We start from the raw sequence: 71,898 nt of genomic DNA, 5'->3' as shown, positions 1-71,898 counted from the left end.
GCCGACTGCGGCGGTTAAATTCGATGGAGTTGGAATTCTAGATGTCCGTGTACCGTGTGATGTTGTGCACGTTAAAGAACCCCAGGTGTTCGAAATTTCCTGAGTCCTTCCGTACAGCGTCCCTCATATCCTTAGTCGCTTTAGGATGTTAAACGCCCATAAACCATGAACCATAACTCACAGGATTCGTGCTACGAGCATCATTTACCCTGAACAAGAGTTTTTCGCAGCACTTAACACATGTTGGAAACCGGACCTTCAAAATTGATATTGTTCGTTATGGTCCAGTTAACACAAAGAAGTTTATTATATATAAGGTGGTTTATTAAGGTCTTTTATGTTCGAGGAAGCGCGCTAACTTCGAGCACGAAGTGGTGTACTAATTTCGTTCGTAGCCCAGTGGGCACGTTGCCGCTCGCCCGCTGTTGCAGGCGTGTCACCTGCCATTCACCGACTCCACTAATGCGAGCGAAATAATCACAGAGCGAATATACAAGGCAGCTCACCAGCTTTGATCCTCGTTGATGATCTTTATAATATTCGTGGTCTTATCTGCAAGCAAAAGTCAACAAATTCTGATTGAATTTGCGCAAAAATTGAATAAGTTGACGTCGAAGCAAGCTAGCACACCCAAAAGGGGAGGACACGCGCAGACTAAATTCAAGTATTCTAATTCCAGTTACCTTTATTTTATAAACCATGTGAAAAAATACTTAGCCGGTCACACAAAGCTTGAAATGACTTGTGCAAACTTGGAAGCGCACTTAGGAAGCACGTATTTTCTCAGCGTCAGCAATGTGCCACCGCGAAGTTAGGGGTAAATTTAAAGCCAACGAGGGTTTGCATCTCGGCCGCGCAAAGTGGGTCGTTTTGGATAGACAGCATTGCAAATGTATGAAAAATGGGAGGAACCTCATCAAAGTTTAGGGCTTCCATCGATGCTTAAAACCCCTGCTACGTGGCCTAGAAGAAAAACTATCTGGGCTGAGAACTTTTGGCAAAGAATGTACATTTTCAGATGTTGAGAGAAAACTAAGAGGGAGTAAGAAGTAGAAAAAGAAAATCATGTCCAGCAATTTCGAACAAAAATTTTGACACATAGAAAATTATCAGATACTTTTACAGTAATATTGAAGGCAATGGCACATTCTTCTGGGATGTACCAAATTTTTTTGTTTTAAAGTGTTTCCATCGGTCGCATCGAATAGTTAGGCTCCCACAGAAAAGCAATGGGGAAAGCTTTTGACGACAGCAAAAGCGTTAATAGAAAACATATTCAGGACGGTCGTTGGGTGTTCTGCAGATATGCTGATTGTTATACTGAAATTTCACGTCATATAAATAAGATGCGTTCATGAATGGTTTTCCGCTCAAAAATGCTTTTGTCCACAAATGTAGTGTATGGCTAATGCTTTTGAAAATCAGCTGCAAAAGTGAGGGTAATTTCTTTGCAATATGCATGCAGGCTGCTGGCGCTCATGAGGGCAAGGTCTAAATGTGGACGGGAGGATATCGTAAGCGAAGGCCGCTCCTTTCGTCGATTCCGTCGCAAATACAGAACAGGCCAGCCGCATATCCTCAAAAACAGCATGATAAATTATCTCTCTGCTGTATTCAAGTGTCGTCTAAGCATAAAATATGAGTCTTATCGATATTTAGAGGTTGTACCGAAATTCTAAAATTACTCATTCGCTTTGTTTTTTTCCAAACATTTGGAGCCAACATCGATCTATTACACTAGTTGCCCCAGAATTCTTTCGGCGAGAATTTTGTGTGTTGGGGCTAGATACATGCCACATAATTTTCGAGAACGGAACTGTTCTACACTGCAATAGCTGTTCTTGATATTGCTTGCTAAGCCAGCTTGGTTTAGTGCTCAATGAGGGGCTCACCCATATTTTCTGCGCAGCTTAGATCTGTGGCAGCCACGCAGGGATGGGGCGGTGTCCTGCATGCTGCGTCAGCTGCACGCTGTCCGGAACGCGTCTCGGGAGCGATGATGTCCTTGGTCTCTCGAAGCCTCTGCGGCAATGTCCCACCTCTTCGACAGCTGTCTTTGAGCCGGATCTGCAAGGGTGCCAGATCGGGCTGATGATTAAAAAAGACATACTTCTATGTGAGCGCGCGAAAAGCAGTTTAAATAGACGGCCATTGAAAAGCTGAGCTTTATAATGAATGCCACTCTGATGCATACAAATAGCGCTGTATGTAGGAGGGAATATCAGCCTGTATTAAACTTGTGCTACTATCACAAAACAGTGCAGGTCTTAATTAATCTCTGATTCAAGGGTATTACGTGACAGCGTAATGCAGTAATTCTCATATATGCAGAAATAATTATTTGCATTCAGCGAATTTTCTGGTCAAAGGAGCTTTTAACGCTATCGCGTTAATTTAACGGACATATGGGAAATCGACGCGGATTGAAACGAAACAAGCTCGCGTGCATGGTTCGAAAGAAATCCACTCATGACTCACGGATTGCGCGTAACCGTGTGCACGTGAGTAATGTCTTCTCTATATCACTCGTTAGCGGCGGTGCGTGGTCGAAGGTGAATTGAACCAAACCTTCTGGAACCTATCTCCTCTGCAGACCAAAGGCGATGCGCGCCTCACGGACGGAGGAGGGAGCGTTGGTATTCTCGACGTTACTGTACGCGCGCAACTCGTTGAGCACGGTAGCACAAAGAGGCGCCACGCGACCTATTAATGAAGGACTCTTAGTGTCGTTGGTCAGCCAGTAACAGAATATTAACATTTAGCTTTGAAAAAGAACTCTCCTACGACTCCCGTGTCAATACCTTTCGCCATGGACCGGCGCAGTAGCGCGCACAGGTTTTCGGGGACGTCCTCTTAGGGAAAAAAAATTCGTTTTCTTTTGATTGCCATTCGATGTAGTGGTGCACTTTTTTTGTAACATCTCTGTTTGTATCATAGTATCTGTTCCGCAATACGGCCCATCGTTGCATTTCTTTTAAGAGCGCTGTGCAGGTGTTGTTAAGAGTGTTATATAATACTTCTGCACAATCTCTTCGCATTACATATCCTGTATTTCTTTTTAGAACCTTTGACTACGACCTATTATATGGCTTGCGAAAGGCAAAAGCTGGATACCAAATGACAGCGCACCCTTGTCACATAGTAGCTGGTTATCTGCTGAGGGTGTCGCGCAGAGTCCAGGGTATCTGTGCGGTCGGAACCGCTGCTCCTAAGCGCTCATAGTGTCGTTGCGCAACAAGTGTGCCTGGGAACCTACGATTTTTGTCATACTTTGTTGACAGTTCCGTGAATTATTTTTACCGAGCGTTTTAAAAAACAAGGCGAAAATTGCGGTATCTGAACAACGAAAAATATGTTGAAGATCAGAATGTGAGCGTGGTGTTCGCTGAAAAAAAGAAGCTGCGGTGTGAGGCGCGCACATCTTTTTCGTAGCTTTTGTGTTACTGCGGATGGTAAAACTTTATCCGGTTTTTCTTGCCTTCAGATCACTCGAAGTGCTATGCGTCTGGGTATATTTTATCACGCTTCCCATATTAGAACGGAAGGACCCATTCTGGTTAGCATCAGAAAGAACTCCATCAACCTGCCATATTTTTCCAGGAATCTAAACAGCATTGATGTAGCACTTATTGTCTGCTATAAGGCACACATTGTTCGTAAAAGTCGGTAATTCAGTGTACGTTAGGACAAGACGGAACAGGCTTAAATCCACATTTCAAAGACGTGGTAAGGAATAGCACAAGAGCTGCACACAAGGCCTTGGCTCTTTCCCAAGTATTTCCACGTTTCCTCTCTCACCCAAAGTCACCGCAGACTCCCAGCTGGTGTGTATTGTCATGCGGGCATATGATCAAGGAAGGATCTCATGGCAACTCTGATCTGGCAGATCTTAACCCAACAAAGGTCGCTGACAAGGCGCAGTAGAAAGTTGGAAAAACATTTACTCATTTTGTCTGCCTTAACCGTAATGTGTCGAGTGTGTGCCACATACCTGCGTCGTGACGTCATCAGTGCTGGGCCGTGAGCTGGGACAGAACAGCGTGGTGTGCACGTCTTGGAGATGGCGATGGCTGCGCGGAGCTACGGCGGTGACCAACGTGGGCCGCGTGTTTAACAGTCCGCCGGTGTCGAGGAAGTTGTGCTGCTGACATTTGTCGCAGTCCTCGTTATTAGCGTCAGGCATGGTAGGCCGATGCTGCACCAGCTCTCGCATGGCTCGCATTCAGCCAGTGGTGACACCCAAACGGCCACCCAAGGTGACGTCTTCAGGACAGCTGGAAGTAGAAAGCCAGTTAGATACGTTTTACAGAAAGAACCAGGTTAAAAAAAAACAAACTAAAGCTATTGCTCTGACGTGAGAAAAAAAAAGAACTCCATTTTTTTTAATGCAGGGCTTACTGATTGCAAATGAAAAGCTACACTCTAGAGGTAAACGGCGTAAACAGTATGTGCTTCTGCGGCATTGAAGGGAAGAAAATAACGAATTACATTTTCAAAACAATCAGTCTTCATATCCCACCTCAACATGGGTGTCATGGGCGTGGGAAAATGTGTTCTGGATTATAAGAAAAATAAGATGAAAGAATTGAAAAAAAATTATGAAAGATCGGAGGAGGACAAAGAAGGCGCAGATTGTTCTGAGACGAGAGAAGGTAAGGATGCGATATTCAGATTTGCACCTACCTGGAAGCCACAAGCGAGGGAGGGGGACTCCGGTAAGAAGAGTTTGTGGGACTGCCAGACTCTGAGACGTGTGCCTTGTGAATAAACCCGGACTGGCCTGAAAGCAATGACATAATTCCTTCAACGTTGAGCGTGACAACAGCTGCACTTTATACTCTTATTTGGTAGAACAATAATCAAGTATTTTCTCGCCAATGCGAAAAAAAATTACACGCGCGGAAATGGTTTCACAGTATGAGTTTACGCTCCGGTGCAGTACACTCTGATGTGGTTAAAAGGTGATCGTTCGAGGCTTAATCTGGCAGTGTAGAAGTGTTCCATCTGATTTCACTTTTGAATACAAAAAGGTGTTCGCACACCTTACTGTCATAAGCGTTCTACTTGCACTGCCCTGCATCGTAGCCCCTACAGGAAAATCACTGTGCCATCAGGGAAGATTGGCTCCAGCGCTACGCTGCAGATCACCTTCGAGTGGATTCGAACGGCGCGATGACCAAAGCCCCACACCGAATAGATCACCGTCCGCATGCGCCGGAGGAGCTCGCCGTCGAATAACGTAGCCAAGTACGTGATAAGGGTGGAAATAAAAAAAGGCCCTCTTACTTGGCGTAGGTCGTAGTGTCCAGAAGCGGGAGCTCTAGCAAGACCGGCTGCCGGGCACGAAAGGAACGCGCGAGGAACGTGGTGCCTGGTCGCGAGAAGAACGTGCTGCTCGAGCTGACCATGGAACAATTGGTCAAAAGAAGAAAAAAAAGTTACGAAGAAAATAACTTTCACAGAAATCAAACCCCGCGATTCCAAAAGCCATTTTTTTTTGTTTTTGTCAGCCACTTCGGTGATAAAACACGTGCTTGTGATGTGAAAAATATGGAAATAATAAACAAGCCACAGCTCTGCAGTTTACTTAACGTTGATATTTCAGAAAATGATACAATTCGCAAAAAAATTATTTCAATTGGGACGCAAATGATAGGCTTTCTGCATTTTGTTGGATTTTGTTATGTGACGTTGCAAAACAATTGTTGGGAAGTGCATCTGAAAGTGAAATATCTTGTGAAGCATATGCCCACTAGCCCTATTGTTATAACGATAAAAAATTTTGTTGTCGCCATCTTTCTACTCTTCTTCACTGTAATCTCCATAAAATTTGTTCTTGTGCCTGACGTGTGCCATGCATTAGAACAACACCGTGAGCTGTTCGAACAGCGGCTGACGACGATGTGCTTAGCGAAGTGCATAGCGAAAAATCACGACTAACTATTTTAATTCATCGATCGGCATGGGATTTTTATACCTCGTCCACATTTCCTACTGCGGAAAATATGCTCAGTTCATTGGCCGCCAGCTACTCAGACAAGCTAGCGATGAGCAAGGTTGTCACGAACAAGGATGGCCAGAGACAAGCAGCCGCATAGATAAACGTTCCGCAGAAGGGGGCGCCATTGCATTGGTCGTAGTACAAGCTGCAAGCCCAAATGATGAATCAAATTCAATACACGCCGTCACGGACAGCCACGCCGCTTACTGGGTGTATGCATCCGGACTACTCACCCCTCATGCACAAGATATACTGAAGGATCTCCTGGTTCCTAGACAACTATCCATGGTATCCATCGCGGTTTCCGGTTTAGCAGCGGCTAATCGCGCAGGCCCATAGGATAGGCGAAGCTATCGAAATCCTCGACTGAGGATCCATACCACGAGGAGGAGACTTCCAGTCACCACTTTTCACATAGTTTTTCACAGTCCTAACCACCACCAACAACAAGAAAGGAGCACTCCGGTCAAAAATTTTCCCCACGACTGTAGTCACATTCTGCGCTTTTTTATGTCTTAGCATTGAAAATTGGTTTTTGATAGAAAAAATGACGAAGTAACTCTCGCATATCTCGGTGGACACCCGAACCGAGCATAAGGAAAGGTATAAAGGTGGGAGTGGCAGAAGAACAGATAAGAAGGTGCTCTAGTGGAGGTATCATGTAATTATTTTGACCACCCGGGGACCTTTAACGTGCATTGACATGGCACATCACACTGGCGACTTTTGCGTTTCGCCTCCATGGAAACGCTGCCGCCTTGGTCGGGTTCGAACCCAGGTACTCTGGCTCAGTAGACCAGCGTCCTAAGAACTGAGCCACCGTGGCGGGTATGTCTTAGCATTAAAACCCCAACGATGGCAAATAACAGCTGCGAAGCTATCGCTTACTGCTCTGCCGGAGTCCTAGGTTAGGCGTCTGCAAAATATGTAGTGCATCAGCCACAAGCTATGGCCATGTGAGCAAAGTTCAGTTAAGACCACAAGGCTGGTAATTCATGGAACAGCACCTTATTAAGTTACTCCAAGTACGTCGTTAATGGTAGCACAACGTTTTTAGTCACGGCCTTTTAGTGACGGTGTAAATGTATTCTATGAGGAAGAAAAGGAAGAGGAAGCAACTTTATTCAAATAGAACGAAAAAAAATGTCGAGGCCCACCTGTTAGGGCTCCTAACATCCTGAGCCCTCTGCAAGCAGCTTCTTTGAGAGCCCGGCAGGTTAGCGCACGCTGCTTTCGCGGACCCGTGGCCCGAAGAGTCGCCTCCCAAAGGACTGGGTCTGGTTGAGCATAGGTAGTACAGTTGATCGAAACTATTCCGTAGCCCTCCACTACGGCACAGCTCTGTTCCTTTCTTCTTTCACTCCCTTCTTTAACCCTTCCCTTATCGAGCGGTAGGGGTGTCCAGCGATATATATGGTAGTTACTGCGTCATTCCCGTTACTGAACATAAATTTTCGTTTTCGTCGTTTTTATAACGGGCACCCTTGGGTAGGCGAGCCAGGAGGAGGCATGATCAGTTAAGGCTCGCCATTTCGTAAGGCGAGATAACGGATGGCGGCCCTTTGGGAAAGTAACAGGGCGCTTTTGACCAGGGCTGCTTCCTGCCGCCTCCGCGTAATGTAATGACCCTGTCGGCGTGCTCGCGAACAGTGCCGCGGCTCAAAGAGAGTTAAGAACTTGTGCTTATATATGCGCATGCAACATAGCTTTATGCTGGCCGGAAGGCTACTAGTAACCAAATACCCGACTGTAGTAGTATCTCACACCAGCCGTTGATAGTGTAAGATAGAATGCTCTACTGATTACTGGTTCAACGTATGTATATCAGACGTTAGAAACAGGAATCTTTGTAGACATTAGGAAATTATGGTGGTGCAGCTGCTGATGGCACCAGCGTCATCTACTGAACCGGATACAGAATCTGAAAACCCTCACCCATGGTTCTCTGGCACTGAAGCATACTAGAGCCGTAAAAGCACTCGTGTAATGAGTACTGCCAAGTGCGCAGCTTGGCTCATGAAAGCAACGGGGAGCATAGCATTCCACAAACGAGACGATGGACACCACAGCGGGGGACAAAGCAGTTCTTTCTAGGCGTTCACAATTTATGGCCAGGTGACAATGAGACCTGGGAAGCAGCATGAAAGTCCCGCACGAAGCCACTGCTCATGACCCTCACATAGTGGCATCCACAGGATGCAACCACATGGTGTACAGCAGGCTACGGCTCAGTCCATGGAAGCCTACTTACACGTCAGCCGCGACACGGGAAAGTGAAACATGCTGTGGCTTGCAGAGGGCACATTCGAGCAAAGCGACCCGCACACCTTGTCAGACTGCGCACGAATTTCGTCGCTGCTGTGGTGGACAACGCGGTGGCGGAATATCAATGATCGAAGTTCTTAGGCTATTGGTAGACACTCCACATTTCGCAGTCAGCTGCTGTAAGTAAAAAGGCACTCGTGACTTCAGGAAGAAAAGTCTGGTCAACATAAACCACGAAACAGGGAACAAGTCAAACGAGGCAGCAATTCTTCGTTGAACGCACGGAGAGTGCCATAGAATCGGCCCTCTCTGAGCGCCCTTCACACAAAATTATTCCCTGGTCAGTGACCTTGATTTTCGATGATGGTTTGCGTCGACACCAGCAGAGGACTATACTTGAAGGAACGCAAAGTAGCCTTGTTTCGCATTTCGCTCCCATTTTCTGTACACCTGGCTGGCGCAAGGCATGAAAACGCCGTAAAGATGAAACCACTTAAGTTCAATGCTATCAGGCACAGATGACGCGCTTGCAGGTGACAAGTCCCATCTGGAGTTGTAGAAGCCAGGCGGCCGTGCTGCCGTTGTGCGTATAAGCACGCACATGTTAATGATATTGCCGGGGACACAATTCGTGAATCGCCCGTTATACGCAAAATTCCCAATTGAGCTTTTGGTGTATAGCCAGGATTTGTTTACCTCCTTTATAAGCATTGCGGTTCTTAATATCTTTGGATGCTTTGTAAATACTCGTGCTGCTAATGCGTTTGGATGCTTCGTAGTTTGCTGTTGTTGGATATTCAAGGAGGAGGTCATCGAGCTTGAACTTTCGCTGTTCGACCAGCTCCTTCCATAGTGCGGTGATGGGTGCGCGAGGCCGCTTCACAGGGTGGGGCGGGCCGTGCGCGGTCCTGTATCGAAACACAGCAGCCCGCACCCCGAAGCGGCCCGATTATTGAGGCGGAGACCCCCAACCCGAGGCGGGCACATAGCGCGCAGGTTGGCCCGTGTTCCTGCAGCTGGCCTGGACGCAGCCACACCTGCGTAGCACATAAGGAGTGAGCGTGTGAATGAAAGCATGCTTTATACGTATGCAGTCACAAAAACAAAAATTGGAGGGGACACTTTTAGCTTGCTTTAGGGGTATGACGCGGCAGCGTTGATGGAATAATGCACATATATGAAGAACTGCTCATTCTCTACTCAACATTCACAGCTCCCCTTGACTGCTCATACTACTCCCCGCACAGTTTTGCAGAGGTTAAGCGACGTGCCACTGCCCTGCGATGTAGGGCCAATTATTAATTTAACTGGCACTTGCCAGTCTGCGCAGTTTGCTCACAATCCTGTGGGCAGGTTATGATGACTTCACGAGGTTACTGACCTAGGTGTCCCACTTGACTCCTAGGTAGCATCTCGGGATTTTTTAGTGGATATTTTGATGACTTTTAAAAAAAGGTTTTTTGCGGCACGGGCTCCTTAAAGATATCAAGTTAAAATGACGAGTATCTTTGAACAAGACGGATGCAACGGCAACAATTCCAATTTAAGGCCTCATGAACGCGAACCTCGCCAGTTGTCAAGCTTGCGTCTTGTTTTACATTACTGTTACGCGCACCCAGTTATACATTCAAGAATATGTTTGCAAGCGCATGTAGTTGCACATATAAGGGAGTCGTGGCTTGTATGATAATTCAATCGGTTGCTCTCTCTGGCGCTTAGTATTACGTGCATCACATGCGCTCTGCTCACTCACCGGGCACGCCGATCGGCTCTGTGCTGTCCGACTTCCTCCCAGCGGATCCCAGTGCACTCGCAAGCGGACCGAACTTCATCGATGACGGCGAACAGCTGGGCGTCGGCGTGCGGGTGGGTGCTGTCTCCATCCTCCTCCTCGGGAGCCTCCGGGGTCTGCTCGACGGCCGCGCCTGTGAATCCGGCTGACTGCTCCTGCGTTAATGACGCCGTTGCTCCCGTGATGTTCAGGTACCAGGACGGGGACGAAGATACTCTGTCACAACGAATTATACGATGGAACTGTCTCTAATGTATACCGCCGCAGCTTTTCACGAATATGCTAATGACCCGAAACCGTTAAATCTAAACTGTCCTTCCTCGGTGTCATCATTTCATGGCGATGACATCAGGATCATAAACCTTATGCGTTATCGCTTTATGAACACCAGAGCAATTCTCCGTGAAGTAATGCGAAGGTCTAAACAACAGCTCCCCTATCGCTTATATGCCCGGTTGTTTGAGGCTGTCTTGAGAGGAATACGATATTCACCTAGAACTGTGCTCGCTAAGCTTTCGTCCTTCATAAAAGCGTTAGTTGGACAGCCGACGACCTGGCAAATTTAGTGTTCCCGTACCTGAAGCTTTGAGAAGCTCGAGAGGTGTGCGGAAGGCGACGAAGGCTGCTCGCTTTGGAAGGCACAGATCAAAGTGGTGGCTGCCCGAGCACTTGTTGTGGCGTGCAGAGTTTCGATTGGTGCGCCACGGACATCACCCATCGCCTGGTGGTTACACCATCCGCGGTCCGCTATTGAGGGTCGGTGGTGGTCTTCGTCGCCGTACAGGCAGAAAAGGTGGCGCAAGCGGTCCCTGCGGCTGATTCGGAAGGGTTTAGTGTACCTGTGGGAGGCCCGCATAGAGACGAAGAGGCAACGCTCGAATGATGCCCAGCATGCCACTAGTGCCTAATGTCTCTTAAAACCTTAGTGTGTTCCGTCTATCATTGCAGAGTCTACATTATAATGAAAAATACAAAGACTTCAAGCCGTTTCAGACACTGCTTAGAGGCTCGTAGCAGTTGGAGACACGCCTTGACTAGCGCTGTGAGACTGCACACTAAATTAGATACGCCAAACCAAATTGAATCTCCGTGTAGTTATGTATGTTTGGTTTAAAAGAAAAACAAATCCAGTCGGACGTTGACCACCTATCTGGGTCATTTCTGTGTTCTATTTTTGTCCTTGTATTTTTCGTACTTGTACGAAACCATGACGGACAAAATTCTAGCGTCGTGTATCACTGACCTGAAGCAAGAAGCGGACGCTATGAGCAGACTTTCGAAACAGGAGCTTCAAAAGTGATACTGCGTGTCATTGCAACAAGTTCTGCATTGATCACTTCGAATGCTATTCCCCTTGAAATGAGCAATAGGACCACCAGTTCATGTTGCGGTTTTCTTCGACATATGAAAAGTGATCCCTGGGGGAGCAGCTTTAGCATGTTCCAAAAGACCATATTTTGTCGATAGCGTCACTTTGTTGCAGTCCCTCAAATTGCGAATCCAGTAAAAGGAGTGCTCAACAAGGAACTTCGTCAACACGTGGGTCATTAGCGCACGTTATCAAAACGACGCAGCCTCGTGGGTGTGTTTTTCCAGCAAACTTTTGAAGAGAAATGATCTGAGATCCCGGTACGCTGAAGTTACGGCAGAAATACGTGGTGCAGAACTTGGTGATGCCATTTAATGTCGTTGTCTATGGTGGTGGTAGTGGTTTTATTAAAAATAATAGTAAAAAGGAAGGAAAAGATTTTTGCTAGCCCCGGCATCTGCCATCGATACTGAAGCACTGAGCTGGGGCAGCGGAAATAAAGGACAGCAAGCAGAATGAAGAAATGAAATGAATGAGGTGAGGGGACAGGAAGAGAGGATAGGGGGAGGAGTAATATGTACAAACTATTTACACAATAAGAAATGTGTCCACGCTGTTGTCTATCCGGATTGCGCTTTCTTGGGAAAAAGATATGCCGCCAATTACACAGCAAAACAAAAAAGTAGGACGTCTTTCAAGAGGTCACAAGCAAATTTTTACACCCCCAAACATTTACGGAGATTGAAGCTCGTAACTGCAGCTATTTAAGTTTGCTTAATTGAAAGCATCGGGGAAATGCACTGATGAATGATTTCAGAAAAAGCGCCTAGACTCCTAGGGGTTCTTCGGTGGATCGTTTGAGTTCGTTCGCATGTAACGTCCATTACATCCGAGGTTGTGACACTAAACTCGTTACATCCGGGGTCCAGATATGAAAGTTCGTTATATCTGAAATTGCAAGCGTAGGTTCGTTACGAATGCTCGTAACATCCGAGAATAACGCACGAAATTTCGTTATATTCAAGGTTAACACATGAAAAGTCTTTATATTCAAGCTGGCATACTGAGTTTCGTTATATACGAGGTTAACACACGAAAGGTCGTTGAATGTAAGTTGGGGTAGTAAAGTTTGTTACAACTGAGGTAGTAGACTGATTTTGTATAGGCAGAGTATTAAGTTCGTTAGTAGCCAAATGGACAGGTTGCCATCTACCGACGGTGGCAGGTGGGTCGCCTGCCAATATCTATTGACAGACGGCGGTCGCAATTTCCTCTGGCACTGACCCGAGTGCAAAATAATTCTGTTTTAATAATGCTGCTAATGCTAATGCATAACAATGCGGAGGTGAAAACAGCTCACCTTATTTGATGCTCGCCGATAATCTTTGCAATATGAGTAGTCGTATCTGTAGGTAAAAACAGGCAAAAATAATTTTGAGTTCGTGGAAAAACTAAATTAGGATGAAGTTGTAGGAAGCTAGCGCGCCTATTAGTGAAGGACACGCGTGGACTAAATTCAGGTAGTATAATTTCAAGGAACTGTATTTTTAACAACCACGCCAAAATCATTACGGCGATTACATAACACGTCATACAAAAGCTTTTTATAACCTTTGCAAAGTGACAAGCGCATGCTTCACATACATACTTTGACATACATGTGCACATATGCACATTTTCAAGAACACTACGATACATTATTCTCTTCATGTGTTTCGCATGCAAAGAATATGCATGTGTCGACCAAGCATATAATATTGGTCGTATGATCGCAATTCCGGAGTGGTAGCACCGAAACGCTAACATTAATTATTCACTACGTTATTTCCAGACATTTAGAGCAAACATCGTTCTACTACATTCAATACTACAGAATTCTTGCGACGAGGCTTACTTCTGCTGGCGTTATAGGTATACATGCCACATAAAATTTGACAACGGCGCTGTTCTAAGCAGTAGTATGTGTTATTGGTGCTGTTGGCTAAGTCGGCTTAGGTTAGGGCTCACAGAGGGGCTCACCGTTATTTGCTGCGCCGCTTAGATCTATGGCGGCCTGGAAGGGATGGACCGGTGTCCTGCTTGCTGCAGCAAATGCAAGCTGCCCGGAACGCGTTTCGGGGGCGAACCTGTTGTCGCCCTCTCGAAGCCTCGGCGGTGATGTCACACAAACTCGACATCTGTCCTTGAGCCGTCTGTCCATGAGTGCTTGCTCGGGCTGATGATCAGGGAAGGCACACTTAAAGCGAGAATGCGGAATGCAGTTTAAACAGACGGTCCATTAAAGTGACGCTTTCGAATGAGTGCCACTCTAAGGCAGGCAAATCGCACTGAATGTGGTAAGGAATATGACCTAATAATAAACTTGTCCTACGGTCACAAAATACAGCGCACATGTGTGAATTCGACGCGGTGCAAAAAAAAACGCGCATGCGTAGGCCGTGCAAGGATCGAGAACGATCAAGCAACACCCACTCATGACCGATGGAGACCGCGCAACCTAGTGCGTGTAGAGTGATGCCCCTTCCACTTCGCTGGTAACCGGCAGCACTCAGTCGAATAGAAAGTGACTCGAACCTTCTGGACCCTCCCCCATCGACTACCAATGACTATTCGCTCCTCACAGGAGGGTCAGAGAATGTGGCGGTCGACGTTACTGTGGGCGCTTGCTTGCCTATAGGCTTGATGTCACAGACTCCGCGCGACCTGTACATGCAGTCAGCGCCGTCGGTCAGGCCGTGGCGTAGTATTAGCGTTTCAGATTTGAAGAAGCACCGCCCTCCCCCCTCCCCCCACGACTCTGGGCTAAACACTTCGCTACGGACCTGCACGGGAGCGCGCGGCAATCTTTGTGGACGGCTTCCTCGTGAGCCTCCAGTCGTCGGAGTGGCGCAGTGCCCGGTGAAAAAAAGAAAAAAAAACTTTTTTTTCGTTTGCCTATCTGATGTATTAGTGCACTTTTGTCGCATTATCTCCCGTTGTACTATAGACTATGTTACGCATTTGTGGTACTTGTGTCGCATTGTTTTGAAGGGCACTGTGCGTGAGTTCTTATTAGTGATATGCAATTCCTCTATATCATCTCTGCTGTGCTGAGCCGGTTTTTTTTTTTCAAAACCTTAGTCTGCTACCCATTCTCTAGCTTCCGAAAGCGAAAGCTAGGCACCGAGTGACCCCCTCTTGTCCCATGGTAGACGGTTTTTCGGTGCGGCTGCCATGCTGAGTCCAGGGCATCTGTGCGGTCGGAACAGCTGGCACCACACGCTCAAACGATGTCTGGGAGCGCATACCACAAGTTCACCTGTGATGCCTACGAATTGTTTGTCATAACTTCTTGACAGTTCCTTGAATGATATTTGCGCAGCGTGTCCGAATGTTGTAAAAGAAAACAAGGCAAAAATGCCTGGCATGAACCTGGAAGGTCACATCGAAGCGCACAATCTGAGCGCGAAGTTTGCAGACAAAAATATAAAGTTTGGGGGTGAGATGAGTACACAGCCTCCTTCATTGCCTTTGTGTTATTGCGAACTGTTAAACTTAGTTTTATCTATCCAGTTGTTTTCTTCTTCGAATCAGTTGAAGCACTAGGCATGTGGGTAGATCTTATGATGAACGCCATCACGCTGCCTTCTTTTTCCGTGACACTCAACCTCATTGAGGAAGCATATACTGTGTGATCTGAGACAAACATTGTCCATACAAGTCTCGTAATTCAGTGAAATTTAGGGCAAAATGGCGCAGGCTGAAGTCCAGGTTGCCAATGACATCGCAACGAATAACATAAGTGTAAACCAGGCCTTGCCTATTGCCCCAATATCCCCACATTTCCTCTATCACCCAAAGTCACCGCAAACTCCCTGGTAGTGAGATTTAACTAGCTTCATATGATTACCAATTGATCTCACCTCAAGTCGTATCTGGCACATATTAACAAACCGTGGCAAGGAGGAAGCCACGAAAAAGTCTCAGCAGAACGTTGTAGAATTTTTTACGTTATTTGTCCGCATTAACCGTAACGTGTCGAATGCGTGCCACATACCTGAGTCGGGGCATCGGCAGTGCTGGGCCGTGAGCAGGGACAGAACAGCGTGGTGCCCGCGTCTTGAAGGTAGCGGTGGCTACGTCGAGGCATGGTGGTGGCCAGTATGTTTCTCAGCTCGCCGGTGCCGACGAAGTTTGGTCGCTGACTTTTGTCGAAGTCCTCGTGGGTGGCGTCAGGCAGGGTAAGCTGATGCTGCACCGCCTCTCGCATGGCTTGGGTGTTTCACGCGGTGACACCTAGACGGCCGCCCACGGTGAGGGCTTCACTTCAACTGGGAATAGAAAAAAGTCAGATATGGTTTACAACAAGAACCGCGGGCTGGGAAATCAATGCTCGTATTTTGAAGAATATAACTAAGGAATTAGAAATTAATACGAGATAACTGGATGAAGAGGGATATATTTTTTGAGTGCAGGGATTGCTGCTTGTGGATGGAAAGCTAGAGTCTAAAGGTAAACGGTGTAGGCAGTATTTCCTCCAGTGGCCTGGAAAAAAGAAAATGACACGGGTCATTTTGAAACAATCAAAGTATCCATATGATATGTTATCCAAGCCATTAGGAAGGTGAGAAACTGTGTTGAGTATTAATAAAATCTAGGTAGACAAAATAACAGAAAAAAAGAGATTAGAGGAGGACAAAGAAAACGCAGATTGGAATTAGAAGAGCAAAACCAAAAAGGGGACAATAAGATTTGTACCTACCAAGGAGCCAAGCAGGAGACAGGGGCGACTTGGGTGAGAAGCAGCTTGTGGGAACGCCAGACACTGGGAAGTGTGCAACAGCCTTGTGAATAAACCAGGACTGGCCTGAAAGCATTGCAGTAATTCCTTCAGTTTTGCGCATGAGTACGACTGCGCCTTGTAGCAAATAATCAGCTGTCATGATGAGGCAGAACAATAACCACAAGTGATTTCGAGCCAAAATAATTACAGGCGCTGAAATGCTCTCACGGTTCCAAGAAAAGTTTGCTCTCCTGTGTAGTACACTGCGAGGCGGTTTGAAAGTGATCGCTTAAAGCAATACTTGGCTGAATTGAAGTGCTCAGTAACAGCGTACTGTATCCAAAAAGGCTGCAAAAACACTCTAGTACCGCTCAAATTCTACTCACTCCGTCCTGCACGATGACTCCTGATCACCGTCGCACTCGAGATACCTGCCTACGAGGCCTCGCTGCATATCACCCTCGAATGGGTTCGAACCGCGCAATCACCATAGCCTAACACCGAACAGGTCGCTGTCTGCATACTTCGGAGGAACTTGCTGCCCGAGAACGCTGCCTAAAGGGTAATAAAAGTTGGAAATAAAAAGGCCCTCTTACTTGGCGTAGGTCGTAGTGTCCAGAAACGGGAGCTCAGCAAAGATCGGGTGCCGTGCACGAGGGAACGCGCGTGGAACGCGGGGGCTGGTCGCGAGAAGAACGTGCTGCTCGAGCTGCCGACAGAACAGTCGAAAAAAAAATACAAAAAATGAAGAAGAAAATGATTTGAAAGAAATCGAACGCCGAGATCCTGAGAGATTTTTTTTTTGTTTTTGCCTGGAACTTGGGTGATAGTGTATGCACGCTATTCAGAGGAAATACTTGTAATTGATAAAACTACCGGCAGAACTAGTCATATACTCGCACTTCATCGAATACTACAGACTACAACGAAGAAAACTACGACTGGCTACCGGACCTAATGTTATCAAGAGCTGACGCCACGGCGTGAGGCCTGCTGCAGACGAACTCCTTCCCGAACCTGCCCCAAAAGCCACAACTTCTTCCTGTCTGAATATCCCTCTCACTGCCCGTCCAGCACCAACACTCACCCCACTCTATACCACTCAATGGGAGAGGGTCTTAAACCTACGGTCCTAAAAGCAGAGTTAAACTTCTGTTACGAACATGAGGCTGGTAATTAATAGGACAGAAGCATATTAAGCTATTACAAGCACTTGCTTACGGTACCACGAAGAATGGTTTAGTCACAGCCCGTTACTGCGTAAGTGCGCACGATGAGGAGCAGGAGGAAGATGAGGAAACAACTTTATTGAAATAGGAATAAAAAAGAAAAGAAAATCAAGGCCTCATGTAAGGGCTCCTAACGCCCAGGAGCCATCTGGTGGCAGCTTCCTCGAGTGCCCGGTCGATCTGCCTACGCTTCATTCCTTGATCTCAGGACCGAAGAGTCAGGTGGGGTTGGGTATAGAGGCTACTGATTTGGTTGACTGGCACTCCCAAACGTGAATACACCAGCTGCCTCCTTCCCACATTGTGTGCACTTGTTCGCATGTAAATACGAACTGGTCAACTGTACAGAGCTGCGAAAGACGCAGTTACACAAGTGGAGCTGCTTAGTCTTGCCTTCGTACGCCGACGGTTGAGGGGAAGAGCAGGATGTCACAAAAATGGCTGGCGCTTTAGTATTGCCAAGCATGAAATATTGTGTGAAAGCACAGTTTTTTGCAGGCGGAGTCTACCGCCACGTAGCTGAAAGCCCGATTGAAGTGTCCACTGAAGCAAGGAGCCAGTCATGCGCGCCTTCAGCTTTTTCATCGTCAGTGCTAATGTGCCGAATGTACGTAAGCGGCCCATGCTCCAGAGCGGCGATTCTGCACATATGTTCTCAACGACAAGGCGTATTGCTCTAGTGCCTTGTTTCTGCCACAATGTTGTCTACGCCAACGCATGCAGCGCACAGCTCTCTGTTACTACCGCCGCATAGCTCAAAGCGCGAATATTAGTTTGATAGTAGCATTAATCGATGAAGATGATGATGTGCAGGGTACAGCGCAAGTGTGTGTTGCACTTCAATATGAGGCGTGTTCGGCTGCGGCGATAGCCTAGCGCTGTAGCGCAGTGTCCAGCGAAGCGACCTGTTCGCGACGTCGCGGGTTCGAATGCTAGTCGTAGATATTTATCTAAATTATGTCGATTTCCTTCTCATGGAACAAACCCACAACATCGCAAACCCACAAACACTGCAAGATCTTCGCGAACCAACAAACATCCTCAGATTTCGCTCGGGGTTTCTCCGCCGGAAAACTGAATTTGATCTAAAAGGCCCCGCCGCGGTGGCTCAGTGGTTAGGGCGCTCGACTACTGATCCGGAGTTCCCGGGTTCGAACCCGACCACGGCGGCTGCGTTTTTATGGAGGAAAAACGCTAAGGCGCCTGTGTGCTGTGCGATGTCAGTACACGTTAAAGATCCCCAGGTGGTCGAAATTATTCCGGAGCCCTCCACTACGGCACCTCTCTTCCTCTCTTCTTTCACTCCCTCCTTTACCTTTCCCTTATAGCGCTGTTCAGGTGTCCAACGATATATGAGACAGATACTGTGCCATTTCCTTTCCCCCCAAAACCAATTAAAAATTAAAAAAGGACTTTCCAGCGAAACCATGTACGCAGTATTGCTTTAGGCTCTTATGCGGTGCACGAAAGGAATGCGAGCAGGAGCCTTTCTCTCGAGTAGCGTGATACCAACGCTCGAAATTCACAGCCAGAATATCTGCTAAACAGAGGGTTGCATCGAGCGTCTAGTGCGACTACAGTTTTATATAAGCCATTCTCGCTCAAGACCACAATAACGAGCGGAAGAGCTTCGTGGCCACCACAGCCACGTGGTGAGCTGGCGCTTTTCATGCCACCGCGAACACAAGCTGAACAGTCTGTAGCAGCCACCAATTTGTTAGTAGTTGCGGTCAAGCCTTCACCTCATGCCGCGGGAAACCCAGAAGTTAATTTGCCCTAAAATACACGGCTTCACTTCAGCGTAAAGGTTATTCGTTTTATTGGCCCTGTGTCTGTGATTTAAGCTTGTGCCAATCAGTAATGGTAACCTCTTCAATGCATGCAACTTATTACGTGTTTCCCAAACTGTTTTCAATCTCTTCCTTCGCACAACCCGACTAAAACAGTTGCACTCTCGAGACAAAGCTTCAGGTCATTGCGCCTGGCTGCCTCATGTGTTGGAAGAAACTTGTTGCCCGCCCTGATTAGTGTCTTATGGCAAAATGACAGGAACTTTCGCCGAACGCATGCAAGTCGGGGCCCGCCCAAGGATTTAGTTACCATCGAAAATTAAAAAAAAACTATCATAGCCCAAACCGCACGCTCTGCGCAACAGAAACCTATGAATAGAGTTATTAGGCTTTTCCATCAGGGTGATGGTTTGCAGAAGTACGGCACGCTCACACGAACGCAGGTTAATTAAAAGGCACGCAGTTTGCCGCATGGGCATCAGGCGTTCAGAGTACAAAAAGAAATCAAGGCCACTGTCGCAGTGCGTTCAACCAAAGTTGAGCTGGTCGTCGAGTTCACAGTACAGTTCAGTGGGATGGGGCCGCATCGTCTTTGGATCATTCGCATCTGTGAAGAAAATTTCGCGTCGATGTCTTTTTCGGGAACGGTTGACAATGCAAAGAAATTATTTTTACAAATCCTAAAGTTTTGATTAGATTGCCTCATAAATAATTTAGATATATTATTTTTTCTGTGCCACGCAAATTGGTTTGCTTCCAGTTATTTTGCTTTCTAGCGGTAGGTTACACTATTGACACTATTTGCGCTTGGCTCTTGGGGCAAGGCGCTGGTGGAATTCGTTGTTCTGGGCGTTGATGGGAGAGCTTCAGTCAGAGCGGACACTGATGCGAGTGACCGCCTGCTCGACTAAGGATCGGATAGGCCGTCCGTGACCTCGCACCCGCTCCACCAAGAGGCGGGGAGGGTGGGGGGGAGGGGGGGCATTCGTATTAGAAGCTTGGGGTGCATGGGCGGCTGCTTTCTTCTCAATATTCTGAGCATACTGTTTAGTGAAATGTATCTGGATGCATTCCATTATTTTCCTACTGAGAGCATGTATCCTCTGAGTGAAGCTTAGTGTCGTTGTAACTATTTCATGTTGTTTAAAGCCGCTGCGGATACCGCGTAGATATCGACTTCTCTTACGAAGGCTATGTTATTTAGGGACTTCACCGCCTCTCAGCTAGCGTAGAACTCCATCCGGATCTGGTGGTCCGAGACGTATTCCTGGTATAGGATTAAGTATTAATTTTTTTGCTAGTAGTCGCTGTCCTTCCACTCTTTTCTGTGGCAGATGCGTCTGTAGAAGTTGAGCACGTCTTGGACTTGCACAACTACCGTTGGAGTTGCCAGCTTGCTTTACAATGGCGCACAGTTGTCTTGTTTGCAGTCATCGCCACGTATAACCACTGAGTAGAGTCTACATTTCCAGTGTCTGTTTGGTTTATGATGTTTAACGTTACAGAAAACTCGGGCTATGAGCGAGGCCGTAGTGAAGGGCTCCGAATAATAATGACCACCTGGGATTCTTTAACCGCACTGACATCACAGAGTATACGAGCCTCTAGCATTTTGCATCCATCGAAATGAGATTATCACGGCCGGGACCGAACGCGCGTCTTTCGGGTCAGCAGCCGAGCACCATACCACTGAGCCACCGAGTCCAGTCACCTCATTGTATACACGGCTGGAACGCGTGCAACGCGCGCCCTTTCGATGTCTTCTTTGCTCTCACTTTTCAATAAGTTCATTGTCTGTTCAGCTGTTCATTTATTGGACAGTTGAGATGGATGCATGTTTTGCCAAGGCCTTGATGGAAAGCAATGTGTTTCAATTCATTGTGTTTAGTGCACCGCCCATTATCGCCTCGTCAGTTGATAAAACCGAGCCTTTATTATTATCCTTGGTTGCGGTACTGAACAGACAAGACGTCTGGCCAACTCAGTCCGGGGCCCTCCTTTCCTAGCTCGGCTTTCGCCTTTGCGGAAATTGTCGCCAACGGCGTTTTCCTCAAGGGTGTTTAACCGACAGGAGAGGGTATTCCTAAGTATTTTTGCAAGAGAGCGTAGGACGCTCTTCAAATGCAGACATGTTATCTTACAGGCCTGGTGATGGTCAACCCGCACAGCTGGTGGAAGGTGAGGCTGCTTCGGCCGGTACGAACAGCACGTTTGACGAGTAATATTTCGTACCATTCTCGGTTCAATGAGTCATACCTTGCCCGGCAACGAACTTTTCCCGTGCTGAAGCTCCTAGCATACGAATTTACTGTTCTCACAGTTGATAATAGGTTCAAGATGCATGCGTCAGTTTGCTGCGCCAATTCCACAGAGAAATACAAGCACTGACACTTTAAATGCCCGCAGCCTAGGATGAAGCAGTAGCTGCACTTCATTGGCGCTGTTTTATGAGCACTGTGCACAGGCCCGTGTGCGGCTTTCACGAGAGCCACTTAGGAGGAGTGTGTGGCATCGGCGATGTTCCGCGTATTCTCCTTACGTGCTTTAAAAACTAAGGAAAAACATAGATTCGGATCGAAGAGAGCTTTCGATACGGCTTCTTTAAAAAAGACATAGCAAATGCAATAATAAACAAAATAAGCGTCAGTCGTTTCCTTTGCCCGCAGCTAGTCTACGAGCCACCCCAATTACAGTGGCTGACCTGATAAATGGCATCCCGGTTCGGGAATAGTGGCGACGATCTCGGTGAGCGGCCAAGGAAGTTCTGTTTAAACACGTCGGCTGCAAATAACGGACGGTGTTCAAGGCGGCTCGTCACAAAGCACGGCCTTGTTTGCTCTCACAAGAGGTGACTTTTGTTTATTCCATTGGGTGGTGTAAATTAACGCGCAGCGCTTTGCTGTTCCTTAAGAAACACATGGCCCTTTCGCAACTACCCTCAGAGCAAAAATCAGAAATCAAGAGCTTGCTCCTATTAGTAGCAGTTCGAAGCCGGGTGCATAGGCGGATTATGAGCCCTGCGTCTGAGTTCTGATGAGCTGCAGTTAGTTTTCAATACACGCTGAAGTGGGCCGCAATGGATTGCGCTGTGAATTCAGTTACGTGTCTGCAAGATGAAAAAAGAAGTGAGGAAAAGTGGAGGCAAATGTTTTCAGAAAAAAGGTATTTAATTAATTATTGTGATCGGTTTGTGAAAAGATATTCTTGGAAGTCAACTCTATGACTTAACTACGGCCGCAGACGGCGAACATCATTAACAAGAACAAGCATTTGGAAATTGGATGAAAAAAACCCAATCTCCACGTAAATAACAGCGGCTGTTCTTTATTTTTTAGTGTGTCTATGTGTGTGTGCCGCAGGCAAAAAAACCGTCGGGATCAATCTTTTTTGGTAACGAAAAACCATGGGAACAGCATTATCACTTTGCAATGAACATTCCACGCCATTTATAGACTTAATTTTCTGGACCTCTCGTGTATATCAAGAAGGTCAAAAAATCACCCAAGCAAGTATAGGAGTGAGAAATCAGAATTTTACTCTTCCAAGAAAACCCACCACTCCACAACATATGTACCAGGCAGTGAATCTAAATTTTCGATTACGCAGTGCTAGTTGCTCAGAACTACTTTAAAATGAACAGCGAATTATAGAAAGCAAACAACACTTGAAAAGAACAAACAAGCGTGACTAGTGTCGAAATGCCTTCCTCAAGTACAGTAACACAATAGAGAAGGAAATTAGTTACTAATACAGGACTATGTATATTTAAATACGCTTTTAATCGCAAATAGAAACACTCAAAGCTTTCACTGCCATACTGCAAGAACTAAATATCTTTAAAAAATGTAAGAAGTTGAATAGCAGGATGCGGTCCCTGAATTGTCGCTGGCTTGAGGCAAAGCAAACGCCGGTCTGTATTCTTCACTTAGGCCGGAAGCTCCTAGTTGACGAGATGGTCATGAATGATACCGTCATCACCTGTGAGAAGACGAAGACGGAAGCACAGAGTTAAGCGTCTTACAAACAAAACGAAAAACGAGCATGATCGGTAGAATAACATAGATGGGTGTAATTTTCCGAGCACAGGACTCCAGCGCTTACCATGAGGTAGTGAAGTCTAGTTAATATGTACATTTTCTCAGGATACAAAGTTCCTTCAGGTTATCTTGTGCAGGCGCAGCCCAAGCGTTTATGCGTCGCATAGTGTGATATGTTGCGCTTTAAGTGCGATGTTGCAAGTTGGTTATGAGGGACGCTGTGAAGAGGGGCTCTTGACTATGTCTATTTTTAAGGGTAAAGTGAAGTGCCCTGACATATCGCACAACACATGGGGATTTTCGAATTTGGCGGATATGGTCATTATAGTGCAAATCATGAACTCTAAGCTGTAATAGGCCCAAACATTAGGCAAGCAAATTTAAATGATCATCGTTTCTAAATGCTCGTAAGGACTTTAGTGTGTGTGTTAGGAGCAGAAGTCTTTAGTGTGTTCGGCCCTATTTTGTTGCTATTCCCATGATTCTGATGCATTAATTTTACCTTTTTTGCGAATAAAGAAAGAGATGTTCCGCATAATAGAAAGGTCAAGCCGAAACATCAAATGAAAAAGCAGTACTAAAACAAAACAGCACAAAAAGACCCGTCTTATGAGTCCCTAAAATGCTAAGAGTTTCATCATGCAGTACAAACACGATTGGAGACATCAAAGAGCTGGCAAGAGCGAGAATTGGATCAGTACCCCTTGACGCGGATCATCTTGAATGCTGTAATGAAAAAAAGAAAACTTTTAATATCGGGAAGCACACATCTGTATCATCATCTGCATCACTTTCTCTAACATAACTTTTTGGGTAGAATATTATACTGCACAGCGTTCAGTTCAAGGGATAGTAGATAAACTACACCAGAAACCACACACCGCTGCCCTTTGAGTATTGATTCTTGAATGACAATAAAGGGCACTGATCGCGTCAGATTTACCCAAACAAAATAACTACTTTGATAAACAGGCCAAAATTTGCCCGTAAAGATGTACATACTTCAGAGTGAAAAACAAAATTATACCGCATTGCGCACACGCTAACTTCGCACTGCAAAAAGAGTTCATTGAGAAGTACATTCTTCACAGCCCAGATTTCATCTACATACTACAGACTGCGATTATAAGCCTCTGTGCAGGTTAAAGCGAGTCCCAAAACGCTACAGTTGTAAAACTGCCATTCTTAAGGAGCGGAACCTTCGCGTTAACTGAGACTGGTGTTCATGAAAGAGTGAAACGCACAATTGAAAGGCAGAAAAATGGCGACTGCCATCGCACTCACTCTCCGAGCTCCATCCTCTGAAGCTTCGAAGGTTGCGGTATCGGTCTGAGGACACACAAAAGAAATGAAAAGAAGATAAATCAGGGTTAAATATATCGATAGCAATAACTATCGTACACATGTTGTTGTGACCTTACCCAACTTGGCTCCTCCTTGACATTTCGCAAGGCAAGAAAAGGAAGCACAAGCATATTTTAGGGACGCGTATGCGAATGTGTTCTACGTGCGCATATATACAAAGTAACAAAAAACAATTTTTTTCCTAGGACCGGAGGTACTTCTAGACACATGTGGGCTTTGTGCTAGAACTTTCCGTGGCACCCATGTCTGCCCAAGGGTTAAGAGAAATTGAAATACGAAACGGAAGGAAAATATTTTGCTAGCCGTGGCATCTGCAACCGAGGCACGAAGCACCTGTGTTGCGTCTAGTGGGGAAAAAATGGGAAAATGTGACTGGGAGAAGACAGAGAGGAGGAAAGAAAGAGAAAAAGGACATGGGTAGGGGTACATGCAAAGCTGTACAGGATATAAAGATTACGCTATCAAGTAAGAAATTTCAAAGACTTGTCTCTCCTTTCAGTAAATCTCCTTTGACTGCATGCTTCGTTAAAACACGTCACAGCAAGGCGGGCGTCGCGCTGTTCTGGGGAATTCCTTACCGTCTTCCTCGCCTATAAAGAACGGTAAACAGAGCGGTTAAGGCACAAAAATTTCTACGTCTACGCAACTTAGCTACACAGCAAGCTGCCTCCCTTACCTCCATTTGGGCCCCTTTTCAATTTTTCTGCCTTCCGCATCTGGCTCGTCCCTGTAATAGAAAACCTTGGATGTATACCTTTTAGAAAAGAGTACCTTAGCACACGAAAAAACAAAAGCCCAATTCGTCTTTGTTCCCCCTTTATCTTCGAGAAAAGCTCATCTAGTCATTTTTTCCCGCACCATCCCACCGCCCGCCCCCCACACCCCGCCATGAAAAAAAAATCTTCATAACCACGCACGATCAGCCTTGATGGCAGTGCTTAATTGCGCAATATTTATGAGAGAACCACCGCTAATGTGGAGTGGAAGGCAAGAAACGGAACTGTTGTTACATCTATGGTGGCCAGCGATAGTGCAAAGAGGAACTAGCGTCTAACGTGTTATATGCCCTCGTCTGATATCTTGATTGAACAAATTTGCCGGATGATCTTCAAGGGCTTCACTAAAGAACAAGTGTTCTTTGGAAGTTAAGATTGTCAGAGAATGTTGGGTTCACTTTTTATTATATATTAATCACATCACGTCAGGTATATGTTAATCATTTCCGATGTTTGCTGATTACTGCTTTCTGTATAGAGTTACAACAAATGTAAACAATCTCGACGTCATGCAGATTGACCTGCATTAGCAAGATGGTGTACAAAGTGGAAAATGTCACTCAATAAAAAAAATAGCGTATGCATGTCTGGTTTACTGGAAAAAGAAATTATCGGCCACATAAAAACACAGTATACATTAGAGCAATACACTGAGGACCGGCAGCAAATAGAATATTTGGATATATTCCTTAGCTCATATTTGCAATAGTATATAGAAGTTATGTCGTGAATAAAGTCACGTTTATTAAGGGCTGCAGTTTCAGTCGCCTGGAAGGTAATCTCAAGCAGTCGTTATATTTTACACACGACCACTCAGTCCTCGAATATGACTGCGCATTATAGGACCTCTACCATGCAAAACATATCAACAAACTTGAGAAACTGCAAAACAGGGCAGTGCATTTTCTCACTGGAATCTACGATAAAAAGTTAAGCATGACCAGCAGCAAACGTACTCTTCGGTGGAGTGAATTGAAATTCCGCCGCGAAAACATTCGCTTTAAACTTTTCCATAGTGCCTATTACTCACATACCGGCACAGACAGCGAAAATTAATGACACATCCTTCGCATGTGTTACAATGAAGAAATGACGATAAAAAATTCAAGAATATTATTTTCACAGTAACCAGTTTCTTCAGTACTTTTTAAACGGACGGTCCGCAAATGGAACAGTTTGTCGCCCGAAGTGATTAAGAGTGATACTTTTTTTCCACGCTTTGACTGCCTTGTATCTTTTGTGCAAGTAGGTGCTTTCATATATGCACTCTGTACTGACTTTTTGTTCCCGCTTTATACAGCCCCCTCCTCCCCCTCCATTGGTGTAATGCTGTAAAGCGATGCAGGTATCCGATAAATAAAACAAAGAAATAGAAAACTCACGATGTCGTTCTTTTCAAACCGTCGGCGCCGACGCTAAACTCGCACTCGGTCTTTTCGCCACCTTCGGTTGGCTCGCCTTCAGTAGGGGCCTCCACCGTCTTCTCGGCATGGACATCGAATTCAGACCTGTTGCGGGGAGAACGCTCGATGGCATGTTGCTAGATGGCAAGTTCGTACATGTGTATAAAATGCTCGCCTTGTTCACATTTCATTCCGATGGACGCTATTGCTGTGTAATTGCCAGGATTTGGGGATAAGCGTTGCAAAAGCTCCTTACGAAAAATTCTTTTCCAAAAGTGCCGTACCAGATTAACCGTGTTAAAAGCACTGCAACCTCAGAAAGCTGTGCGTGTATACCAAGTGTCTCAGCTAAATTGAACCAAGCTTTTAAAAACGTGTCCTAGCACTTTAAAACCAACTAAAATCTGTGACGAGTCGCCTGGCCTAGCCTGCAGTATATTTACTTTCTCCAAACTTTAGTAATTAATACAGACTAAATAGCTAACTTTCGAACTGTTCGCTTTAGAAAGAGAGCGTCATGCAAAACTTACAGTCTTGAGCAACAGCTGACTGATATGTCCGAGTCGAAAAAGATGACTGAGCTGGTCCCACAACCAAACAAAAGATTTTGTGCTACCGGTACAGAGAGATTTTTCGGTACTATTGCGAAGTGGTATGTTGTCGCGACCGAACTTAATCCGTCGTTACAACAGAAGACTGCCCAATACTACAGAAATGTTGTTGTTACTACAAGAATTGGTCGAGACGAAAGCCTGTTGTTACAATAGAAAATTTTCAGTTCTGTTTTCCGATAGGGCTTTGCACTTAGCTACCGTTTGTGTAAGGTAGCTTTTACTGACCTTACCATAACTCGCTCAATAAAAAAAGCTACCAAGTGAAAACGGTGCTACTATCACATCCTAAGACGCATCTCAGAAAAAAAAGTCAGCCTTCTTCATGAGTGCTCTTCCCGATGAGGCTTTGCGTGCGCACTGGAGCAGAGATGTGAGTCAGAAGCTGGACACGTGATAGCTTTATTTCGAGGCGACTAAAAAAAGGTATGTAAATCGCACTTTAATGGAAACAGCGCTGCTGGTTCTACGCAGCGTGTATTGCTCCTGCAGGGGGACATTGTGTTAATTGACTAGTAAGTTTTTGTGTGTCTTTCTTTGCGGGGGAGCGCCCACGGCGGTCCTAGTGCTCTTTGTTGGAATTACACAGTGCGGAATGATACAAAAAAAGGAGCACAGGACGAGCGCCATGCTTAACACAAAGCCACCTGCTGAACATATAGCCTGAGCGGCAGGACATAGGAGACGGAGGAAGACTACCCCTACGTGGGGCTCATTGTATTTTGGCGCAGAGAGGACACAAACACCTGCAGAAGAGGATGACTAGTGAACGGGAACGAAGGCGCGAAACAGTTAAACGCAAGCAGAAATTTTTTTTTAACAAAAATTATGCGAAAACTTTTTGTGGACGAAAAAAGTCACTGATATGAACTGTTAAAATAGGAAAGGCCATACCTCCTGCCCTCTCCCCTTTCCCTATTTATTACTTACGCAATCGTGTGGGGGCTTGCGAACTGTAGCATTTTGCAAATGGGGCATACTCCGCGGACAAAACGCATCGGGTCAATTGATGCCAGCCATTAGAAGCAGGGCAACAGTATCACGGGCTTCCAAACTCGAGGATGTTGAAAATAGGGCAAACGCAGCGGGGAAGTTGAAACAGGCTTTCTAACATGGGGTACTCGCGTATACCGCCAGAAAACAGCTCAGTCTGAGAAAGCGTGTGACCGCACAACACGAGCGCTCGTGTTATTTAGTCACCGTCATGTCTCTTGCCCTGTATCACGTCTACAATGTCAATGCGTATCTCATTTGCTCCCACCTATATTTAATGGTACCATACATTAGTATGCTATGTCACACATGCCACTTCCGGTTGTTCAATGCAAATGGGCCTTGTTCAACTGCTGACAGTAATTGGTGAGCAATTGGTGACTATAACTAAGTTCTTTTTACCTGCTCTGCGGTTTGAAGTGGTCTCAGAAAGCCTCCAAGCTATCGCACTGAACAAACGCTCCTCAGTTGTGTAAAGGTAGCTCGCCTGGCTCGCGACCCAAACGACAGCGCTTTGGTACCACTTCACGAGCTTTTTCTTTTTAACCGGAAGTGCTAGTCCAATTGACGTCACGACTACGTCACGACGTACTCTGCCAATGGGGATATTGTGACACAAACGGATGCCGAAGGCTTTTCTGAAGAACGCCAACTATATTGTTTTGGCGTTAATGAACGTAAACAATTACATGTACCAGAACGTGAGATGCCTCAAGTAGTGAGCATATGATAATGCTACGATCTTTACGAACACGAAGGAAAAGAAGAAAACCCAAAATTCTGCAAGGCTCGGCTCATCAGGGTAAGATTTAAAGTTTGTGTTTCAGTCCTCCAGATTCCCACTAATGCCGATGTTTCGACTACATCAGTTGCAGCGCTCCTTTGGAATGAAATTTATAGCCTGATGATCTTCATGTTTGGTGCTTCTGCAAACTCCGACTTTGCCGCGTCTCGCAAGGGCGGATGCGAACTAAAACCAGCTCTCTGCACGACAGTTAAGCTAGTAAGATGCTAGGAAGCTGGCCAATGAACTTGCGGTGCCGGAGAAAAATGAAACACTCACGTGCTTGTTAGAGACTCGACTTCGGAGCCGTCGTAGGTGTAGTTCTCCATTCGAAGGAAATACTTGGAAACGAAATGAGACAGAGTCCCAAGAAAGGTGAACATATACAGGCAGAACGCCAGGGACGTCCAAAATGAGTTCTGCGCAAAGAATAGTAGAGGCGCATTATTCAGGAAGGCGACAACACAATAGATGCCCACACAAACACAATATTAAGACGGTTTGCTGGAACCATCATGTACAGATTATATATCTACAGATCGTGGAAGCATGCCATATCGCGTCAGTAAAACGGGGGTCTTCGCATTCGATTCGATGCATGTTCGTTAACATAAAAATGAAAAAAAAAACAGCGATATCTTTCCTGTCGACGAGTGGCTTGTCTAAGATGCCGTTGTCAGGTCACAGCGCAATTTATCGAATCTCGAGAAGGACGCCGTAGTTCCCAAGCGGGCCTCCCGATGTTTTTCGAGAACACGAAGCAGATATCTCGACCAATAACAAAACGAAAACATACGAAACGTCACCGTATGCAATCAGTATTCCATCAGCGAACGAAGACGCTGCATCTGCGGAATGTTAGGGCTAGGCGGAAGACTGCTTCCCTTCGCCACACTACATTTGTATGTACGGAAATGCGCAAGCCGTTGTTTAAAAGCTCTGGTTGTTATGGTAGGTAAATAGGGCTTTTTCTTAAGCGCCCAGGAATACTCCACGCACGCTGCGGACAGCACGCAAAGTGGGGACGTAGCCGTACTTTGCTCGACACTTATCATGCTCTATCAGCCAGATTCTTCCACTCATATCGTTTGAAAAATTTCCAAGCAGAAGCATGGTGTGACCGTTCACTCCCGTGCCGCATAGAGCTATATACTGTGCATACAGGTTTTGCAAGTAGTCAGTCATGGCAGACAGGGAAGGCTTTTACGAACTTTAATCAGATTACAGAATATTAATTAATTTTCGCGAACATCTGCAATGTAATGAACCACATATTCCCGTCTCCTAATTTAGTACATAATAAATTCCTTTGCAGCAGCAATTTAGCAGCAAAAGTAATTCATTAGTTTTGTAATTTCTTACAATGAAATGGACAGCTGCTCTTTGCGTCGGCAAAGCTTAGCTCTCGTGTTCCGAAATAGGACGCCTCGAAGAGGAACGACGCGCGGCAAGCCTAGACCAGTGCTAACGGCAGGAGGGCACGTGTCCCGATGTGCGAAGTAGCAAGGCGTAAGGATTAGCTTGGGACGGCTTAGGGGCAGACAGCGCATTTCGGACTTCAAGACGAGTCATAGTGTGCTTGCGGAGGCTTTCCCGTAGTTGCATCACTGAAGGACAGAAAGCGCTGCCCTGTAATGCTCACTGCTAGGAGGCGTGGTGGAGGAGTGGAAACGCACATTGCACAAGCGTCCTCAAAGCGAAGTTGTGACAGAGTGCACAGCACCGCTGAAACAATGAATAGTCTGATGAGGTTCACTGGTCACTGACCATGGTCAACAAAAAATGACGTTTCGGGAGCGCTACGGCTCCCTTGTTCACAATGAGCAACCAGCTGGACGTCCAGCTGGTTGCTCATTGTGAACAAGGGAGCCGTAGCGCTCCCGAAGCGTCATTTTGGACGTCCAGCTGGTTGCTCATTGTGAACAAGGGAGCCGTAGCGCTCCCGAAACGTCATTTTTTGTTGACCTTGGTCAGTGACCAGTGAACCTCATCAAGCCATGATTCCTGACCAGACGGTATGCCGTCGAACCCTCGACTACATGAATAGTCTGTTTTGGGGGCTTCAAACGGTGCAGAACAATCTAAGGATCATGGCAAGCGAGACACCTGGTGGTGGTCCGACAATAGCAACAAAGGCCAATGCACCGAAGTATGAAGTATTTCGAAAAAAATTTTGTCTGGTAGATTTTCTATAGTTTATAAAACGAAATCATCTTCTCCGAGTTTTTTTTTCTGTAAACAAAAAAAGGTACGCAGATACATCTTTTCACATCACGTCCTATTTCAAGATCCAAGGGGTGTTGTTGGCGCCATTTACAGGTATACATTCAGAAGCCCAAACCAGCACGGCATTTGGAGAAGTTGCTCCTAAGGAATCCTGGCATTTTGTAAGGCCAACTAAATAAAATCTTATTTATTCTGGTCAGTTAGGCCTACCAGCGCCCCATTAGGGCTAACACAGAAAACGAAAACTGTGCCCGAAAAAGAAAAACATACGACGTTGCGAATGATTCCGTCGCATACGTAGCCGATCGCTCGCTCGTAGCCATCGTAGGCGGGTAGGCACTCCGGGTTAAACTGCAAAAGAAAGCGCACAGGTATAGTTTAGGGCCACTCTAAAGCATCCCTATGATTCAAGGATTACTTTATCAAAAGTAATAGAAACATGACTGCGAGATAACCTGTAATCATCGCAGCACACCACCTATGCATGCATGATGCACCTACAAACGGCACCAATGTTCGATCGAAGTAATAACTGTGGCATAAGGAACTCAGGTGTGACAATATACTGTACAGGCGAAGACACTGTCATAAATCATGCATTGTTATGTGCTCTCGATGCATAAATTGCCAAACACTGAGACCTTTCCAACACTCTAAGCGACGAAGAGCGCACATTGCTGTCAATTTCGACGCTAATTTCCGTCGTTTTGCTGTTAAACACGAGCTTTTTTAGGGCGTTTTCTCTTCCAGAGAAAAACTTATCACACAGACGGAGCTTTATTATTTTACAGTGTATCCGAGGAGACCTGGTTGCTCTTTGTAGTTCACGGTCTAGAACAAGGCACTCGCGAGCAACGCTTTCTGTGACGTGCGAGGGATTTGTGGGATCGGCCGGACGCCGTTGCCCAGAGGAGACAATGGTTAGTGTCCTTACCTTTGATAAATTAGAGCGGATGTACATGGCGCCGCGTGCCAGGGATTTTATGTAGCCTTCGACCATCTGGACGCATCAAAAATAAGCTTGTTATTACTATGACCATCATGAACCCTCCCGAAGAAACAAGATGAAAGCAGACATATTAATGAACAAAAAGACTGACTTACACCCCAACAGCCCTGGATTGCAATACGCATTTACCTAGGACGGTTATTTGAGTTGTGTTCTTCTATATTCAATTAAATTCAGTTAAGTTCTTTATTTCCCATGTACACATGAAGAGGGTCGAGGGAAAAAAGCCTGTAAGATGTGGCTTGAAGTGCCCCTCGGCCCCTACACACAGGGTTGCAGGCAACATGAAGAGCAACATATGTAATCAAGATAAGGGATGAAACAGCAATAATAACAAACAAAAGAACAGACAGAAAATATCGCAAACAAAGCGCGTCTGAGGTTACTTCAAGAACGCCATTTCACGAAAAGAATTCGAAAGAAGCAGTGAAATATGCATGTTACAATCTAAAATGTAGCACATACTCTCCGTATATATTTTCGGCATACTCGGGACACGTCAACATTTGCAGCATGAAACTTATTTAGAAGACGGGGTAACGTGTTTGCTAGGCTATGCATACCATATATTGTGCGGCATGTTGGAACGTGCCACAATTCGCTATGTCTGCGTGAGTAAGTTTGTACTTTTAGCGAAAGGTGCACCATGTCGCTCATGTGATATAAATTTTGTATTATTTCCTTTTTGTATCTTTCAGCCAGCCTAACATGGTACATTTCAAATATTTTGCAGCACTGAGTTGGTCGAATAGATCGCATGCATCTACTTCATGACCTACGTTAAGTACTGCACGCAGAACCTTCTTCTGTAGAATATATGTTTTATTTTTATTTGCAACTGTAGTTGTTCCCCAAAATAGGTGAGCATAGTACAAGCGGGACATAAATAGAAAGTTATACAGGAGAAGCTAAACTTTGTATGGAAGTATGTGACGATGCCTGTTGATGATACCCGTGACACGAGAAAGTTGACTAATGACAGCGTCAACATGATTGTCCCAACTGAGCTGACAATTAAAATTTACCCCCAATATCCCAATACTTATTACAACCTCAATCTCTGCCAAACCGAGCATAAGATCGCATGGTGTCGTAATGCATTTCTTTTTTGGTCTGAAGATAACAACTTTTGTCTTAGTTGCATTAGTTTTCAACTGATTTGCAAGTGACCATTCGTGCAGTGTCCTCAATGTTCTGTTTGCTTGGTTTATGCCTTCTTCACATGTGACTGACGAGAAAATAAGTGAGGCATCATCTGCATACATAACACATTTCACACTAGGGCATTCATTAACAATATCATTAATGTATAAATTAAAATGGAGAGGCCCGAGAATGCTGCCTTGAGGTACGCCAGCGGTTACTTTTTTTACCGAGGATCGAAAGCAATTAATACTGGTAAACTGAAAGCGGTGCTCAAGATAAGTCGCAAGAAGTGCATGAACAGGACCCTTGAGACCGTAGTCAAACAGTTTTGCCAAGAGTCGGTTATGACTGATGTAGTGAAAGGCCTGCGAAAAATCTATGAAAACACATAGAGCAAGTTTCTTGTCTTCGAAACATTGCAAGATATACTCTTTCAGGCTGAGTAATGCGGTCTCAGTTGACTTATGTTTAATAAAACCAAACTGTGAATGTGTTATAACTTTGTGTGCGTCACAAAAGCATGCTATTCGAGTGTGAATGACTTTTTCCAATCCCTTAGAAAAAATTGGCAGCACTGAAGTTGGTCTGTAATTCGAAATACAAAGTTTATCGCCTTTCTTATACAGAGCTGTAGTTTTAGCAGTTTGCATGAGCCTTGGAAACACTCCACAAAAGTCTCGTATCAGCCACAACATATTCCAACCAGGATTGTTCTGTTTGATTTCTGGTTACAAGTCACTGAATCATCTCATTTGATATGAACAGAACTCATGCTTAAGACACCTAAATTCCTCTTGGCAGTGATTCAGTGGCTGTGAGCAGGTACTAATACTTACATCGCCAACCTTGTCCCATAGCGCCAGCTTCATGCTGTCGTAGTAATTGGCGATAGCTGGCGGAGGAGCGGCCTGAAAGCCAAAAGGGCATTGCGATAAAAAAAAACCGTTTTTGGTGGCCCTCTTCTGCAAGAGCAAGCGTGCCTCAAATTGCCCACCAAAAGCAAACCATCTCTCTGTGGTTTACACATATTTATATACAATCATCCTTCGACGACTCATTCATTGCAGGTGATAATATACTGCAACCGGCTGCAAAACTCTTCACGAGATTGCTTAATTATAACGTGCGCTTTTCTCTAGGAATTACGCTCTCGAAGCGGCATGCCCGTTGCAATCAAATGCAAAACCAAAACCAAGCTGCGAATAGCCTTAGCGTTATTCCAGTCACTAAAGGCCGGTTAAGATTAACAAAGACTGAAACTGAAGCTTGGAAGAGGCTGCCCTTAAAACAGAAAAAAGGAAACAGCAAGCTAACTGAAGCACTCCGGAATCGTCCGCAAACCTGACAGTTTTATTTTACTGCATATAAACGAATAGCACATAAGCTCATGAAATAAAAAAAAGCAGCCAGTTAATTTGAAAGCTCCGAGTGATACTACGGAAGAAGTTTAAGTTCAGCCACGCTTCATGATCGTTGTTATACTAAAACGGCACGAAAAGATAACTGGTCTAGCTCCCATAAGAGAACACTGCGTTTAAGGGAGTCGAATAACCAAAACTAAATGTTCAGAAATATTCACGCTAAACACTTATTTATATGCAGCCCAACGTTTAGGGACCAACTAGGTCACTTCTTCAGGGTTGACCTAGAGGCGAGCAACCAGAAGCAAGGAGCGGACTTAGCCTTCCTTTTGTTATCATGTGGCGAAGGCCATTTAAATATGATGAGGGCAGCGTTTCCAGAATCCCGTTTACCGTCACCTTTGCGAGTCGAATGTTCCAAGATTCAACGTAACGCCCCATGAATGGATTACGTTCCACGGTCAACACCCTCACTTCCTCGAAGGCGATCTTGTGGTCGGAGAGCTCGCAGTGCTCGCCAAGATTATTGTTTTCTGAGTTCATTAAAAGGACGTGATTTTTGGGTGGCCCGATTCTCCGATGTTTAAAATATCAGATGTGGGCAAGTTTCTCGCACATCTGAACAGGGTCGAGTCCCCTATCCAATTCACAATGGAATGACAGAAGGGCAACGCCTAGCCATTCACTGACGTCCTTTCAAAAAGACAAGGAGGAGACCTGAAGTTCGGCGTCTATAGGAAGCCGGATCATACGGACTGATACTTAAATTTTCATTCAATCACTCTATTCTATTAATCATGAGACATCTGTCGTCCCCTCTCTTCTGATAAGAGCCAAATCCATCTCCTCCTCGGAAACAAAGAGAAAAAAGAAAGAATACACGGTGTTCGCATAACTGCAAAAACTGTCTACACATGTGGCTTTGATCAACAGTCTTCCCGCCGTCAGGCCCGGAGGACAGAGTGGCCGGTCATCACGGGAGCAACGAAACACACTAGCATTGTGCTTTCATACGTGAGTGGCGCAAGTGAGGTACTCACAGTGGGATAACAATGGGCTCACAATGGGCTCACAATGGCGCTCACAATGGTGCTCACAGAGGTGCTCACAATGGTGCTCACAAATGGGCTCACACACACATTTCAACGAACAGTCCGCTTTCTACCACGGTCCTGAGACCGGTTCTCCAATGAAAAACAGTCGGGCGTTATCTACAAAATTCTACGCTCCCAGTGCCAGCCTCATACATTGGCATGATAAAGAATAAATATACCAGCCATAAAAAAGACGAACACACAGCCATCTGTGTACACACAGACGAACAAAGAGTCGTGGGCTCTTTCCTTTTATGTCAACCTCTGAGTAATCGTGCCAACGCGTGAGTCCAGCCGTTGTCCTGTGTTGTTCTCTCCTTGTGTGTTTATCTTTTTTGGCTGGTACATTTCTTCTTTAACATGCCATACCAACGGGCCCACCATGCTGCCCTGCTTCATACATTGGCGAGACAGAAAATGCTTAGCAGAAAATGTGGGACACAAAAATGACGTCCGTTTAATGAACTCAGAAGGGAACCCCCTCGCTGAGCCCTGCGAGCGCTCCGACCTCAAAATCACCTTCGAAGGACTGAGCGCGTTGCCCGTGCAATGTAATTCGTTAAAGAGGCATCACGCTGTTTCATGGCACATTCGGCTCACAAAGACGACGGCAAACAGCGCTCTGGGAACGCTACCCTCCACTTATGTTAATGACATTTGCCACATGGAAAGAAAGGGAAAGCCAAGGCCGATCCCAGTTGCTGCTTGCTCGCCTCTCGGTCAACCCTGAAGAAAGGACCGAGTTGGTCCCAAAACTTTCGGCTGAGAATAAATTAGTGACTGGTGTAGGAATTTCTTAACTTTTATTTCAAACCCAACCAGACGGACTTGTGTTGAAGGTGTTCTCGTTTAATTACCGAATGCTCCAAGGAGGAATTTTTTCTTCTCCCACATCCATTCAAAGTAGTATTTCGTTGACCTATCATTGATAACGATCAGTGTTAGAAGTTCGCCAGCGTTTTCTATTACTACTATCATGAAGCTCCTGTTTTCGAAAACTAATCGAAGAGGCGAATTATATACGTCCTTCGTTATAAATGTTGCTTCTCTTTTAGCAAACAGTGTCATCATGAGTCGTTTCAGCTGCCTTTATAGAAAGGATCTCGTTACGTACCGGGAATATCAGGCGGGGATCGATAGTTATAGAGATCATCAGGTGGTGGAGGTTGTCCTGGCCAGAAAACACAAAAATGAACAAGTTGGCCATGCGCATGAAGGTACAATCATGCCGCACGCACACAAACAAACGTGCATTTTCTTGGGATGTTTGGCTTGCTCGTACAGCTTATTGATAGGATTATCAGTAACGGATGCCGCCCTGGCTGCCATTTCAAATTTTCAGCGATTTCTCCCACAATATTTATGCGGTCCAAAGCTTTCCAGCATGCTTCATAAGATGGAGTTGATTCGGAGTTCACAGAGCAAGCAAAGCAGCGTTTCTATAAAACCAAAACGTATTGCCGGCGCCAGACTGCGCGATAAACTCGAGTCAAGTTCAGCTCGCGAACTCACCATGAATTCGTCGTATCCGTCCACTGCGAGCTTGTAGTCCGCTCCTATAACGTCGAACACCCTGCCGTCCCGACATTTCCTGCGACCACAGCAAGGGAGAGCCAACAGAGGTTTCCTGAGCATGAATATATTTCTTTTACTTAAATGCACACGTTTTACGCAGAGTGAAAATATGTGAGAGTTAAAATGATCGAGTTCAGCATTATTGCGTTCCAAAGCGTAAGCCAGGCTATGCAAAACACCTCAGTGAAGGCTCACTGACTAGCCTTGACCAAAAGACTTTTAATCTTTCCCATATCTCGCTTAGAATCTGCTTCTTAATTCATAAACGTGCTGTCGGCGCTGATGTCGAAACCGGGGACGTGTGCAATGCCGCACAGCGCCTTGCTCACTGGGCGATGGCGGCACGTACCGGTAGCAAGACTGATACCAAATGGTCGAGGGACAAGTTTTCCACCAACCCTAAACGGATCTTTCTCCCTTCTGATATCACTTCCCCGCATTCTTAACACACGCATATTAACAAGGATATCAAAAACTGAATACGGACTTCTATTTGTAGGTTAGAACAGCAGCAGGGTCCGTGGACTATTTCCTTCTCTCTATATCAATTCTTAAAAATTTGGGGGAAGGCGTAGGTTTCTATGAAACTAAGAAGTGGCATAGAAACAGAACGTCGGGTGACTCACTGCAACGTGGTACCAGCAAGGAACCTGCCAAACCAGCGACCTCTCGATTGCCTCGGCCAGAACAAGTCGAAAGCCTGCGTAAATATTCGTCGCTGATGTAACAGCGTGGTTCCTTTTGCTATACGCAGCGACCATTCATGTTTAAACATTTGGGCACTGTGATGAATTTATTTCAAAGCACGGAAACACAGACGTGTATAAAATCAGGAGCAGCTTCGGTCCTCAACTGATGCTCAGTTTTAGCTGTTCACTGTCTTCAGAGACCATAGTGCCCAGCTCGAAAATTGAACGGTAGGCTAGACAGACAGTGCTTGAAGCCTTGTTTTGCTTTCTGCGCTAAAGTTTTTATCATTCCTCAAGCACGTGAACAACTTAGAGCCTCATGATAAAAAAAGACGATCAGATAGGTATGCTCCTGCGCGAAGCTACCTTGCTATCCTTACTTGCAAGAACAAACATTCGTGCCAAGTGAAAATATTTTCACAATCTTTCAATTATTCATTTTAATTATCAATTATGTGTTTTTCGTACTTATAATAGGGCTTAAAATTTAGAGCGTCAAAGTACGCTAAGCACTGATTAGACTCGCTCATGAATAAATTGCGCGACAGAACGGGGACAGAGACAGGAAACACCACGTGCACACACAGATTTCAGTCTGTGTGTGTATGTGTTTCCTGTCTCTGTGGTCGTTCTATTTCGCAATTTAATCGTTAACGAGAAGCACCAACTGGCCCGCCAGAAAACCCTTACTGATTAGACTGCAAATGCCTGGTGCCTCGCTTGTTGACAGTTTTACGAGGGACTGTCTCCTCCACAGTAAAGTGTGTTGTCGTGATCGCCGTAGGGTGGCATTTATGTCGTAGATTAAAATGTCTACTTCCATTCATGGTCCAAAACGATTGCTGTGCATCCAGTGTTTTGCGGGTGGGTCTGAGCAGCAGTGTGTACTTGCTGCTTGCGTGGGCAAAAAGAAGGGTGAGGGATGCAATGACTGTTAATCTTGGGTCAGATGATTCAGTTGTACACGTGACAGCGAGCTAATATCGGACAGATGGGCACGGGTACTATACATCTATAACGCTTTTAAAATCTACACTTCTCGCCGCAGCTATATATCTTAACTGGGCAGTAGAAGCAGAGTTTCCTTTAGTGCATTTCGCCCAGACAGCTTATTGTCTGCGCATGGCATAATGCGTGTTCCACTTGCGCGTATCAAGTTGAAAGCACTAAAGTGGTCTACAGCCGCCACTTTGCCGTAAAGCAAGTTTAGCAGGGTTAGTTTTGTTTTCTGCAGAAATCTATTCTTGATCGAGCTTCCTAACATTTTTTTTCTAAGACTCCGTGGTAAGCTTCAGCCCCCACAATTCCTTCACACTTTTGCATCTGGACTGCTGCAGCCGACCTCAAGTATAGCCAGCGTCCAAAACTAACCTAGATGAAGAAAGAGAACACCTATGTTTTTTGCAATCGTACATTGTATAGAATTTTACGTTATATTGCACGAAAACGGGCGTAAGGGGTTGGTCAGATCGGGGACGCACTGACTAAACACATCTAATTACTCCTTTTGTTACTAAATATGGAGGGGCTTAACTATTAGACCAAAAGAAATCATACATTCCAGTGCACAACTATTGATTCGAAGGGAGCAAAGTAGGAACGCAATCGTGTGTCCCAAGAGAGCAAAGGCTGGAACAAGAAAAAGATACTCCGTGCCAGCAGCGGGATTGGGACCGCTGCCTTTTCGGTTATTACCTATGCACGCTATCCAGAAGACAGCCGTTACAAATTTGTCCTTAATCCCATTCATGAGCTACAGCACAAGCAACAACAATCTACCAAATATATCGGTTTGTATAATTTGCTCTCTCTTTTAAGTGGACAGTGAACTCGCAAGTGTTTCATGTTCATCGACCATCACCTTTATTTGTTATGTAAGCGTCTCGAACTTTACTAACACCCTCTATGAAGGAACATTAAACCAATCTTTCATATATGTCACAATATCTGTGCATCTAAATGACGGAATCTGCAGCGCAAAAACAACGAAGACAAGGAGGAACACAAAAGAAAGGACGGACGCCAAAGTATCAACTCATTACTTTTCACAAAACCAGCACGACAAAGACCACTCACATTGGGCCACATGCTGCCGTAAGACAAATGATAACGGGAAGTGCGCCATCCGAATACGGGAGCTACATACGAAGCATTGAAGAGGTAATTGCGTAATAAACTAAATAAACTAAACTGAATAAAGGGGCTGAAAATGGTGTCATTCGCCTTTCTGTTCATCTTGCCGAGGGTTGAATAATTAGTCCATGAAACTTGCACCCAAAGGTGTCTGTGAAGGCGAACAGAGGTCGTTACTTTCTATAGGAAGAAATATCGCTTAGAGCGTACACTGCATACGTGTCTGCATTTAACGAGCCCGTCTTACATATGGACGCGTAGGATGATAGGTTATCTACGTTATCCAGGTGATCTTGGAAGGAGAGGAAGAAGAATAAAGGGATTAAGGCGACTAAAGTTGGTTTAGATTACACGCGCTTCTAAGAGGCCTCGGTGGCAATGCATTTATAAGGCGGTTCCAGGAGCGCTTCACTTGACTAGGGAGGAAAAAAAGAAGTATGGAGAGGCTCACGTCGTCCAGCACCATGACGTCGACGGTTCTTCCGGGCCAGTTTAAGACGATGTTCTCGTACGGCCGACAGCCGAAGTTGGTGATGCTCAGCGACAACAACATGATGGTGTTGGTGACCAGCATCAGTGCGGCGCACACCGGGAAGGACATGACGATGGCTCTGGGATAAGCACGTGCGTAGGTTGCGGTGAGTGCATGGGTCAGTGAATTTAGCATTTTCCAACATCAGAAATCTCTGGAGAGAGATGCAGGTAAACTTTTCGGGGGAAAGAAGCTGCTGACCTCAGTAAGAATTGCGAGCTGGGCTACTTGGTTAGTGCACTCATCTGCGTGGGGAAAAGGCGCGAAAAAGAGATATCAGCGCTCGTAGTGCGTGGTCTAGTGAGGCCAGCAGCTTGTGCGGTGAACAGCGAAAAACACAGGCACATCAGTGCCCGTCGCGTGCTCGACCTGCATCAGTGTTTTTCGAGCTGTTCACCACTCAAACACTCGAGCATTGACTAATGAACTGCTGGGAAAGAAAATGCGAAACGTAATGTTTCCTCAAGACGATGACGAAAACGGTGCAGTAGCTTGTATACCCGAGCCAATGACAAGGTGTATTGTAATACAAACAGTGCTGCTTAACGTAGGCGGATCAAGCCTCTCACTAAAATGTTCCGAAGCGTCTTAGGACTTGAATTTTCGTACAGTCAAAAAAGCCTCATGTGTCCGCCATGCCTTGAGATACAACCCACGATTAAAGCTTGCCATGTGACTGTCTGAATCAGCTGATGATTGAATTGCCTTTATAGATCGACTACGCATTTCTGGCAGTCATATGAGGAGGACTGTCGGTCGTTGCATTATATCGTTTTACCAAAACTCACACAAGCATGGCTGTTCCGGCGTAGTTGGAGGCATCAGTTCTCTTGGTGGGTGGAATGTCTTCGTTGTAGTGGAACATTCCCAGAATGAACGAGCCGGTGTAGAGCAGGAACAGGAACAGGAAGCTGGCCAGCACCAGGAAGACGTACCAGTGGCTTCAAATACGGGCAAAGAATGGTCGAAATTAACGAAAAGAACGCACATGGACGCATGAAGCAATACTGCTAGTATCTTACAAAAGTTACTCCAGCTAGTGGCAAACATCAAGTTGAATGTTCTTATTTCGAAGCACCATACTCGTGCCAGAAGCGGCGGCGTCTTTTCACTTGCCACGGTGCTAGCTTTCCCCCGAAATCTATTGTTTTCACGCAGTGAGCAAATGTAAGTTCTGGTAGTATAAGCTGACTTTTCCGCGGCTCTTACGCTGCCCTCTATACCCAGCATTAGGCTCAATATCTATCTTGTGCATTATGTCTTTGTAAAGCAGAACAAAGCCCACCGGTTAGCTGCAGAAAGTGGTACTTCGCACATACTAGAGGTTGGGTAACTGAGAGGTGACGTTTGCGTTCTTGGTTTTATGTAGTTTAACGCCCCAAAGCGGTGCAGGCTTTGAGGGATACTGTAGTGGAGATCTCCGGATAATATGCATCGGCTGGGGTTCTATAACGTGCACTGCCATCGCACAGTACACAGGCCTTTAGCATATCGGCTCCACTGAAATTCAACCATGAGATGGCACCCGCGTCTTTCTGGTGAGCAGCCGAGCACCATAACCATTGAGCCACCGCGGAGGCTGGCGCTAGGAGGTGAGCTAAGCGGCGTTCAGAATGCGGTACCTTTCTTTATGGCGCCATATTGCACATGCGGAGCAATAGGCCGAGCTTGGGTGCCTTTTCCTCTGTTATCTATGGTACCCTACGCATGAAAACCTCACATATTCCTTGAAATTAGTCCAAAATAATTCCGTTCGCTTCATTCTTTCAAATTTCAACCGTACGGCAAGCATCAAAGCTATGAAATCTAACGTCTCACTCCCACCGTTACAATCTCGCCGCAAAATTGGTCGCCTAACACTATTTCACCAGCTATACCATCACGTTGCGCTTCACAACTATTTAATGTCACCCCCCGAATACATTTCACGTCGCATCGGTCACCGCCACAAGGTTGGCATCCCAACATGCCACACCAAGTCTTCTTTTCAGTCATATCTTCCCCGCACATCTGTGGAATGGAACCGCCTTCCCCCCGATATTGCAGCCATTCCTGAAAATAAAATCTTTCACGACGCTGTAGCTAATAGTTTATTCTGAAGAAAGCTGATTGTGTGTTATATCTGCTTCCACTGTATTGTATACATTGTTTCTATACTATTTACGTTTTATTGATGTTGTTATTTGTTTTATTCTGGAGGAAATTTATTCTGTAATACCTATTTTCACTGTATTCTATTTCATTGTTGTTTATCCTCTTTCGCCCACTCTCCTCTGTAATGCCTTTGGCCCTGAGGATAGAATAAATAAATAAATAAAATAACTTTGTTTTGGAGGGTCATGCACATGGAAAGCGTGCAGACAGTGCTTCACCTGAGCTACTACAAATAGTCCGTAAAAATGGGCTCGTAATTATCTAGGACGCAGGGATGCCAAGAAAACCTTCAATGCTGGTCCTGCAAGAAGTTGAACCTGCAGTCTCTCCACTTCTAGATGCCACGGCTATATATGTCCTGGAAATTGAAGATCAACCCCCAAACCTACCCCGCTCAAGAGAACATACACTACCAACCCTTTGCTGCGAAGCGCCTCGAGAATTCCCAGCTCGTCGGACTTCACGAGAGCGGAGGAGAGGTTGACAAATGAGCGAGAGCTCTGAAAAATGGCACGTGCGACAGTAGCTAAAGGTAAGAAACAACAAAGCATCAGGTATTTACAAAGCTCGCTAAATGTCCCGACGCTTCTGTTTCGTTTCACCTTGTCTATGTCGTCGATGACAGCTTGGCAGAACCTTGCTATGCGGTCTGAGCCATCCTTAGCAAACATGCGGCACTCTGGAATTGAACGATAGGCAAGTAAAGTAGAAGCCTTCAAACATCAAGAATTCACGACTCTTTTTTTTTTCAAGCAAAGCATCGCATGCGATCGAATTTGCATACCGAAGAGTGAGTCATTGTAGACCACGCCCACTTGAGTGGCTATAATTAGCGCCATGGCATCCTGCGCCTGAAAAAAAGGAAGCGAATAATATCTTGTATATTGTGCTTTCATTATCTGCGGTCTGCTTTCATCTTTGCCGGCAGATCAGGCTGACGAAGTCCGTAGTTCTGTTTCGTGTACTATTAGCAGACGGTAGTGATGAAAATAAAACGATTGATTGATTGAATGATCGATTGATTGAAATATGTGAGCAGTACAGGGAAATGGTTAAGAAAAAAATTGGGACGATCTCTTGTGACCATTCAGCAAAAGAAAGTACACTCACCCTCTACAACAAGTTCGATACCTTTGCTCTAAGCTGGGGCTTCTCACACGCGGCAATTATTCTGAATGGTGAAGATAGCCGTAGGTGGTCGGTGGCTGTAACGTATGGGGCCAAGTTGAGTCGAGAATGACGGTGGGTAAAGGGTATCTACCCCCACCCCTGCCTAATGGGATTGGGTAGAGGGTGTCTGGAGAGTGGTGCTTCAGAAGGGCAGCTGGCGTTCATACTGCATCTTTGAGTTTTATTTCACCGCCGCTATATCACTCCGCTGCAACATAGCCTTTTCGATGACGGACCCCTTTAGGAGTGTAGTGGTAGATGGAGCTTCTGGGTAGCAGAGTTAGGCGGGTGGGCGGTTGATGTACGCTCTTGAAAGTGAAGATGGGTGCAGGTGGTGTCAGCAGGCCCCTGATTAGGAGGTAATGCGTGCGTTGAGGAGGTGGCTAGTCGGTGGTGCTTGTGGAAGAAGAGGTTTCCATCTCAGAGGCTACAGACTGACTGCCATTTTCGCACTGTCACATTAGTATTGCTTACGAAGTTATAATTCCGGACAGTCTGCAAAACTAATCATATGTGTACATGCGCTGTGTATTTTTCTCGCAGGTGTGGCAAAGCAGACGTCTGCGAGTAATGCGATGCTTCCATCATAATATGAAAACAAGGCGTTTCACCTCCCGTCGTGTTGGGTATCGAACCGTTCGTATGTCTTAACGGCCCTGTGAGACAAAATAACTACTTTATTATCACCAGCAGCAGCATTTAGAAGACGTGCACTGCAAAACAAGTAATCACAAACAAGCTATTCCAGGCATATGATTTCTCAATATCACCCAAAGGGAAAGCTGGCGACGGTGCACTTCACCCTCCACGGAGAGGCGCGTAAGTGCCGGAACGATGATGTTTCATATTTGGCTTGTCTATGGTTGAGCGCGAAATGTGGATGAATGCCATAATACGACTTTTCTCGCGGCAAACCTTGAATAAAAGCTATGAGGGTTGCCATACGTGTCCAACTATTCCGTTACATTGATTAAATAAGTGAAAAGCTCCTTAATAAAAAAAATTATAAGCTCCGCCTTACGTGTTTTACGTGATAGCTTAATGGGTAATTTCCCACAAATTCAGACTGTCATTGTCTACAACACATTCATAGATCCCTGACAATCCTCATATCCCTCCCGGAGAAGTGGTGCAGCGGTTAAGCGATGCGCCTCTGCCCTGCGATGACAGGCTTTTTGCGGCCCAGCCTGCCCTTCCCGAGCAGCCAATCATTAATTTAACTTCCACATGCCACGGTGGACAGTTTTCTCACTATCCGGTGGGCATGCTAATTGGGATGACACAGCAAGGTCACGTGACCTAGATGGCCCACCTGCCTCCTAGGTTGCTCTCCGAGCACCACCTGCCAGAGTCATTTTCGTGATTTTTCGCGCTCAACGGCGACGCTGACAACACCGACACCGGATTTTCTGGGCAGCGGGGACTTAACCGCTATCGACTTAATATATTCACCTGCGCGCAGACAACAGTCTCGCGGAGCAGGTACCCATTCCTAGGTAGAATCAATGTGTTAAGGTAAACACTAGCAAAGCCAAATAACGAACCTCGTCTTCCCGGCATTCGTGCGGAGGAGAAAGTTCTCTTCTCTCTAAGGAACTCGCATAGACGGTGGTGTCAGCTTTCTCCCTAGGCAAGGTGGGAGGTAGTAGCATGAGTTCTAACAAGAAAGACCACGCCAGTACCACTGAAATATCACAGGTGTTCCTGTAGGTAATATTAAGAAACTGTATGATGCCACGCACCCCACGCCGGTTCATTTTTAATTCTTATCTCCCTTCTGATATTCCGGTATTCTTCGCAGCGTTGTCTGGTCGGGCCCCGAAATATATGATTAAAAAACTTTATTTCGATTACGGAGCATGGCTTCAGGCACAGTTGTTCTAATTTTTTCAGCAGACAGAATGTAGGAAGTACAAGAAAATGCAGAACTCACCGCCTCTTTGTTGGCGGCCAGCTGGCCCCTTTCGAGCAGCTGAGTATCGGCGACCTGTGCCCGTCAAGAAAAGGTAAACCTATACCTATTTTGGGACGGGGACTCGCACCACTCTTGGCAAGCACTGTGAGCGTTACGTCGAATGAGAATTAAAAGTCAAAGGAGCATGATAAAGCGACGACAAACTACGGAGGCGACGAAAGTGCCCAAGAGGTGAGGGCTGGCAGGCGAATTTGCGCTGGAGTAATTGTCAACGGAAAGGCTTTGGTGAAACCACAAAAAATATGAAGAAGCCGTAGGATCCAAACTTATGCCTCAAGTATCCTGTTTCTAAAACTTAACTGCTAGCCTTCGCTGAAACATCTGGCACGCACGTATCTGCACAACCTGTAGCTAAATGTAGTTAGGGTAAATAAGGGCTTGCTTAGTCTTCAATAAGGGAACCGCAGTTTTATATTTCTAGCCATAAAGCCAGATAGGGGTAATTCAGAGTTCATGTGTCGCATAGTTATACCTTGTTAACCCTTTCCGCTATTTTCTCAGTTCACTGTATCGGCATGTAAGATAATCTTAAATCCCCTGAGCTACAAATTCATGCACTCCTTCATGGATATCGTGGCGTTTTCCTGGTGCGTACTTCCCAAGCAGCAACTACACGTTAAGGAATCGAACATTGAATATTGAAGTTGGCTTACAGAAGGTAATCCTGCCGAGCTTGTTCTCTTGAAAAGCTTTATGTGAAGGTGAAAATTTGAGGAAACACTAGCGGCAGAGTACGGTATTGAACGTAGGTTTAACGTGACGAAGCCACACATTAGCCATGAGGGACGCTGAGGAGGAAGGCTCCGGATTATTTACACGACCTGGGGTGTGAGTGAAAACGAGATATTTGGGTAAAGAAAAAAGCCTACCGGTGGAAATAAGTCGCTGTTCTCTGCAATAAAGGTGCAAGTGAAATATAATTTGTGACATGAACAATATAAACCAACACTAGACACACTTCACTGAATACTAAAATTGACATTTGTGCTGTAAGACCTATCTTATTTTTCTAAATAAAATGTAGCAAGTAAAGTCTTGCGAGAGAAAATTTTTTTAAAGGAATGTACACTATATCTAGAGTTCAGATTATTGGGCTGAGAAAAATGCGAAGGTGAAACATTTCACCTTTTAGACACATTGCTGATGTGCCTGTTTGTATAAATGTACTTAAAAATTACTTTGAATCAAACCGATAATATGAAAGGCACTATGATTGTTCGTCTTTCTCGCACAGAAGCGTCCTGTGCGCTTTTCTATCAATAAGAAACATGGGAACATATCTAAGGCAGTGGCACAGCTGCGGATTTTAGCTTTCAGGCGGTTCAACGTGATATTTTTTAATGCAATTTAAAATAGCAAATCTGCAAAAAATATTGAGATATTGGCAATATGTTTGAGTGGCTTTACTCAAGCTGTGATTTATGATAACAGAAGCTGTGGTAGTTTAAAGACCAGAGCTGTTACGAGTATGCGATAAAAGCGAACAAGTAGCGCACTTACCAGCTTTCAAAAGACCACTGGCAGCCCCTGTGGCTATTTTAATCTTCGGAAGCAAGTCGTTCTTGAGGTCCATGCTGAAGTCTGCAGCCAGGCAACGGTGCAAAAAAATACGAAGTGCGGTCACGAAACAAACCTTTAGCCAAGCCCACCCAACGAAAATGAATATCATTTCAGCCTGTAATATTCTTAAGCAAGTCTTATTTTCGCGACTTCTAGAAATGTAATGAAATGTAATTTTTAGACATAGTTTTCAGATATTAGTGCACTTCGGTACGCTTACCACACCCCAAGAAGTTTTTATATCAATTACAATAGTATGAAGGCTGTACTCTTTGGTGCCACTCATTTAATATCGAACAACCAATTTATCTGCTTTACTTAGGGACTTGATTTTTCGAGTTTTATTTTGAAATAATGCTGATTTATTGTGATATTTATTTTAGAATAGCTTTTTGGCTAATAAAAATTTGTAAGGATCAATTATAAGTTCTTTTTCGGTATTATGATGTGCTATCCCAGAGCGGCTAGTTTCAATTATATTTGATTTTGCCCTTTTTTCAGCACAAGTAGTCAATTGATCAGTAATTCACTCTTAAATAGTAATATTTAGACTTGTGCTAATACAAGGAATGATATCACCATTTACATAGTAATCGCATTTAAATAACATAACCGTCAGATCAAAATGCAAATTGTACATTACTAAAAAAACGTGTTGTCACATTGCAGTTTTGATGTTGCGTTGGGTTGAGCGAAAAACTAGAACATGACGTGGTCTCTGTGTTCACGGCAACGATGGCACAGCCGCTGAACCACCGTGGTATACAGAACATTCGACTTTTCCCACTTTTCGACGCCAGCTTCCTTTCATGCAGTAGAAGCCTACTTAACCAATCAGCTGCCCTAAGAGAGTGATGACAGCGGATAGAGGCTCAAAGCTAGCAGACGGCGTTTGGCGAGGAGGTGGGGCCTCCCGCTACGCTGAGGTGTGTAGCAGTAACGCCTAAAAACCTGGTACCGCCCTACTTAGCTCAATGCTTCCACCCTGTCATCGTGTCTTTGGCGTCTGCACTCTGTTCATGTCGTGTCGTGATTACTTGTTTTTTGTCGAGATTGAGTGCCACTCTTACGTAGTAGCCTGCTAGGCAAAGCGAGCACTGCAAGAATACTGATTTTTTTAAGGTTAAAACAAATATTTGGAGACCAATTTCGGAACAAGTTTGTCATATTTTTTTTTCTGTTTAAACCAATAAGTGCAGATGCTTGGTAAACTCAACCTATTGACGTTTTTAGACTAAGTTGGGTGAGCTGCAGCTTGCAATGGCTGTGTTCCTACGGTTGGGAAGTTTTTCATGGCCATCATTTGATAATGGTTGTCTTCGGACATACCTGAATATTTAGTATTTATTTTTCAGTGCCAGCACGTGTTACTACTGTGAAATGCTATATTCATGCACTATGATCGATATTACACTCTTAATTTATGACGTGGAAGAAAAAAAATCTGCTGACGAAAGTGGCAGCTACCATATGCTTTTCTACGCTTATCATCCTCAAACGATATACGTCTACTTAAACTAGAATAACATGCGTACAGCACATCTCCAGAATGATGAATATGACTTCAGTCTTTAGGAGGTAACAGCTCAACAAGATCGATTGCATTTAAGTTCCACGGCGTCTGTGCGAAGTAAACAGAGGATGAAAATTCAAGGTAAATGCTCACCGGTCAAGGTACGATGGAGCTCGTTCAGGTACTTCACGTTCTCATGTTCCTGTTCCTTCGCTACCTGGAAACAAAGGTCGATCGAAATCGACGCTTCAAAATATTTAAACCAGACAAAGAATGACAACCAGTTCGAAATGAAAACATATTTATATGGTAAGCACGAAACTAATTACTGCAATGATAAACGACAAATGTTAGCAAAGCAGTGAGCCACAAACACTCGCACCTAGCAATGATTAAAAAATACGAAAAGAAAAGCTCCTTCTTTTTGTATTTCTGGATATTACCCGGCACTCCAGCAAGGCACATCTGAAGCAATGCACTCACCTTTGCCATACCAAGGAAAAACATTCTGACAGCGTTGATGTATTCCGCAAATCCCTTGTGGTGTTCTGCCGAGGATTGCTTCAATTCGAAAATACTTGCCAACATCAGCATGCCCCCCAGCCTGAAACGGGCGGTAAAGCCAACATCAATCTTTCTCTTGAAATAAAAAAAAATAAGGTAAACCTAGATGCTCGACTGAACTTCCATGTAGGGAAAAGATAACACGTGGTGCTTCAACTCTGTGTAAGCAAACCTGCCACATTGCACTGCCTTGCAGTAAGACAGAAAAAAAAGACTTTATCTTTTAAGGCTGCTGGAACTGGTGCAGACCATGAAACTCCATAGACGTAAACTTTGCTCTAGAATTCGCCATTTTGAGTCATCGGTTAGTGTGTACGCAATGAGCGAACCACTTTAGTTGTAAACCATGAGCATATGGATAAAATGTGCACGTGTGTGTTCGCGCTCGTGTTTGTACAAGAGCGCGTGCTTGTGCGAGCACTACTCACAGGATGCAGGCAAGGACGACAATGTAGGCAGCCGTGTACAGTTGGAGTATGCACCGCATGTTCTCATTCAGGTCCTGCGTTCGATCCCCTCCGCAAAAACCACGCCGGCGCACCAGTGGGTACAGCACGCTGCCCACGATTCCCGCGGCGAAGAACAGCATGCCCGTGGCGTAGAGCACCGCCACCTGCGGCTCGTAGCGAACGTACTGCGGATTCAGAGAAAGCAGAACAGCGAGAAACATTGGGTCTATTTCTCTCCTCCCTGTGCGAGGAGCTTTGTAACGCTTCGGAACGAATCGAGTGCGAGACATCTGGGTCAACTTCAGGCTATATACTTGACAGTTTGTGGTAGCTACCCCTTCTACCTTAATCTCAAACGCGCAAAGGTGCAGCATTGATCCTTGAACAAATATGTTCTTATATATCAGCTTCTCGTTTGTAGAGAGAGGGTTAGGGGAGATGGGAAGAACATAACGGACGTTGTTTAAAGGAACAGGAGGTTTTTTAACCCGCTCAGCAGAACCGCTCTATACTGGACCCGCAATTAAATACGTAATGCTCATCCACAGCAATAGTGATCTCCAAATACTTAATACGTGGCATGAACGACACACAATTCGCAGCTGAAATGCCTAAAAGAAATATACTTACGTTCTATGCAAAACGCTTTCGTTAAGTTTGACGGGCGCCATTAGATGCAGTTTTCTCGACTGCCTGTTCTTCAGCACATAGACAGGTAAAGCCTCAAAGTCATGTACTGTAATTGAAGATGTTGCATAATTCTTGTATTTCTTACAAACTTACCAGATCTATTGACTCAATCACATCGGCGTGGCTGACTTCCTTCAGGAATGCTACAGAAACGAGAAAAGAAAAACACGCAGTATTTCCTTCATCTCTTAAGGCATTTAACGATGCGCAGCTTTATGCGCGCGTCTCCTTCCGCGCCTTTTTCCGCGCCACTTATTACTTATTCTTAACAAACAACCAATCCGTTTAATGGCCAATGAAGCGACAGTTTTGAGAAGAAGGTGAAAGAACGTCGGCTGTATATAATCGGTGCCATCTTCTGATGGCGCTGGTTATATAAGATCTGCCTGTGGTTGTTCGCAGTCCCTCATGTGGAGGCTTCTGTAGAAGGTCTATTCACTTACATAAGGCATGCAGCACATCCCGTTGCGTAAATACTAAATTCGAACATTCTTTAAGCACCATTTCGTTTTGTACGTAGACAGAGATTGTGTTCAGTGCCAATAAAGGGCACGTGCGCGTGCTAACCGGTGTAGTTTTATTCCAAAAAACATACATCTTTGTTTAATCCCAGTCGAAAAATACAACAAAAAACTTTCTGTCGTCTCAACAGGTTGTTGTATTGTATGTGCCGATAAATCTGTAGTAAAAACAGAAATTTCTGCAGTTGCTGCAGGAGAGTACTGTACAACAACAGAAAAGTACTGCCAAAGAAAGAAACTACAGTACGAGAGAAAAATGCTTTCAAAGCGTATCAAAAATTTGTCGTTACAATTAAATGATAAATCATGGTGTTAACAATGACAAAACGTTTTGTAGTATTTGTGACACAGTTCCCTCGCTTCTTTCGACTAGCATAATGCTGATTATGTTTGTAAGGCTCTCATTACGGACATGTCACGCATGAATTTTGTAATTAAGAGTGCAGGATACTCCACAAGAAAGCAAAGCCAGCTGGCTGGCAACAGTTTCACGTGTCTCCACAGCAACAACTGCCAGAAGCATCTTCGGAAAGAAGGTTGCCTATGAGCGTTTACTATCACACCGAAGGGGCAACATGATGAAGCCGTCCGTTAAAGTGCCCTCCCGTTGCGAACGTCATGGCCCAGTGCCATCATCATCATCAACTCCCTTGCCATTGTACTTTGTCCAAAGTTCTTGCTCGGTTCAGCTTCAATGTAACAATGCATCCTTGTAACAGTTTCGGTGTACCTCGTGCAATGCTCAAAGAGCTCGCTCAAATTTATTAAATTTCCGAACTTTGTTAGTTGTCAACAGTAACTTCGTCAAACTGCATTTTCCTTTGATACAAGACAAGTGAAAAATTGTGCTGCTTTATTTCTAATTACATGTTGAATTAATCCAAGATAGAATGATGGCCTACTACTCAAGGAAAAAACGAAAGGGCTGACAACAAGCTTTAGAAATTCCAACGCAGTCGTTAATTGTAGGGAGTTTTGCCAGAATACATGTTGTGTACTTCGTTTCTGCCCTATATTTATACTAATGAACGAAAATTATTGAGTTGCTCCTGTCACAAACATTCTTCTCTGTAACGCCTGAACTAAAGTAGAAAGTACAGCTCTTAAATAAATCGAGAATAAAAAGGTGTGTATGAGAACTCACTGGCGTCTATTGGATCGGCGAGGACGAAATGGAGGATCCAGTTGACGACGTTATACCAGCCAGTGAGCACGGAGTCATCCGAGGATCGGTCTAGTAACTTCCTCCTCTCCTCCGCGGTCAATTCGCCACCGTCTTTTGCACTCATCGGCGCCGTCGACACCTCGACAGTAGCAAGTGTCGTAAACACCTTGGCCGCCTCCGTGAATGGGAATGAATTGCCTAGAAAGGCAATTCTCGGTCAGCTCCTTAACAGCACCGTTACGCAAGAAGCGAAGGCGCGAAGAGCAGCAAAGAGAAATCGGCACCATATTGCGCCGTTTTTAACGCAAGGGCTTTAGAGCTGACGTTCGGAGGAAAAGCCGCGCTCTTTGTTACAGTAATTCAGGATTGGTCACCAGAGGTCGTGACGTAACGCCACAATCAATCAATGAGAGCAAGTTATGACGTTATACTTGGATGGTGGAGCAGTTGGCGAGGTGCCAGCTGCGCAGCAGAGTATGTGGAAACTTTGAACTGCTCTGTTGTTGACGCGGTGGCTCATGTGACAGTGTGCATGACGTCACTGTGGCGGTTGAAGAGTGGCGAAGGAGCGCTTTTTAAAAAGAGGCTTGAAGTCGGATTCGTGTGAAGAGTAATTGTGCTTTTGCAGTTGCGAAGGAAGGCAGAGTGACTTCAACCGCTATCGGCTTCCTAAGTCTTGGTTAGAAGTTTGCAGTTTTTTAACGTGGGTACGTTAAGGGCCCTCTTGTCGAAGAAAAGCTGTCACCGTCTTTCGTTGTAACTCGAAAATATTCGAGAGCATTGGAATTGCTCGCAAAGATTTTATAATTGCTTAAATGTGCAAAGTAAAGTAATTGCAATGAGCAGAAGATTTGAGTGAAACAGGTGGGAATTGAAGGTAGGTGGGAATAGAACGGCTGTAGAAGCCATGAGAAAATTTCCCTAAAAAACACGACGCACAAAGGAACGACCCAAAGAAAAGGACGAGCGCAATGGCTTGTACGAGCCCATGACAACCAACCTAGGACTTTCTGTTTGCGGCAGAGAGAGAGAGAGAGAGAGAGAGAGCGAGAGAGAGAGAGAGAGAAAGAAAGAGAGGGAGATAAGCTCTTGAATTGAAAAGAGAGAATTCAGCTGACGCTTACATTAGCTGACTTGCTACTCTGCGTGGATAAGGGAATCAGGAAGAGAAAGATGAATTGAGAGAGGTGCAGGAAACGGGATGACAACGTTCAGTGCATAGGCAATGCGTCACGAAGGCTCCTTGGTACATGCTTTAAAAAAAGTGGACCTACTGAATTTGTTTTGGTCTGACTTGCGTAAGTGTCTTAGAGACATGTAAGGGCACGTACAAGCGTAAATATGAGCATGCTAATTAAAAAAGTAAGGAACTGAGTGTGCGATGTGAATGGAACCTTATACACTGTCACGTTCTACTCTTAGGGGTGAAACTTACGCGAGCCCCATTTTGTTTACTGATTTTTAGCCGTTTTCGTCTCCTAACTGCAATCTCTCCCACGGATAGTGTGTAAAAACCCGAACACGGCTGGTAATTCCCTTCCTTGTTTGTTTGGAATGTTTTAGAATGCGCGTAAGCAATGTGAACTAAACTGGCTAAGATGTTTGTGGTACATCATTGCCCGTAATATCGGAACGTTTTCTGTCGTCAGCAGTGATCTTAGCCAAACGCGATGGACAGAGAGATTATGGACTACGCAGTGGCGAGCCTCTACCCGAGCGGTATCACATGGGAAGGGTGCCAAAAGCCTTTAGAGTTTCACTACACATCACTGAGAGGAAATCAAAAATCGAGAGACCCTAGTCGATGTGAACGCGACCTATATCTAATTGGAATCAGACGCAGTAATGAATCGCCGCTTTTCGTACGCCAGAAAAATAAAAGCTATAGATGGAAGTCAAAACATTCACTGAAGCTGCAATGCCAGAGCCCTATATACAAAATATAAAGCGATAGCCACATGTGTGATTTATTCTAAAATATACTTTAGAGGGCATATGCGACTATGTAGCGTAGGGCTCAACCATCGTTGCCATTTTTTAGGAGAGAACGAATTGCCTTGAAGTTCCTGTTTTTCTCTCCTTGTCCTTCTCTCTCTTTAGGTCCGCTCACTCACTCCTAGCCACCGCTGGCTGGAAACTGATTCAGTTCACTTTTCGCAGTCACGGAGAGTGCATTTATCATCAGAGGCTCATATAACCCATGACTCGTTTTGAACCACAAAAAAGTCTGGTTTGCACCGGCAGACAACATTTACATGGCTACTAAAGCCCCATAATATAACTTAACTTCCCGACTGTCAGTCAGGGCCTGCTATGCATCAGCGATAATAAAACATGCGGGTGCTGAAATGGGGTCTCATGATGCAGCTCACGCTGCACGTCGTTTTCACTAGCTACTACTCCTCTGTGCAGGACAGCAGGAGAAAGAGCACTTTCCTAAGAAGTTTTAGGCATCAATTTCTGGAATATGTCAGACCGCACTGCAGCCACCGAACCCATTTACGCTGCACGAGAATCTCGCCAGTCAGCGCAGGAGATAGCCATCTATAGGGTAATTTATTATATCCCATACCACACTTTCGCCTTACTGCAATAGAGCGAAGTCATGTCGGCAGTGAATGCCCTAATCAATGCCTCTGCGATACAGGGCCTTTCCTTACTTTCGCCCCCCCTCATATATCTTCACCTGGCTCATTAGGTTGGTCGACTCTCAGGAACCCTACTAGGAGGATTGATACTAGCTGAGGCTGGCATCCATTCTGCCGACCGCTGGAGGGGTTTATAGATATTGGGACCCCGACGGCTGATATAGCTGTCTCCAGATACCATTTAACAACTCACCAGTTGCGGTATGCAGTGTTCCTTGAGGGCTTCCGAGTAGGTTGCAGTACAGGAACAGGTTACTGGCAAGAATCGATGAGTACCCCTGGTCCAAGCTGAAAAGCGGAGAAGCACGCGAGAATGAACTTGTTCTTCTTCTTCTTCTTCTTCTTCTTCTTCTTCTTCTTCTTCTTCTTCTTCTTCTTCTTCTTCTTCTTCTTCTTCTTCTTCTTCTTCTTCTTCTTCTTCTTCTTCTTCTTCTTCTTCTTCTTCTTCTTCTTCTTCTTCTTCTTCTTCTTCTTCTTCTTCTTCTTCTGCCTACTGTTCCTCCTGAAGTGCGTTGATGTAGTCGTCTCAGTTGAAAGTGCGTGGTTGTGCGGACAATGGCATGTAGTAACCTGGTGCTGACACCTATTTTACCACCGTGGACCTGTCTATAAACTCTCGTGAAGGAAAGTCAAATTAGTTCTTGCATTCAACAGAACCACAAAAGTATGTCATGGTCTTGTCATGCTCTTGCCATCTTTGTCCCCTTTTGCCAGATTTCATGATATCATGCGAGAATTTTTTGTGCTGGACTTTACTGAATCTTTTTAAAGTTGAAAAATTTTTTGCTTTCATTTGAAGGCGTCACGCAGTATGCGGGCGTCGTACGTTGTGCACACCTCTTCATTATGTCTCCTTTCTAAAGGCGATGCTAAGAAGAATCCAGTAAAAAGAATCCATTTTCCATGCCTTAGTTTCTTGCAGCAACAGATGAGGCCCGTCGGAAGACGGCGCCCAGTCCGGACTCCATTCTGTACGAGGTTTACAAGAACTTGAGTTCCGCTGTACTCCCTCAACTCCTCGCCGTCATTAACAAGGCATGGATAGAATGCGTCGTACCAGAAACCGGGAAATCTGCTATTTTGATAATAATAATTAATAATAATTGGTTTTGGGGGAAAGGAAATGGCGCAGTATCTGTCTCATATCGTTGGACACCTGAACCGCGCCGTAAGGAAAGGGATAAGGGAGGGAGTGAGAGAAGAAAGGAAAAAAGAGGTGTCGTAGTGGAGGGCTCCGGGATAATTTCGACCACCTGGGGATCTTTAACATGCACTGACATCGCACAGCACACGGGCGCCTTAGCGTTTTTCCTCCATAAAAGTGTTTGAAATTATGCGGCGTTTAACTATCCTCACCGCACTTATCCAACTCGATCACTTTGTACAATGGCACAAAATACCACTTTCTGAGCAATTCGAGCCCCTCCTGCACAAATAATACCATCCAGCTAACGTCGCAAAAGGACAGTTTCAAATCTGTTTTTTTTTTTTTGTCAGCCGCTTGAGGGAGTATTTTTAACATTCGTACGAGACGTGTCAACGCTCATCCGTCGACCAATCGGGCCGCCTGCGGTGGTGTCTTCACTTCACTTCGTTTTATTATCTTAAAGGCCCCCGGGATTGGGGGTGTTACACTGCCCAGACGCTGCTCAGCAGCTATGGAGCAATCGTGATTTCGCGGCGCTGAAACCTGTTGCAAACGAAAACATCGTACGAAAAGACGCCGCCCATTGCTCCTCCCAGCCAGAAACATAACAGGTGGAGGATTGTAACTTTCTTTTGCGCCGTTGCAGAGGAAATTGACTGCTTTTTGGGTCTCTCTGAAGGTGCCCGACCTTTTCTTAACGATTCCATGTCAACAAGTGTAGCCGACAAAGATTTTTCTAACACTGCCAGGCGGCCACCTTGCCACTGCACTGCAGTGCAGCCCGAAGCATTGCGCATGAGTCATCGTTATTTTTTCCTGACAGGAAAGTTTAACGTGAAGAAATTTTGGCGTAGTAGCGCGCGAACTATATTCTATAATTTTTGTTTTCCCACTGTTTCAGGACTGTTGGCCACCACCCGGGATAAAGAGCCAGACCAACCCTAGGCAGTGACTCATCCATAAGGCTCATCAATAAAGTTTTCACCTACCTACCGATTGTTTCAAAAGGTATTTCTAATTTTTTGTACAAATTTTCTGCGAATCCAAAATTTTGTTAAAGATTTTTTTTCTTTCTCAAGCAACAGATATTCTGAAGTTTTCTTTCCATCATTCGAAGAAGAATTCTTTTAGCTTGCCGGATAGCCAAGCAGAGCACCCTTCAGGTTAACATCCCTGCTTTACCTCTCAATCTTTAACTCTCTGTTAGCTACTCTATATATAGCGTTGTTATAAAAAAAATTGTTTTTAGTGATGAGTCCACAAAAAAGGTTCTCGTGGTTAGGAAACCGCTAAACATATCTTGCTAAGTGAATAACCGTCCTCGAGCGCGGCATTTAAGGCTCTTTTCTCAATGTTATCTATTTTGGAATCCTCATGATTTAACAACCCTTCTCAACACCTTTAACACTTAAAGTGTAAACTGTTAAACTCAAAATGCTCTTACGGAGAGGCGAGCATTTTACAGCAAAGCTAACGAATACCTTCACAATATTCCTGTCATTTATAATATAATAATTATTGGTTTTTGGGGAAAGGAAATGGCGCAGTATCTGTCTCATATATCGTTGGACACCTGAACCGCGCCGTAAGGAAAGGGATAAAGGAGGGAGTGAAAGAAGAAAGAAAGAGGTGCCGTAGTGATGGGCTCCGGAATAATTTCGACCACCTGGGGATCTTTAACGTGCTCTGACATCGCACAGCACACGAGGGGCCTTAGCGTTTTGCCTCCATAAAAAAGCAGCCGCCGCGGTCGGGTTCGAATCCGGAAAGTCCGGATCAGTAGCCGAGCGCCCTAATCCGGAGTTCCCGGGTTCGAAGCAGATACCTGTGAAGCAGGTATCTTCAGAGATCAACATGTACACATCACTGAGTAGCAGCACCTCGGATAGGTGCGACTAGAGGCCATGCACGTACCGCTGCTGGAGAGAGGACTGGTAGCACTGAGCTCTTGTTTCAAAATCAGCTACGCCTCGGCTTGAACACTGAGCATTTGTGAATTTTGTCATTACTGAGCACACCGTTTCTGCCATGACCCCATTGCATGAAGCCCATAATCACAAAATTAATGACTGCGGCTATTTACAGGAAAGAATGGGGACTGACCTTAAGGCCCAGACTCTAATAAAAACTGGAGGACTCCCTTCTCCGCGACCTCAGTGCCTTCCGCGGCAGCCATGATAGATCTTGTTGGCCCTGCGAGGTAGAGCAGCCGTAGAGGGCGGCCTTCCAGCTCTCTCGGGTAGGTGAGGGTAAAGGGGGCATGCCCACATCATGTGGTACACGTCTGAAAACGCGCACTCACAACGCGGGCATTGCCCGTTAAAAGCCGGATTAGAATATTGCAGCACTGCCCGGAACACTACCGTGCGGCTGGTATATAAGCGAAGGAGCCAACGCTGCTCGCTTTTGCCTAGCCGTTTCGCAGGGGGATAATGATCGGAGTCTAGAACGTTGCCAACGCCAACGCGAATGAACACAATGAACGGCGACCGAGGGTATCTGTTGCTAAACCATCGTCGTCGCTTCAGGTGACGCGGTTGTTGCGACGCCCGTTCTTTCTATCAATCTTTCCTCTCATATCTATTTTACTCTCCTACTGTCTGCATGTGGCAGCGATTCTGGTTCAGGTTGAACCAGTGGGCAGGCCCATGCACTTTCCTTTTCAATATTCCTGCACTAGCAACAACGCCAACGGCCTTTAACTGCAGTGCCGGGTGTCTGACACAATGTTCTCAAAGGGAACGCATGCAGCACACATTTGTCACTACCGCCCCGTAGTTTCAAGCGCGACTGAGGTGTCTATTGTCCCACAGGGGCCAGTCATGCCCCTTTACTTTCCTTGCGAAGCTCGCGCTCTTCATCGGTTTCGGCTGGCCCTTTATTGCTTTTACGCTACCTATCGATTTTACTTTCCTCGTACGCTTGGCAATGTCGACCTGATGATCACACTCGGCCCGACGTCTGTCTGTCTATTGTTGCCAGGAAGAAAGAAAAGGAAAGTGCACAGGCCTGCCCACTGGCTCAAGCCGAGCCACAATCGCTACAACGTGCAGATAGTAGGAGAGTTCAAAGATGGGATAGAAAGGCAGGATATAAAAGACGCGCAGTATAATGACCCAGGCCGATCCCGGAGACAGTGCAATACCGGGCCAACCGATGGCGGAAGTGAAGCAACCTTCAAGCACTCCGCCACATTTTCAAAAATAAGTCCAATTGGGACCCGTATCAGATATTTTACTGGGATCACAATGCAGTGGACAATGCCGGACGTCTGCGAGTACCCGCTTTCAAGGATGTCGGCTCAGGCTGATTTGCTTCGTCCATAACGAGACACTGCGTAGGCAGCGCTCAGTGCTCTCGTCGACGGCGGAGCGCGCAGCTGCAGCTGCTGCCAGGCACGTGGTACGTCACGTGGTTACACAGCTACGCTCCTGTTCAAGGCCATTCGTGCACACACAACGAAATCTGCGCCCCTAGGCTAGTAAGGCTTTCGCTTTAAAAGCGACGGAAAAATTGATTTCAAAGTTGCAGTCTGTAAATTAATGGCCCTCCAGACGCGCCACCCACGAGCCACTTTCCCACCCCAATTCCGCCCTCCAGAACTACCCACCAACCGCCTTAGCCACCTCGAGCGGCAAGCGAGGCCAACATCTTGTTTCTTAGATTATATACCCTAATCTCGCATATTAATGTAATATATATGTTGCGTCCTCCGATGTGTGGAAACAAATGTTGTGATCACTGGCAGGTATGACATCTATTCACCTCGCCTTTTCACACGCGCCATGGAGATGTTGTCTCCTATAATAAAGTAAATTACACCAGTTTATTTCTTCAGACGAAGCTATAGACCTCCTGCATGTTTGTAAACATACGTGGTGGCGCTGCAGTCGCTAGCGATCTCGTGGTAGGCAAAAGGTCGGGGAGTGGCGTCGCGGATAGGTGTTGAGCGTAGGTTTTCAAGGCTTGTAGGCGCGTTTCCAGTTTCTGCGAATCATAGCAATGGTCGATGCTTCCAACTTAGTAATTTTTTGAAGTACACGAGCTTGCGTTGGCCACGTGCGACCTATAAAGAGAAATAGTTTGCCACTGTATTGTATATATGGTTAGTAGTAAACATGTAGAAAGCGTTCCTGCCGTTTATTTATGCGCTAGGCATTGAATAAAACAAGTTTTGACACTCTGCACTAGCCGGAATGATTTTACTTCGGGACAATAGTGAGGGGAAGTGCTGGCCTTGTTTCTTCGGAGCAGACATGCGCTCATCGTCTGCTGACATACGTACGTGTCGCGCTGTGCGAAAAGTGGGGACAGCGTCGTGTCCCTGATATCCTGTCTCGCTTAGCGCTGTTTTTAGCCGCATGACCACGCACCAGCCAGGCCGACTTGTCCTCTTGTTAATCTGGTCCATTTGGTGAAAATTTTTGATTTCTAGAATTGTTTTCTTTCCTAGCCCTAAAGTCTAGTTTCGTGACGAAAAATTATATCAAAATATTGAGTACAAATTTATAAATTACGCTTTTTAGAAGTGTGGTCGTGAAAAATTGTGAGGTAATTTCTTTGATTTCAGTGCCGCATTTCTTTGACCAAAGAGAAAGCGAAGATGCCATAAACGCGGGAATAAACTTTAAGGTTCGTTTTGTGACCTCTCACATTTTCTGCGACTGGATCACTCACCTTCGTAATTCGCATGAAAATCAAATGATTCCATTTGTCGCAAACTATTCCTGAGACGTTGAGGAGCGTAATAAATCTCTCGATTTTTTTCTCTACACGTGCAGTACTGTGTTAGTTATTTCTTGTAAGAAACGTTTTCATGTAACTTTGCATGCATAAGTACTGATCATATAGAAAAAGAACTAATCGCGTCATCGTACAGAACAGGGCTTTATGTACATGCTGGCATAAAAAAAATGCGCACTATCTACTCAATTATTTCAGACCTTGGGGGGACTTCACGACGGTGTTAAATATAATTACCCAAAACTGCACCAGGTATAGCTATAAATAAAAGGAATTACTGAAACTAGCGTAGGAATTTCATATTTGCACCAAGTTTATACCCGTGCTGTGTGCTGTGCGATGTCAGTGCACGTTAAAGATCCCCAGGTGGTCTAAATTATTCCGGGGCCTTCCACTACGGCACCTCCTTCTTTTTTTCCTCTTTCACTCCCTCCCTTATCCCTTCCCTTACGGCGCGGTTCAGGTGTCCAAGTATATATGAGACAGATACTGCGCCATTTCCTTTCCCCAAAAAACCAATTATTATTATTATTATCACCAAGTTTAGTTACATATCACATGCATGAATAACGAAAACACTTTTCATTGCCGCGTCCCCTCTCAATCTCGCCACGTGTCTGTTAGTAGCACGCCTGCGGCTGCTTCTTTCCAAACAAGCTTTGCGATCATGTACTACCTCATGAAACATGACACATAATTGTTTTTTTGGGGAAAGGAAATGGCGCAGTATCTGTCTCATATATCGTTGGACACCTGAACCGCGCCGTAAGGGAAGGGATAAAGGAGGGAGTGAAAGAAGAAAGGAAGAAAGAGGTGCCGTAGTGGAGGGCTCCGGAATAATTTCGACCACCTGGGGATCTTTAACGTGCACTGACATCGCACAGCACACGGGCGCCTTAGCGTTTTTCCTCCATAAAAACGCAGCCGCCGCGGGCGGCTGCGTTTATGGAGGAAAAACGCTAAGGCGCCCGTGTGCTGTGCGATGTCAGTGCACGTTAAAGATCCCCAGGTGGTCGAAATTATTCCGGAGCCCTCCACTACGGCACCTCTTTCTTCCTTTCTTCTTTCACTCCCATGATGCAATGAAAAAGCATATGGCGTTTAGCACACTGAAGGTACGCTATTCTAAGCACACGCGACCGCGCAAGATTGACACAACTTACCAGCCTTCTTTCTACTCGAATGAAATAATTACGCCGTCATATCAAGAAACAGTTTCAAGTAAATATTAAATGTCATAAAACGCGCCATTAAAACATGGCGTGCTATTAACAAAAAAACGCATTCCTTGCGGGCGAGTGAACCTGTCGGCGCCCCGTGCACTCCGGCTCAAGGTGATAAGTACGTGTGCAGCTACATATGTCTTTTTTTTCCTTGAGCAATTATCAGCCTACTATCCTGAAGTTCAGGTGAATGAACGCAATAACTTGCATGTTATTAAGTGCATTGAGTGGCAGTGCCTATCGACTCCCAGACTTCGCGCTTTACTACCGAGGCCCAATGCCTGTTAGCCAGTTTCCGAATGCGGCATTTATGCGCGAGAAACCTATCGAGGCTAATTTAATATTTTTTATGCTACTACGCGGATCCAGCAGTGACGCAGCTGGTCAATACATGCTGCTTCTGCAGTGCACAGGCTTGAAGCAGCCGCCAGTAGCTGCGGCAGCTGCGGTAGGCACGGGCAAGCGGAACCGGTTTTGCCTACCACGCGAAAGTCGCTGCTAACATCAGCGCCACCGCATCTTCGTGACGTCGCGGGGTGAAGGAGGTCCACACGCCATGCCCAATGAGGTGGATACGTGACGAGGCGGCACTACTGAGCTGCAACGGTGAAGTTCAGGAACGGTACATGGGACACGGCGGCTCTCATCCAACTGGCAGCGAACGTTGTGAGCAAGGGATGCACTAACACCTGCAAGGGCATTATAGATTGAAATGGCACTAATAGCATGGGTGAGCTACTGATCGATCTTCTCACTGATAAACATGACGCGGGAATTCCGTCCATGGGCCACACGTAGCAGGCATACATTGCAAGCTTCAGGGCGTAGGTAAAATAAGGATAAAGGTTATACTATTACAAAATAAAAGAATGAAAAATGTCCTCAAATATGAGTATGCGTGAAGAGTGCGTTAGTTCGGTGCGTTTCTCGCAAGGCTACTCGCAGCTCGGCTGTTAGTTTCAGATACAGTTCTTAGCGTGTAGCGACAGTTGTACTGTGAAATTTGAATGTAAAGACGAAACGCCACCCACCAAAGAAATGATCTTGACGAATCTCTGTCATACTATCAAATTTCAGTCACACAGCCCACGTCGACTACTGTGAAGATTTATTCCTCGGAGAGGAAAGCAAGTCAAGCGTGTATTATCCAGTTCGAGTGCATCTGTTTTAATCTTACTGCGCACACGTGGCGCGCTAACTGAAAGCATTGACGGTAACCACCCGACAGGAAGGGATTCAGACCGTCGGTGAAAACTAGATGGGAGACTTTTCGTTAACGAAGTTCACCTTTTATTGCACGCATAGCCACTGCGAGTACTTGTACTGACTACTATGAAACAATCGTGCTAATCTGTGCAGCCGCCCGCTCTCCCTGGGTGGGTGTGGTGATCGTCCGTATCCCTCGTTCGCTGCCCGTAGCTAGGCGCCGTGTTCACCAGGCGGAGGCGGGCTTGCGACATGAGTCGCCGTGCGAAACTCTGCACAGCACAGCAAGTGCCCTGCACGCAGCCTAGCCGGTCGCTCTGTGCCAAGACGTGTAGCATTCTGCCCCCCAAGGTATACATCCGGTCGGCAGCCGATGCTGGTAAGATGACGCGATACTGGTCAAACTAGGCTGGATCAAAAATATACACCGCTAGTTGTCGCGACGTCGTGAAGGCGCTTCTTTCGCGCCGCCAAATGTAGTAGTACGAAAGGCACGGGTACAAACAGCGCAACGCACTCACGGTACGAATTCGCTTATCAGTCGATACAGATTCCAGATAGCTTGCACTACAAAAAGCAACGAGAGCGTATATGAGAGTACATGGCACAATGAGCGTTGCCTGTTAAGATCGCCTATGCTCAATGTGATCGCCTGTTTCAAACTAAAGCGTTACTCCTTTTAAGAGAATTTTATTTTTCCGAAAATATCTACAGTGCTAAGGACTCTTTACACAAGTGGTCTGGTTTTCAAGGACATCGCAATGAGTCATCATGTACAGGTATCACATATATGCAAATGACATTTCAGTGGACAATTCTTGGTTTCTACATGAGCTGGCTTAAAGCCGCTTCATTATGAACTTAAGTGGAATACAAGGAAGGAAAAGATGAGCAACATTGGCCAAACTTCTTAATACGGAAGAATGGGCGTGGACACACCTCTATCGCTAACAACAATGAACCTTGTTTACCAGCGGAGGAGGAAGGCCTTCTCACCTAACACGACGAGTTCTTCATTCAAGTGTTTCAGCATCAAAGTTCTAAGGCGGTACAGTAAAGGTAACATTGCTTTCTGCGGGCGTCCCCGCAAGACAGCAAGTCCCCTCCTTTTCCAGAGTACATAAGGACCCACACACAATATTAATTCAACAAAGAAATCGTGACTGCAACTCTGCCACCGCATGCGCACCTGGAACATGCGCGCTACCAAGCGCCAGAAAGTGCGCGCGACTGGGCATTCAAAGACGGCATGGTTCAGAGTTTCAGTTCGACTGCATTGCGGACATGAGGCGGAGGGCGCCACGACCCACGCCGCAAGGCGATCAGCTGTGGGTAACGCTTCCCATTCGCGAAGCCAGGTAAAGTTGGATACATCAGCGGCGAGAGAGGCAAAGATTCTTTGCTTCCGCCTTTTGCGCACTTTCCTGCGCAGGTCTACATTCAGGGTGCGAAACGCAACATAATCGCAAGTTTCACTCGCGGACAATTCTTCCAAATCACAATCAGGAAGTGTACCTTCAAAAAAATGTAAGGATCTCACGACATATGCATAGAAAGCTGGCGACTTTTCAGCCGCAGGGCCTTTCCAATTTGATAACTCAAAGAAGCCACGCAATGTTCCCATAAAATATGCGGTGATTGCTCTTCCTCGGTACGCTGCGTCTGAGATAAGGTCCCACATGGCCCTTAAGGCCAATACGCGGCACATAACTTCAAGATCCGGGATGCTGAAGTCACCCATGTCGGTGGGCAGGCGGACAAAAACTCTTGCAACGCTCTCTGCGTGTCCACCCCAGAAGAAAGATCCATACTCTGTGGCCAGCCTCTGGAGGACGCGGCGAGGAGGGCGCGCTATTTTTGCGACGTAGAATAAGGAAGCTGTTATGCTTGTTCTGATAAGGTAAGCTCGTTCGGAGAAAGGTAGGTTGAAGAATTTTTAGACTTCAATGCGCTGAACAGCTTTGCGTTTTATTTCATTCCAGGTGGCTCGGGCTACGTCACCGAAGGAGAGGAACTTAACACCAAGGACTTTTACGCCACCTACCCATTGGACACCATCGGGAAATTGATCATTAAAAGATCCAAAGCGTAACTCCTGGCTTTTAGCTGGATTCAGACGTGCACCTGACAGGCCGCTGTAAGTGTGAAAGAGCCTCAGAAATGCTCTATAGCTCTCAATGTTTCTAATAAACAGAGAAATATCATCGACATAAGCTGCTACTTTAACCTCGCCCAAGCCTAGAGAGGAAAGCCCCGTATCGACTTGCAACTTTGAATTTGTTGCAACAGCGGTTCTATGCAAAGGAAGAAAAGAATTTGACAGTTGGCAGCACTGGCGTATTCCGCGGCTCACAGGAAGAGGGTCGGTTATCTGATCATTCACTGTGAGGCTTGCTGCTAAGTCGGTGTACAACAATCTCAAGACGTCTCTCAGACGCCCTGGGAAGCCAAAGCAGTCTAGAATTGTGAAAAGGTAGTCACGCTCAACGCGGTCAAAAGCTTTTTCTTGATCTAGGGAAACAAAAGCTCCCGGAATCTGCGTGCGCGTTGCAAAAGTGAACAAATCGCGGGTTAAAGCTAGTGACGAAAAAACTGTGCGTCCGGGCACACGCCTGAGCGTTGCTTATTATGTCAGGAAGAGCTGACGTTAAGCGGTGTGCTAATATTGCAGCTAGTATTTTATAATCGGAGTGCAGGAGGGAGATAGGCTTCCATGCTTTTGGATCGGACGGCACACCACCACTCTTTAGAAGTAGCACTATGCGACTCTCGCGAAGATTCCGGCCGAAACCCGTCTACAAGAACGCCATTGAGCGTGGACAAAAGATGCACATGTATCTCCATGAAGAAAGTTTTGTAAAAAAAACAAGTGGCAGCCCGTCTGGACCGGCTGCAACGGAGGCGTTAATTCCCTGGAAAACCAGGCGAAGCTCTTCCAGCGTGACTGGATTACATAGGCTGTCGCGGCGCTCTTCAGGTATGCAGGCTATCCCTGAGCAAAATTCACGAACAGCTGCTTTTAGATCGCTTATGCCTGTGCTCTCAGTTGTAAAGAGGCGTATAAAATGCTCGCTAAGGACAGCCTTGATGTCCTCAGTGCCATCTGACTGTTCATCATTCGGAAGTTCGACAAACTGGATGGTGGAACGACCCTCTACGGAACCGTAGCGAACGCTGCGGAGTACTCCGGGGTCTGCAACTGGTCTACCTCTAATATAACTTTGTGCTGCAGTTCGGGAGCTGAGGCGGAACAGTTCATAGCGCGCTTGTAGCTGATTGAGGTGATCCTGCATTGTAAAAGTGAGGGGCGCACCACGCTGCAGAATGCGTGCGCTTCGAAGGGTGTCGTTAATTTCTGCAGCTAAACGTAACTTTCTGTCTCTGCCAGCTTTGGTCAGCTTGTCACGCCAACTAGCTTTTAAATCGTCCCAGCTGCGTGTTTGTGCGGGATGACTGCACGTTTCAGCGAGAGCTTCGCGTAGGGTGGCCCCACTTTCGGGGTCATGCACTAGTGTCATGTGCATTTTCCAAAAATTCTTGGATGGGGCGGGCTGACCAAAGTGCAACCTCACAGACACTGTAAAATGGTCCTATATACGCGGAAAATCCGGCGGAAAAGCCAGGACTTCGCATCTAGTCACATCAGTAGCGAGAATTGGCGGAAAGCAGAAACGATCGAGCCTGCTCAAGCCGCGTTGCCATGTGGCAGCAAACTCTTTACCATGTACCTCAACCCACGGGTCTATAAAGCGTTACTCCTCAATGGGATCGCCTTTCTGAAAGCGTTACTACTGCCGAGATGTGACAGATACTGCGCCACTTCATTTAATAATAATAATAATTGGTTTTTGGGGAAAGGAAATGGCGCAGTATCTGTCTCATATATCGTTGGACACCTGAACCGCGCCGTAAGGGAAGGGATAATTAAAGGAGAGAGTGAAAGAAGAAAGGAAGAAAGAGGTGCCGCAGTGGAGGGCTCCGGAATAATTTCGACCACCTGGGGATCTTTAACGTGCACTGACATCGCACAGCACACGGGCGCCTTAGCGTTTTTCCTCCATAAAAACGCAGCCGCCGCGGTCGAGTTCGAACCCGGGAACTCCGGATCACTAGTCGAGCGCCCTGACCACTGAGCCACCGCGGCGGGTCACTTCATTTCCACGAACACCAATTTTCACTTTTTTTCACTTGGGCTTCCCCAGATATTACACATTTTTTTAAGGTAATTAAGAATATCCACATTCAAGAAATATTGTTAACGCGGTACTCATAATGATTTTGTTCTACTATATTTCAGCTTGAAGGTGGGCGTAGGATGAGGTTAGCTCTATCTGTAAGCGAACCTGGTGTATTTGTGCTGAGGTCTCCGCAGAAATGTTTAATTTACTCTTAATAATCACGGCAGAAAAAGGGGGATAACGTTTTATTTACTGTGGGATTTCATTCACTCAGGTGTTATATAAGCTCAGAAAATAAGATGGTGATGATGTGACTCAAAGAACATCATTTTGCAAGATTTTGTGCTTATCATTTTTTTGCTAATTGTTTAATCTCCTCCGGCTAGCCTGGCTTTGTAGCACACACGAGGAGGTTAAAATACAAAGCTATCACATCAGCACCTACCAGTACTGGGACTGTCCGAAAAAGGCCTGCAGAATTAAACTCATGGCCGTCCTACACATCGGCACAGAACACATGAGGGAAGTATTTTAACCCTCTCACATATTTCTTGAGACATTGTACTTCGTTGTTGCCGTATGTCATAGATGTACTTGTGGATAAGGTCGTCTACAAGCAGTATAAAGTCTTGTCTATTGTCATATGCTCTCTTACCCCTTCGTCACGTTACCTCACTGTTGGTATAGGCTGTTAAATTTGACAATTAACGTAACCACTAGTAAAGGGGCTTATTCAAAATCCTCCTTCGACGCATCGCGAGACATCAATACAGTCGCACGAAAATGACGCGGACGATCCTTTTCAGAGCGAAAGCTTTACTGCTCTCCTCCGCAGCTTGTTCGCCGCGGGCCGTGTGCGCGTTTCACCTTGAACCGAGGAGGAACCACGTGACAGCCATGAAGTCACTCAGTCGCCGCCGCGGACACCGGGCATCGCCTTTGTTTGTATAGGTTGTCGACATTCAGTGTGTTCATTGGAGTTGGCGTTGACAACGTCCTAGACTGCGATGGTTTTGAAGGAATGAAGGAAGGGCGCATAAATGGCTCTCTGGGTCAGTGGACGCCTCAATCGCGCTTAGAGGTGCGTGGTTGTGGTAAGAGAGAAATGGCCTGTATGCATAAGCGCTGACAACGTTGAGGCAGGCACGCGGCTCTGGAGCAATCGACCGCAGCGTTCATTGCGTGACCAACCTCGCGCGATCAACCGTTAAAATAACTGCCACCTGCCACGGTGGAAGGGTAGTAGTAGTAGTGGTTATTTAAAATAGTATAAGAAAGGAAAAGATTTTTGGCAGTCCCGGCATCTGCCATCGCTATGAAAGCACCTGAGCTTCCCAGGTGGCCGGAAAAATTCCGGAGCCCTCCACTACGGCACCTGATTTTCCCCTTCTTTCACTCCCACCTTCCTCGCTTCCCTTTGGCCACGTTCGGGTGTCCACCGATTATGTGAGACATTTATTGTGCCATTTCCTTTCCTCAAAATGCAATTTTCGAATTTTAAAAGATTTCCCCCCATCCTTTCTTCCTGTCCATCTCACCTTTTTCATTTCATTTCTTCATTCTGCCTGCTATCATTTATTTCCGCTGCCCCAGCTCAGGTGCTTCGGTATAGGTGGTAGACTCCGGGGCTAGCACCAATCTTTTCCACCCTTTTTATTATTATTGTAATAAAACCACTTACTACTACTATCTAGAGAAAATCGAGAAATGAAATGAAAGAGGTGATGGCACAGGTAAAAAGAATAGCTTGAGAGGTACTATACTCAATAATAATAATAATAATAATAATAATAATAATAATAATAATAATAATAATAATAATAATAATAATAATAATAATTTTTGGGGGGAAACGAAATGGCGCAGTATCTATCTCATATATCGGCGGACACCTGAACTGCGCCGTAAGGGAAGGCATAAAGGAGGGAGTGAAAGAAGAAAGGAAGAAAGAGGTGCCATAGTGGTGGGCTCCGGAATAATTTCGATCACCTGGGGAATCTTTAACGTGCACTGACATTGCACAGCACACGGACGCCTTAGCATTTTTCCTCCATAAGAACGCAGCCGCCGGGGTCGGGTTCGAACCCGGGAATTCCGGAGCAGTACTATACTCCAATATTCTATTTACACCAATATATATATATATATATATATATATATATATATATATATATATATATATATATATATATATATATATATATATATATATAGGGATGGACGCGCGTTGTGTCCACAATAAAGAAAAGCACGCGCCGCTGCGGTGGGCCGCTGCCTTGCGCAGCCCCGGCCTCGGTGAGCAACTGTGGGCCGTCCAGCATGCCCGCAAGGCGACGGCGAGGCAACACCTCGACGTCCCCACATGGGAGACCTAAGGCCTCGTCGGCGAAAGCTCTGCAGGACTGTAAATAAAGCTGTTACCAACAAACCACGCTCACAGCACTCTGTAAGCACACTACTGGCAGGGTGCGCGCTGCCTATCGAGTGTGCGGAAGGCATTCAACATTAGAGACGCCAAGCCACGCCTACTTTTTCACGGATCCCCAGGTGGTCTAAATTATTCCGGAGCCCTTAACGTGCACTGACGTCATACAGCACAAGGGGCCCGTGTGCTGTGCGACGTCAATGCATGTTAAAGATCCCCCCAGGAGGTCTAAATTATTCGCGAAATCTCCACTACGGCAACTCTTTCTTCCTTTCTTCTTGCACTCACTCCTATATCCCTTCCTTTATGGCGCGGTTCAGGTGTCCGCCGACATCTGAGACAGATACTGCGCCAGTTCATTTCCCCAAAAACCTGTTATCAATTTTTTAACCCTTTACCATATTCCGACTTCTATACTGTGGTTCGAGTACGTGAGAGAGAGGTAAAGAGGAACAGTGAAGGCAAGGATGTGAACCAGAAGCGGATTCTGGTTAGCTACACTGCGCTGGAGAAGAGGGATGAGGAGATTGAAAAGGGAAAGAGAGAAGGGGCAAGGGGCACAGACACAACTGGTTCCTCAAGCCAGTCACTCTCAGGAAGCTAAACGGTGCCTTGTAGGCCTTGAGGGCAGGCGATTGCTGTGGCCACGGCACAATGCAGCGTAGGCCTTTCGGTCGCCAAACTAGGAAAATCATACAGGAGGTGTGCAGTTGTTTTTTTCGCAGCCACATCTTTTAGAGCAGGGATGCCGGCTGTGCCATTCGGGAACGTGTATTCCTTTTCAAATGCCACAGCAGGCCGAAGACAGCAAAGCACTTTTGCTTCGCGGCATTGTATATTTGGGGAAGACGAAGGAGCAGTGCAGGATCAAACGCCCTGAAGCGAGGATTAATAAATTAACTGCCGTTTAACTACTACTGAACTTGGTTAGAGAGCGAAAGCTGTGGTGCATCGGGCAATTAGACACGGCTTGGCGTCTGCAACGTTGAGTTCGTTGCCGACACCGTATAGGCAGCGCGGCCAGCCTCTATCCCAGGCAGGCGGCAATTTATGGTTGATCGCGAAAGGTTGCTCACGTAATGAGCGCTACGGCCTATTGCGCCAGTGCCGCGTGTCTTCCGCAACGTTTCGAGCGCTAAAGCATGTAGCCCACATATATATCTCTCTCACCACCTCCACGTACCTCAAAGCGCGATTGAGGTGTCCTCTCACCTGCCGCGGTGGCTCAGTGCTTAGGGCACTCGGCTACTGAGCCCAAGTCCTTCATTGTGGGTAGATTGCTGTATTGAACCGGAAGCCTTTAATGGCTCATACTTGCGGCCATGGCCTTTGACCGGTCTCAGGTCATGTTAGGTCTCAAGTCACGTCACACCGAATAGTAAATTAACTCCATGAGAAAAAAAAATCTTCGTGCAACGCGGGACTCGCACCACCATCCTTCCGTGTTGCACTCGAGCATGCTAACGACTATGCTACTTCTTCCTTTTTTGTCTTTATTGCCTGTTTTGGCGGCTTACAACAAGTCACAAACATGTTCCATAACAGCGAGACAGACGGGACAGAGAAGAGAGGACACAACACAGAGCGCTGTTTTTTTAAAAGGATCATCAATTGACAGAACATTCCGTTTCTTCTGCAGGAATTTCGCTACATGCTGCTGCCATGTTCTAATTTCGGAGACTATT

The 71,898-nt window shown here is 45.7% G+C and overlaps 2 protein-coding genes and 1 long non-coding RNA gene across 3 annotated transcripts; all 3 read right to left on the bottom strand.

The window, feature by feature from the left end:
* Positions 1-8,543: 8,543 nt before the first annotated feature.
* On the bottom strand, positions 8,544-13,589 carry LOC144123425 (uncharacterized). The gene is made up of 5 exons (XM_077656252.1): positions 13,387-13,589; positions 12,728-12,773; positions 10,636-10,873; positions 10,020-10,213; positions 8,544-9,303 (listed from the first exon to the last, which is right to left on the bottom strand). Exons 1-5 carry the CDS (start codon positions 13,565-13,567, stop codon positions 9,216-9,218), a joined length of 747 nt encoding a protein of 248 aa, XP_077512378.1. The 5' UTR covers positions 13,568-13,589; the 3' UTR covers positions 8,544-9,215.
* Positions 13,590-25,222: 11,633 nt separating this feature from the next.
* Positions 25,223-43,882, bottom strand: LOC144124202 (uncharacterized). The gene is made up of 14 exons (XM_077656851.1): positions 43,821-43,882; positions 43,639-43,715; positions 43,454-43,536; positions 41,671-41,823; positions 40,802-40,961; positions 38,155-38,228; positions 37,466-37,544; positions 37,068-37,124; positions 34,335-34,406; positions 32,278-32,343; positions 31,614-31,694; positions 29,397-29,536; positions 26,709-26,834; positions 25,223-25,277 (listed from the first exon to the last, which is right to left on the bottom strand). The coding sequence occupies exons 1-14, from the start codon at positions 43,873-43,875 to the stop codon at positions 25,223-25,225; spliced, it is 1,278 nt and encodes a 425-aa protein (XP_077512977.1). The 5' UTR covers positions 43,876-43,882.
* Positions 43,883-47,699: 3,817 nt separating this feature from the next.
* On the bottom strand, positions 47,700-49,841 carry LOC144123424 (uncharacterized). The gene is made up of 3 exons (XR_013313094.1): positions 49,738-49,841; positions 49,408-49,471; positions 47,700-47,762 (listed from the first exon to the last, which is right to left on the bottom strand). It is a non-coding gene; the product is annotated as an uncharacterized LOC144123424 (long non-coding RNA).
* Positions 49,842-71,898: the final 22,057 nt, after the last annotated feature.

Source organism: Amblyomma americanum, chromosome 3 (genome assembly GCF_052857255.1).
Source record: "Amblyomma americanum isolate KBUSLIRL-KWMA chromosome 3, ASM5285725v1, whole genome shotgun sequence".
Taxonomy (NCBI): domain Eukaryota; kingdom Metazoa; phylum Arthropoda; class Arachnida; order Ixodida; family Ixodidae; genus Amblyomma; species Amblyomma americanum.
The sequence above is the reverse complement of the archived record's forward strand: the minus strand, read 5'-3'. Positions and strand labels throughout refer to the sequence as shown.

Bases quoted from the DNA above. Each gene is read 5' to 3' on its own strand.
- LOC144124202 (XM_077656851.1), bottom strand. From the start codon at position 43,875: ATGGCGCTAATTATAGCCACTCAAGTGGGCGTGGTCTACAATGACTCA. The intron at 41,824-43,453 runs GTTGGTAGTGTA...CCGTATTTGAAG, and splicing joins GAGGCGCTTCGCAGCAAAGG to CCACTGGTACGTCTTCCTGG. The intron at 38,229-40,801 runs GTGAGCCTCTCC...ATATTTACGCAG, and splicing joins ACGTCATGGTGCTGGACGAC to GCTTTCGACTTGTTCTGGCC.
- LOC144123425 (XM_077656252.1), bottom strand. From the start codon at position 13,567: ATGGACAGACGGCTCAAGGACAGATGTCGAGTTTGTGTGACATCACCG. The intron at 10,874-12,727 runs GTGAGCTGTTTT...CTTCCGAATCAG, and splicing joins ATCGGCGAGCATCAAATAAG to CCGCAGGGACCGCTTGCGCC. The intron at 10,214-10,635 runs GTACGGGAACAC...TCATTAACGCAG, and splicing joins CGAGCTTCTCAAAGCTTCAG to GAGCAGTCAGCCGGATTCAC.